The following is a 72,089-nucleotide window of genomic DNA, read 5'->3' on the forward strand; positions in this document are numbered from 1 at the left end:
TGTTTGTGGTTCATGACTCTGATCTAATACTGAAATCTAAGTAAGCATAGCTGGCATTCTGATATTGTGCCCTCCTTTTCCCTTTTCCTTTGCCGCCACCTCTTCCTCCCAAGATGGTTGATAAAATAGGCTTGTTCGTACATGCCATGAATGCCACATCCTGGGCTTATGGTACAGTGGCACAAAGCCTGTATTGTACAACCTCACAGCCTGGAGAAGCGATCTAATTGTCTTCTCCCTGAACAACAATTTGTTGGCAAGGAGGCTTGTATAATTATATAACTGTAGATAGCCTGACTCATAAACAGATTTCTGGAACATATCTGTCTCCCCTTATTTTGGGTAAACAGTAAGTTGGACCTAAATGACACCTTGATGACTGTTTATCAGAGAAAAAACACATTCGCTGGCACAAAAAATCAGTGATGATGCTACTTTTTTGTGCCCAGAAAGGCAGAAATCATGACTGAAGTTCCAGGGAAAAAAAATTCTGTAATTAATTTTAAGTATCTCATGCTGGATTCTCCCTTTAGTTACACCTCAGACTTAATCACTCTCTGTGAGGTGAAATGGATGGTAGTCAGAGGAAATTCATTGCCATAGACAGTGTTGTGGAAAGGGCTGGAATGTCTTTTAATTTAGCAAACAGTTTTCCCATATTTAAGGACTAGGATCTGTCTACATAGCAATAAGAAGGTATGGGTGTAATAAAAGTGGTCAGGCTTGTTCTAGTTTTAATCTAGCTATCATGGATAACCATAGGAATCAAGACTTGCCTCCCCTGGTTTTTGGCAAAAGAGAACAACTAGAGCACAAACGCAAGATCCCTAGTAGGCTTGTATTTCTCACCATGTTGCCACTGCTATATTACCCATGCTAGTTTAATTAAACCTAGTGGCTGGGTCCACATGAGCAGGGGTGTGCTCACAAATAGTAGCACCACAAATCTGTGCTGCTGCTTTGTGCCGCTGTGCACTCTCCTGCCCATGTGCTTTGCAGCAGGACACATTGTCCTGTTGCTCCATATGTTGCGGGGAGTGGAGGGAGATGGCTGGGGCACAGGGTACGCTGAGGCACCCTGTGCCTCAGCCAGCTGGGGTGCAGCACATCTCTGTGGGGGAGCAGCAGGCAACCCAGGGCTGCCTGCTCCCCCATCACCACGTGCTGCGGAGCCCTGAAGCTGAGGCAACCTTCACTCCAGCCAGCTGTTCCCTGCCTGGTTGGGGCACAGTGTGCCTCAAGATGGGGGAGCAGGCAGCTGAGGCTTTTTTCCAGGATTTTTTTTTTGTCACTGGGAAATCCCAATAGCAAATTTTGCCCCAGCACTGCAAATTAGCAGCGCTGTGCACTGCTTAATGTGCAACTTGTGTGGTTTATGGCCCTGCAACAAACCACACATGCCTGCATGTCTGGATCCAGCCAGTGAGTGCATACCTGCCCATGTTACAGTGACACCTTCCTTTTGACAAGTAGACATACCTTTAAAGGGCATCCAAATCCAGACAAGCCACGTTTTGATCAGGCAAAAGAGGAAATTAGCCTTTGTTTGGCTTTACTCTTGGAGATGTCATGCACTGTGACATGAGTGGCTTACATCTCTGGGCTGCAGGAATATCTCTATGGAGTAAAAGGATTAATTCAGTCTGCATTTAATTTACTTTTGGGCTTCCCATGCTGCTGCTGATATTGACTTGAGCCTTAATGAGCTGGAATATAGGGGCTAGTAGAAAATAAAATTACTATTGGAACCTGGATTTTGTATTACCCATGACTCTTCCGTGTTATGAGCGAATAGACTATGAGCAGAGCATGCTTAAATTCTGATCTAAATTCCACTGAAGTAAATGACCACTGACTTCATTGAGCTTCAGATCAGGCCTTCCAAAAGGCAGTTATGAATCTGCCAGCAACAGAGATTTATTACTTACCTGTTTAGGTCCTTAGCTACCAAGTAATAATACTGCATCTTTTTTCCCTCAGGTCCTTCTAATGATGCCTCCCAGTGGCAGATATCTCTTTTCTCTCTATGCCTCTTAAGACTTCAGAAACTCTGGGCACTACTTCCATCCCACAGAAAAACAACAGAAATATTGTAGCATATAATGTAGCATTGGCTATTTCCACGAGTCCATCTTCCTCTGCTCTAACCTCCCCCACTAGAGTTAATTTCATAAATAATTTCACTGTAAGTTGACGTCATTGCAGGCCTTGAGAAATAGCTTTCCTGCCACTTTCTTCACTGAGCTTGGAGAGGATAGGAAGGAGGGAGGAGGAGCAGAAGCAATATCATCTGAGAAGAACAAGTCTTAATAGGGTTGTTCTTTTAATCAACTCACTCCCTTAGCAACTATGCACCAGCTGCGAAGAAAACAAAGATTATCGCTATCAGAATGCACTTCTGGATTTTGATTGCCTAATCAAATATCTACAATTCCTGGGTTTTTTGTTATTTTGGGGGGGGGGGGGTCTCTTTTTTTGTTTTTGTTTTTTTTTTACTGAAGGGGAGGTAGGGAGGGACTCTCTCCTTGGAGCAGGAATGCACACACACATTCTCTCTCACAAACTCCATGCCAGTAATCTAAGTAGGGCAGGGCAATCTGGGCACCAGTCCTGGGCACCAACTTAGAGGGAATGCCAGAATGGTGGCCAAAGAAAAGTAGGAGGATTTCAGCACCACTCCATCTCTGTCCAGGACACCCAAATTGTTATTTATGATTCTGCTCCCCATCCCTTGCATGGACTTTTGGCAGAATCTTTGACACTGATCATCTGAAGAGCACCTTGGGTTCATATTCTAGTGCCCGTTTAAAAAGCCAGTGACATTTCCAAGAATCCTTCATAAGGAAGACTGCTCCATTAAGTCATTACCAGAGGCTGACCAGCTGAGTCATAGGCCACTATGCTCATACATTCTTTGCATTCCTGATCCTCCACATTTATTTTGCCACCTACCTCTTAAATACTCTGATTTTGGTGTGTGTTTAAAAATATTTTCATCCTAACAGAGTGGAGTTTTCAGCTACCAGAGCACTGACCATCAGTCTGCCCTTGTCTGATGCACATCTTTACCTCAACCAACTATAGTCCTCTTTCTAAAATAACCCCATTTCTGGTTTGAAAGGACCAATTTCTTGTCAGGTGAACAAGGGTGATTAATTTCATTTTGAGGTACTACCTATCCTTTTGAACCCTGTAAATTAAATTGGAATGACTTTGGACTAAATTCACAGAAGGACTTCAGTCCCTGCCACCAAAACAGATTCCACAACCATGACTTTTAGATACCAAAGACCCCAAGTTTTGTTGTACCACTGTTTTTTCAGGGTGGTGCATAAAAGGGAGTCAGAGAGGATGTTCTTGTGGATCCTTTTGGATTAAACATCTATTTCATGGTTGCCTAAAATTGTAGAGGACTGATGAGGAAAGAGATAGGTAGCTGATGAAGCAATCCTCAAAGGCAGGATGCTGAGTGGGGAGTCACTTAAGCTACCCAATAGGAAATGCCAGAGAAATGGGGTTGTCTTAAATCTCAGCCCACTCAGAGAGTTAGGTGTTGGGAGTGAAACATGGGTCTCCACTTTTGCAGGTGATTGCTCTAACCGCAAGTGTGCACCGTGTGCAATGTGTTTCATTGGGGGCATCTACATGTGTACTTTTCCTACAGAGTTGACTAATTAAACACACGTGGTGCTATTAGGCTGGAAAAAACAAACTAGCTCTGCCATAGGATAGTACTGCCTCACACAGGTGCTATCCAATGGTGGACTTATTTACTCCACCTCAATGCACGTGCAGACAGTGACCAGGGTTGGCTGCCAGCTAGCCTCACCCTTTAGCACCCTTGTGTCCCAAACAGCTCCTTCACAGCATATTGAGCCAAGGTGGAGAAGCTCTGGGCTAGCAGGCTGGCCACCTGGGCCCCCTGGCAGTCGGGCCTGTGCCTCCTCAGCTCAACATCCTGTGGTCCCGGGTACACATGTAACTGTTGCACCCAGGAGCAATAAACTTCAGCACAAACTACACCAGAGTTTATTTAGCTGTGGTAATTGCACAGCTGAAGCAAGGTGCTGACAGTTTTGTGTATAGCTCCTGGTATTTGCTATGCTGTGTGTATTTCTGATAGTCTTGCCATAGTGATATTTTAAACAGATAGACAAAGACAAGGAAGGTCGGGCATGCAGTGCCTTAAGCTATCTAAGTGCACCAATTAGTAAAGTCACAATTGGCTTAGGAAAGTGAGGCATATCCTGCAACTGCAGTCCTCTGTTCAGTGCTTCGTCTGAAGGACATCACCCATGAGTACAGCCATCCTTAGTATTGCAAAGCATTTTGAACTCAAGTCATGTTTAGGCATGGCGACCAGCTGGAGTTTTGATAGCAATGCTATACTGATAGGTACATCTGAAAATATTGCTGCTGACTGTTTTTTAGTGGGATGCAGGAACTTAATTTACTGAAGTGCTTTTGAAATTATTACTCAGTTGGTTTTCTTTAACCACTTCCACCAACCAGAAGCCATCTTCCCATTTGTGAAAAGACTATATTAGAATGGGATAATTCTAATGTAATAAAGGACTTCGTCTGTCTGTCTGTCTGTGTGTCTGTCTGTCCATAATGTTTTGGGGGCAATTGCACATGTGCAGCTGAGAGGGCCAGCGGCAATCGGTTGCAGTGGCTCCACCTCCTCAGGCAGGGAGGGAGCTGCTGCTGCCTCAGGCAGGGAGGTGGGAGCCCCACTGCTCTGCAAGAGGAGGTGGAGGTGGGTGGACAGAGGGGAGGGATGAGCCTCCGCTGCCACCTCCTCAGTCAGGGGGAAGCCCTGCTGCTTCACAGGAGATGGCGGAAGTGAGTGGTGGGGGGGGGAGAGAACCACTGCGCTGGAGGCAGAGGGACTGTTTACATGGCCAGCCCCGAAGGGTGAGTAGGGGGCGGGGGTGCTCATGTAAACACTCTCTTAAATACTTCGTCATTCATGATGGGCAATTGGCTAGTTAATTATAAGAAACTATTCTTCCTATAGAGATATCTTTATGAGGAGTGGGTGACCTTACAGGAGTTAAATCTAGGAGTTTTTCAAATGAATATAAGGAAGCCAAATATCTAGTTGGCCATGTTAAGCTGCTTTCAAAGCTACAGCCTTATGCCATCAGGGTTGAATAAATAATGTAACCAAAAGGATTATGCCTTTTGGGTAATGATAGATCAACTTTTCACATCATTACGATGTCCGTCACTCAGTAAAATGATCACTTCATATTTCTCACCTGAGCAGCCAAAGCTATCAGAAGTTACCAATGCCATGTCTGAACACCTAGCTACATGACTTCTTTTTTTCATCTACATATGAAAAAAATGACTTGCTGTGACCCCTGCTTGTGAAAGAGATTGGTTCATCCCGGTGGAAAAAACTCATCTTGATCTTGAAAGATCTACCATTTTAACATGACAGAATTCACCCATATTGAAGAAAGATTAATTCAAACCTGAAGATGTTAAGAAGGGCTATTAGAAGGATCAGGGAAATGGAAAGCCTATCTACTGGCAGAGTCTGCTTAACAAGAGTGTCACGGCGGAGTCCTCGCGGAGGGCCGTGATCTCCTTGAGGCCTTCTCACCGCGCTACTTCGGCCCGAGGGCACCCTCCATTCTCGCCCGCCACATCTTGATGGAATATGTAATAGGGAGGCTGCCTTGTGTTTCCTCGGGCACGTAAGCTCCTGGACCCCTCGTGGGTCTCCCCGTACAATGGGCGCTACCCAAGCACCCCAGCCTTATGGGCTATGCGTGGCTCCTACCTCCCCTGATACCACGCCCCAAGCCTCGCAGATGTAATAGACGTTGTCCGGTCTGTACGCCCGCTTCCCGGACCTCCTCTATAGTGTAGCCCACTCTGGGCTCTCTCTCTCGTACCCAGTCTCTCGCTGGGACTCTCCTGATGGTGCGGTCCCGCTCAGGGACTCCCTAGCGGGCCCTGGCCCTTCCGGCCAACTGCATGGGTACCCTCTCTGACCCTGGCTCACCGCGCTGCTACTCCCTGTCTTCTCAGGGGCAACCGCAGCGCCCTGCCTCGGTCTGAGGGGTGTTGCCGCACTAGCCTGAGGCCAGGCTCGCTATACCCGTCTCGGGCTCCTTGATATGGCCCCTCTAGGGCTCCTCAGTAATGGCGCTCCGCCCTCTTTGGGGTTCGCCGTGCCCACACTGGGCTACTCAATAACATACAATGGCGCTCCCACTCTTTGGGGTTCGCCGTGCCCACACTGGGCTACTCAATAATATTGCCCCTTTCCTGGGGCCGGGGTCTATGTTCCCCCCCACACGCAATCCGGGGTCTAGGTCCCCGTTCGCAACCTACGGGTTGCGCCCGCGACCCACTGGCCGCGCTCCTCGCCGCCAGCTGCTCACGCCCTGGTGTGCGAGCTGCGCCTTCCCTGGCGCTATGCAGATAATGCGCCCTCTTGGCGCTAGGGCACCCCACACTCTCTGGGGTCCCTATAGTTGAGGCCTCCTCCAACCCCTACAGCCTCACCCAAGCCTCAGGTTGTACTAACACAAACACAAAGCAAAACCACAAGCCCCTAGGCTGTAACATAACCACAAGCCGCATGGCTAAACTCTAGTGCCCATCCTCTCACAGCTATCATGAGCTGTACTTGCACATCCTGCTCCTTTCCACATCCTCACTCCCAGAGCTCCTGCCTCCCACGCTGCTGGCAGAGAACTGCCAGCCTGGCTTCGGCCCTGGGCTTTATAAGGGCCAGGCCCTGCCCCCTACAGGCAGCTGGCTCCCCTTAGTTGCTCCGGCAACCCGCAGCTGTGCTCACTTGGTTCTGCCAGGGCTCTCTCCCTGGCAGTTTCTCCTCTCTTAGGAGCAGGCACTAAGGTGCCCTGCGACACAGAGCTAAAAAGAGGCTGAGAGGGGATGTGATCCTGTATGTACTCGAATATAAGATGACCCTCCAATAATTAGATCCTATACCTGGAAAATTATAACAAATTTTTAGTTTGCCTTGAATTTTCTCCCCCTCCCACTCCTATAGCAGGGAAAATAAATTTGGGCTACCAGGTAGTTCCCTTGCCTTCTGCCTCCCCACAATTTCTTTCCCCTGCAGCCCCTTTCCCCTTCTTTACTGTTAGACCTTGCTCTCCCTGACCTTGTGGAAGTAAGGAACACATTTGCAAGAACTGACCTTGAAATTAAACATAGCTTTAGTAATTTGCATATAGTACCCATAGATTTAGTTCATCTGGAATTGATGTTACCTTTTTCAAACTGCTTCAAGTTTTAACACAAGTACTTCATAAACATACTTTTAAGCAGCACTTTAGCACCTGCTTCTGTATAGTTCAAACTATGCATGATATTAGTCCAAAGCCAAAAGACTCATGATTTACCATATGGTTCATTGGGCTGGGCCCCAGCAAAGTCAATAGGATTTCAAGCCATGGTAAGTGTACAGCTCAGCACTGTTCAGTATGTGTACATACTCCAAATACCCTCCACAAAGGATCTATGTGCTAATTAGCCCCTCACTTATGACTGGACCTGGGTGTTCTTGTCATAAATCCTGAGATCATCCAAAAATGTATATGCAAATAAGGCACAGGGCAATGTAGTTCATCTTCATCTCACAGAGGGTAAAGCCACACTAGTCATATGTGGCAGTCTGAGAGAGGGGGTGACAGAGAGCTTTGGGGGGAACTGTTTAGAGCCCCATAGGGTAATGCTTGCCAGACATGTAAGGCTGATCAAGAAACGGAATCATCTGAAATGTGGAGGAAAGACACAACTTAAATATGGGAATGAAGAGGAAGTCAAAATGTATGCAATATAGTGGCTCACCATGACTTGAAAAGAGTCAGTGCTGAGGGGGACTGTGCTTAATGGGCACTACCACATACCTTATTCAGGTGGGCTGTGCTGACTTGCCTTTTTGTAGTGGTTTTCATAGTTGGTAGGGTTGGAAGGGACCTGAGCAGATCATCAAGTCTGACCCCCTGCCATGGCAGGAAAAAGTACTGGGGTCAAACCACCCCAGCAAGGTGTTCATCTAAACTCCTCTTAAAGACCCCCCAGGGTAGGAACCAGCACCACATTGCTTGGAAGTTGGTTCCAGATCCTAGCCACCCTGACTGTGAAATAGCGTCTCCTGATGTCTAGTCTGAATCTACCTTCTGCCAGCTTGTGACAGTTATTTCTAGTCACTCCTGGGAATGCTTGGGGGAACAGGGACTCCCCCAATGCCTGCTGGTTCCCTCTGACTAGTTTGTAATAGGCCACTAGATCCCCCCTCAGTCTTCTCTTGTGGAGGCTGAACAGGTTCAGGTCCCTTAGCCTCTCTTCGTAGGGCCTGCCCTGCTGCCCCCTGATCATGCAGGTGGCTCTCCTCTGGACCCGCTCCAAGTTGTGTACATCCCTTCTGAAGTGTGGCACCCAGAACTGGATGCAGTACTCCAACTGCGGCCTGACCAGTGCCACATAGAGGGGGAGGATCACCTCCTTGGACCTGCTCGAGATGCATCTGTGGATGCATGACAAGGTGTGGTTGGCCTTCCTGATTGCCTCCCCCCACTGCCGGCCCATGTTTATTTTGGCATCAATAATGATTCCCAGATCCTTTTCTGCCTCTGCACTGACGAGAAGGGAGTTCCCCAGCCTGTCGGTATGCTACTGGTTCTTCTTCCCCAGGTGCAGCACCTTGCACTTGTCAGTGTTGAAACCCAACCTGTTCTCATTCACCCACCCCTGTAACCTGTCTAGGTCCGATTGCAGCCTATTCCTCTCTTCTAGCGTGCCCACTTCTCCCCCCACATCTTAGTGTCATCAGCAAATTTGAACAGGGTGCTTTTTACCCCTTCGTCCAAGTCACTGATTAAGATGTTGAACAGCGTGGGTCCAAAGACTGAGCCCTGGGGGACCCCACTGCCCACATCCCTCCAGGTGGACAATGACCCATCCACCACCACTCTCTGGGTGTGGCCTCCCAGCCAGTTAGCGACCCATTTGACTGTGTAGGTGTCGAATTAAAGAATGAGGGGCTTTTTTCCCCATGCTGATTGGAGGAAAGAAACCCTTGTTTTGTATTTGAGTAAATACAGTAGCTTCCTATAAATACACCAGGAGGGAGAAAAACTATTTAAACTAAAAGAACTATGTTGTCACAAGAACAAATAGGCATGAACTGGTTATGAATAAATGTAGGCTGATAATAAACTATTTTATAATTGGAATAGGGGAAACAAGAAATCTAACTGTTTCTGAATGGAGCTATATGAAGTAGTTGCCCACAATAGCAAGCATCTGGACTCTGCTCTAGAAGATGCCTCCAAGCCCTGTAGCCCCTATGGCAATAGCAGCACTGTGGAAGATGTAGAGTTAATAGCCAAACTGAAAGATGCCTTGCAAAAATGGAAAGAGTATGTTCTTTATCTAAACCTGATGTGCAAAATCATGATGTTAGGTGAGTGTTGTGTGGATTCACAAATACCGCCTTTGTTAATTTTATGAATAATTTTGTAATGCTGGAAGATATTTTATTATTGAGTCAAGGTGGTGAAAGTTTCCTTGGACTGGTTGCTGAAATTTTGTAAATTCAATAAATGTTGATATTACTAATTACAACTGAAACCCCTGGGAAGAGGCTTGTACTCTGTTGTTAGGAATGAACTTTAAAAATGACTGTTTGTCTCCTTCCTCTCAACCACGATGAACAATCCTGAAATGAAAGCTGATCAAAACTTCAAACATTTTCATGATTTTTTTTCCTGAGGGTTTTTGTCAAATTATTCCATTCTTCCCAACTAGCTCTGCTTATCATGCCACACTCTTCACAACACAAATATGACTCATACCGCTTTGTTACTGTATTCATCCCAATGCCAGGTGACTGGAGCATAAAATGTATGCTCTGGAAAGGAAGCAACAAAGAGCTGCAATTGGAGAAGTTTAAGGGCAAAAGAGTATACTGTGATAACTTAACCAGAATGCAAAACCTTCACTCATCAAATCCTGCATCAAGCCCATATCTTGTGGTTGAGCCTAGAGCCTCTCAAGTTGGAAATCTCCGCCAATATTGGCCAGAAAAAAAAGAAGCAGGGAAAAGGAGGCTCTCGTCGGCTCCCTGCAAAGGCTGACATGATTTTAATGAGCAAGTACATTCCTAAGTGCATGCATAGCTGGCAGGACAACAGAGGTGCAGGCCAAGATTCCTAAATGGGCCAATGAGTTTCCGGCAGGTTGAAGTCATGTCTGCTGCTGAGTACTCCCCACTGACAGCTAGAGCCAGAGAATCCTTGAGAGCCCAAAAAGAAGCAGCAGTAATTCTGAATCCCCAAGACAGCAATCCTCAAGACTTATCCTATGGTACAGGAACTGTTACAATCGGATATCATTGTTTCTGTCATGGAACTACCAGGAGCAACCAAATGGCATATAAAGCAAGAATGTTTGGAGTTCCCTTTTAGTTTTATACTCTGGAGGATTTGAAAATAGTGGCACATAGTGCATAACCAATATCACTTTACAAGTATTTTCAAGTTAAACCACTCTAAAGTAGAAATTATTCCAACAATCCCCTCTTCATGGCTGATAACTAAGAAACAGTGTTATAGAAACTAGGACAGATAAAGCACCATGCTGGTGCAGGAACAGAGAGGAAGTAGGTCATAACTTCCCTTCAACAACTAGGGCCACTGTGACTTGCACCCCTGCTTCATATTAGTCCTATAGATCATGACAGTGATGCAGAATTTCTAAGCCACAGGCCCACCTTAAACGTCACTCCCATCCTCTGTTGCTCCCTTTCTTCCCTCTATCAGGCCCCAACTCATGCTCCACTCCACACGTAACACAGTCCATTTCCAGAGACTCCAAAGTTGGTACTACTGGATGTGTATAAAATTCATTGCATACCAACTATCTTGGGCACACCTGTGCTGGTGATGCCTATACTTCCTCTCCTTACAGCTATGACCTGAGCAACCAGGAGGGTTGCCAGATTGGCTACCACACCTGGGCCAAACTGAAGACCTCCAGAATTTAAAAGCATGACTCTTTTTCTACCTGGACCTACAGATTCAAACGGTGTAACTCACTGCTTCTGCAGGTGGGTAGAGAGGGGACAGGGAATATATTTCACTGGAACAGCAGGAGAGATGGGCTCAGCAGAAATGTACAGTTGTAATCAGCAAAGTCTTCAAGGGATACTTATAACAAAGCAAAATATGTGAACAAGCACAAAAGGAAATGGTGGTAGGTGTTGAGGTTCAGCTCAAAACCTGTCACCTTTGGGGGACAGGTCTGTCTCCCAGAGTCATCACCTGCTTTTTGCTTCCACCAGAAGCCATTTCTGTCACCTTGTCCTTGCACATACTCTGTAAAGGCAGAAGGTGACTGTTTTTTACTTGCTTCACCTTGTGATGTGGATAAAATGAAGAACTCATTGGCTATAGCATTTGTACTAATTCGATATACTAACTTCTATAAGAACATAATTGACATTGGTTGGTTTGTAGCAGAAAGCCCCCTTTTCCTCTTGCCTGCATTTGCTCTCTCCTCTTTGGATATGTTTCTCTTTTTCTACCTTTTCTTCCTTCCTCTTTCTTTCACTTTAAGATAAGGAATTGTGTTTTAAAATTTGTATGTCTGCATTTTGTATCTCCCCTTGTAGTTTGGTATTTTTATCTATTTGTGTGCCATGGCATTTGTAGCTTATATTTTATACTCCTCACCTTTCAACTTTCAACTAAATGTGTTTAGTTTCATAAGTAAGTTATACATTGTAACAATGTTAACAAGGGCAGGAATCAAACTGTCTTTCTCTGTATCAGGCTGGCCCCTGAAAGAGCGAGTGAATCAGTGATTGAATGTGTAACAAGGTAGCACACAGCAATTAACACCTGGGAAGCTGCAGATCAACCAACGGAAGAACTCAATAGAAGACCAGGAAATCTCTAAACGTCACTGATCAAGGGCTAGAAGCCCTGGCCTGAGTTAAGCAATGCCAGGGACCAACTTTTGGTCTGAGTATCTCCAGATCAACTGCTCCCAGAGCCCTATTCAAAATTCATCAACGGACTCCCAAACCTGCACGTACATGCGGACGACCCCTGGGGCTGACAGATGCTGTCCAGTAACCACCGAGGGGGGAGAAGTCCCACGAGGGTCAACTACCCCTGGATTGGGCAAACCTGAAAACTGGGGAGTCACCAAAGGCTGCCAGGGACAGATAAAAGGCAGTGAAAAGTGACCCTCAGTGGCGCCTTCTTGATCTCCAACTCGACCAGACCTGTCCAGCCAGAAGGACCAGCCGGCGACCCCCTTCTGGAAGATAACACCATGCTGAAAGAAGCCTCAACGACAGACTCCAGCGCTTGTAGGAAAGGTATACCTGACTCTGTAGCCTGTTACTGTGTGTGTGTATGTGTGTGCATGTGTGCATGTGTGGGGACTAGCCCCAAGGTTTATGATTACAGTATTTCAATCCGCCTAATAAACTAGAATTTTAAGGATCCCGAGTTGGACATTTGTAGCCAACAGGTTGTGTCCTTGGATGTGGTGATAGAGTACTTAAGTCTTCTTGTTTTGGGTTCAGATATGTGAATTTGAGCCTTGGTTTGGACTTGTGCTGAAGACCACCTTCTGTTGACTCTGCTGTAAATGGTTACTTAGTTATTCGGGCCAAGTAGTCAAAGGCAGTCAGCTGGGATGCTAACCATATCACCCTGTATGTTGTTGGCTCGGAAGTTGGCATGCCTTAGCCAACGCTGCTTTGTTATGCCATCAGGACAGACATTTGACTATTGGGAATTTTGTACCAAGTGGCCGGAGATAGTACTACAGTGTGAATACTGAAATGTAACATGGGGGACCATAGTGTACCCCATGGCTGACCTTTGGTGAGAGACTCCTGCAGAAAACTGTCTTGGGGGCTCTGTCAGAGGTGTAGGAATCTCCCTGCATAAATGGCATTGCAGAACTGGGGCAAGACAGATCGTATAGCTGAGTAAAAAAGAAGCAGAGACACAGAGGCCAAGGGGACTTTATAACTGATTTGCTTTATTGATACTGCATTACAAATGGAAAATACAATAGGTGCAGAATCCGGGCAGTTTGAGTCTTGCATATTAGGCTGAGTGCACACAAGTGAAATAATTCAAGATATATCGATGCCTTTCCCGGTCTGCCCCTTCCCCTCCCCCCCACCCTTCCCCGCACCCCCCCCCAGTATAAAACATGAGCAGACAGTAATATAATGATAAAAACAGTTTCTTAAACAACAAATAGACATTCTTCCCTTCATTTAGTGCACTGGCAGCGAGGTCCATCACCAAAAGACTGAGCTTTTGAAATCAGAGGATGAAATGGTTGAAAATATTATGAGCTATTAAGACAGTGGAACCAATTTAGGGGCTGTTCCCAGTCCATAAAGTGCTATTATGATGCACCAAAAGTTGGAAGAACAGCTCTCAAGGGAAACTTACACAACACTTCCCAGAGACGAGCCTATGAGCTCCATTTCATCAACCTGCTGGATACTAGAGATCAGGGACTAAACATAAACATTGGATTTTTGATACATTATAATCAGCCTGGCAACTGACTCCCCAGCCCAGCCCAGCCTAGCCCCTGGCTTGTTTCCTTTTCATTCCATCCAGGAAGCGCACACACCAACTGCTGAAACTTCCTTAGCCTGACAAAGGGTTTTTGAACCCGAAAGCTTGCTTAATAACTTTTCTCCAACTATTTGGGTTGGTCTAATAAAAGATATCAAATTCACCCAAGGAACCTTGTCTGCCTATGTCCTTAGACCAACACGGCTACAACCTAAACCCCCAAAGAACAGTTCTGGCATTTCAAGCAAATGAGCCATAAAATTCTGTTTCTATAGAAAAAGTGTTTTCCCCCCTCCCCTTGACCCTGAAATACGGAGATACTAACTTATAGACCTCTTAAAAACCAGTCAAAGAACTAGTTGGATCACTTTGACAAATGAGTTGTATTCCCAAATGCCAGTGCATCATGTAGCATACTTTAGGTGAAGCTTGCAAGTCCCACCCCTTACAATCATACAATGTAACAATGCCTAGAATAAGATCCTCAGCCAGAACTAGCAGTAGTGGGGAAAAAATGGTTGACCTGAATGGCTGCTTCTGTGGCACTGGAGGAACTGTACAGTACTGAGCCCATGTTGTGCTTGCAGTTTCAGGGTCTCTATTGCAAGAAAAGGTTTGAAGCTGCCCTTACACTTTGCCATCCTGCCTGAAGAGCTCTATAGATTAGGAAAGGTGCATGTGGAAAGCATCTGTGTACCAACTGGACTAAACCTCCAGGCTGAGTTTGTAAAAAGATTAGTAAGAATCAGGTGTTCAAAGCTCTATAGAAGCTTTAAACATTTCAGTCATAAAGAATATTGTCCCCGTTATAGCTATGACCTTCCGCAGTACTATATGGGCTCCACCACATCTACCAGGGGTCTCTCAAGCTTTCTTAAACTGTGAAAACCCAAAAGTTATGTTTTGTTTCCACATGTGCAGAAGCTGCATCTTAGTCTATCGTCAACCCCAAGGTCTGGGATTTAAATGCAGAACCTGTGAAAAGCCTTCTGAGGAAGTGAGGCCCAATGGCAGGCTTCTCAGTCAATGTAACCAGAAGAAAACAACTGAAATGAAAGAGCCAACCTAGTCCAAAGTTACCAGTGGGTCTACCAGCTCAAGACCAGGTTCAGTCACTTAAAGATAAGTTGGGTCTTTCTCTGTCGGCAAAGACAGCTCCATACCAGATCAGTTGCTGGTTAACAGAAAGGCACAAGGCACAAATTATGATCTAGCCTAAAGGAATAAATCCACTGACTTCCCTGGCATTGCTCCAGACTTACCCTAGTATAACCTGAAGTTGAAATCAGTGATCTCTCTGTGATCTGGGGACATAGTAAATATAGAAAGAGGAATTGAAAAGCTTTACCTGCTGAGATGCTAAAATTGTGTTTACAATCCATTCTCTTTCCCTCTTGCAGGGTCTTTTCCCCAGCTCCAGTCAAACTACTGAGGGAAGATTTCCCTAGTTTAGTCCAACTGGATGAAGGCTCCAGGCAGACACCCATCAACAAGAGTGTTCAGAACGGGTAAGGCAAGCAATCCAAAGATACAGGGCATCGTTACTCAACTCTATGGAGCTTTATGGATGTAGTACTTCAAGACAAGGGAAGCCAACATACCAGCCACCATTTCGTTTGACTTGATTTTGCCTATGAAGGCTGCAGGATGACCTTGTAGTTCCCACACTCCAGCACAGTTTTGCCTGCCACTGTTAGCAATTGGCAATTAGCAATTGGCCAGCCTCCGAGAACTGAGATGCTTTACTGAAACCTTTAGCATCTTCAGCAGAGCTGGAAGCATCACAAGGTTTACCTAATGGCATTTCCCGCACTTTCTCCTTTGACTCCCAATGGGAAGCAGATAGGAAGAAGTTTGGCTGAAATTTTAGGTTCTTTATAATATCTCTACATGTCTTAACCCCTTTGAACGTCAAGAAAAGTTTTAGATTGAAGAAAAGCTTTTAGAGTTTGCATGGATTAAAACAAGCCAACAAAATGTAGGGGACGAGAACCCCGCACAGTGCTATTTCCATAAGGCTACTAAATGTTAGCAATCAAGACCAAAAAAAATGTTCTTCAGTTCCTCCTAACAAGGAGGATTGAGCCTGGGGCAATTCACACAAGAACAGTGAGTATGGCAAGAGTTGCTGCAGCCTCCAGGGTTATATTTTGGTGTAGTGGAAACCCCAGGCCTTTCCCTTCTACATATAGTAAACTAAATGTTTGAATGGAGGCAGCTCTTCAGATCACTCCTGCATTCAAGGACAACCGCCATCAATATGCATAAAGGACAAAAGGCAGAAACCTTACAGAAAAAATCCGCTCTTACAGCACAAATGAAAAAAGAAAATTGCAGATGCCTAAAGGTATTGGCTTCAGATTAGGAACTGATGACTTCTTCCACTCAGGCTGGTGCTCCATAGAGGCTGATAGTCAAATTCAGCAAGGTACTTCAACAGCTTGTGCCTATGGATCAGTAATATCAGTGGGACCATGCATCTGCTGAGGACCTTGCTGGATCAGCCTACAAGCCTAATTTAGTATTGTCCTGCATAGTAGACTATGCTGGTAGAACCTGACACTAGATCAGAGCAAGAGGAGTTAAAATGTTATTTCCAAAGAGGGCTATAGAAAAGGCAAGGTTACCATGATTTGGATCCAAAAATGCTAGAGGCAATGGGCAAACCCAAGGTCTAAGAACCACAGAATTACCGGGAATTTCAAAACAAGATCTGAACTTACATACCCACCTTTTACTTCCAACTAGATACACTTATGAGCCAAGGTTCCAGCTACTGGATTCTTGGAAAGGGCCAAAACCGGCAAATTGCTGAACCCAAACAAATCCCAAAGTCTAAAGGAAACAGGAACAGGATCCAACAAAACACTTAAGTATGTGTATAACTGCATTGGGGTTACTTATTCACTTAAAGGGCACAGTTACAGCATTTTGGGTATCTTACTGTGAGAGACATGAGTTTGAGTTTGTTCTAGACTCAAGCTGAAGACTGCCCCCAGATGACCCAGCTATAAATGGGTACCCAGTCACTGAAGCTGGGGATTCAATTGCACCCAGACATAATGCTGGTCATATCACTTCCATGAGTACCACTGGCTATGGTAACTGTTGTGCCTTAACCGTGCTTGCCCAATAGGTTTGGGCAAGCCTTTGACCACTTTTTATTAATTTGCTTAAAACTAAACACATGAAGAAGCTACGGTTTGAATGCACTATCTTGCCAGATTTAATTCAAAGAGATGATAATTAAAGAATTTTTCTCTTTTCTTCTATCAATATTGTCTCTTGGCACAACTTTTTTCCCCACCAGTCAGTCACCCCAAAAGTAAAAATAAAAGAAAAAGGCAGGCTTGGTATTCTGGATGGATATTTATTTGCTTAACAGGTTTTACTTTTTTTTTTTTTCATTTATTGTATTTTTGGTACAAAGCATCCAGGAAAGCTTTTATTTCTCTTTTTAAAAATAAAAACTAGGTTTTTAAAAAAGACACACAAAAGAAAAAAAAATCAATTCTTTGCAGTTGCTCTGTTTTTTGTGCCTCCCCTCCCCGCTCCCTCTGACTTCCCTCCCCGCCTTTTTGATTTGGACCAATTTTTGCTTTCTTTCATATATATATAATAAAATAAATTAACGCTTTACTTTGTTGTGTATTGCAGTGCCATTTTTTTTTAAACAAAGGCTTCATGGCTCAACATTGCAAGGTAATAATAAACAAAAGGATTATACATTAAAATCCTCCTCCATCTCCAACTCCCCAACCCCTCCCCTCAAAACCACGAAACAGAATACAATTCAAGTAGTCTTTTTGTATGCTTTAAATGTATGGATATATAAGGCAAAGCAAGTACAGAACTGGTTAACAGAGTGTCCCCATTTTATTAGCAAGTGAGAGTATATCATAGGGAGATGTAATTGATTTCCCCCTTTTATGGTTCCTAGAGAGATTATATATATTATTTTAACCAACCTATTTTACAGCCGTCTACCCACCTCTCTAACCTATTTGCTCATCTGTTCCTGAGCCTTTTACCTTCTTTCATGTACCACCTCTGATCCTGCACTAGGTACAGAAAGCAGGAGTCAATGTGACTTTGGCACACCTTTCACCTCTGGAATTTTGAGGAGCCTGCCCCACCGTCAGTGTAAATCAGAGTCGCCTTAAAGTGGCTCTAAATTAGTCAGCTTCTCAAAGGCCCCTCAATGCTATCCTCCATTCACCATAGGTGACGGGAAGGATGGCATGGGATCATTCTGCCAGCTCAACATCTGAGGCTGGGGATATTCCCTTTAGGGACCTTTCTGCTCACCCATTCTGGAACAGTGTAAAGGCACCACAGTGGAATGGAGACCCGGGTTTCAAAGCATACTCTATGAAAAGGGAGCAAAGGGGAAAGAGCAGGATAAGGAGACGGTCAGTCATGGAGCTGTTGCTTCCAAGGTAACTCACACAGGTCTTGATTCAGCAAGATACTATGCCTAACTTTAAACATGGGAATAGATTCATTGAAGTCAACCATACTATCGAGTGTGCCAATACTTTGCTGTATCAAAGCTGTAATGAGCCATTAGGTCAGAGAGAAGGTGGTTAGAGGGAGACCAAAAAGGACTCGGTGAATGACACACAGATCTTGGTGTGAACAGCAGGGCCCCAAGCTTGCAATGGCTTATGCTTAAGTTTACATACTTTGAGTAGTCCCACTGAAATAGACTGAACTACCTGTAGGTTAGGAAGATAAGCATGTGCCAAAGTCCTTGCAGAACCAGGGCCTAGAGTGGTAATTCACAAACCTTAACAACATCAGGATAGTGTGTCTTTTTTTTTGAAGTCCCCTTTTGATCTAAAAAAGATGCATATAGTTGTATGTCTGCGTGTGCGTGCGTCTGTGTATATGAGTGACAGCCAAGTAGCTCATATGGTCATGACCAAGCTATATGTCAGAAGAGAAAAGAAACACATTTATCACACTTTTCCTAAAACGAAAAGCTAAAATTTCAAGTTCAGTATTCGATATCTTGTCCTTCCCTCCCCACCCTCCCTTGCTATTTCTGGGTTTTTTTCCCTTCCAACTTACTTTAGCACCATAACACATTTTAAACATTACAATCCCTCTTCAGATACTACACAAAATGTCCCATAAAAATAGTGCTTTTTTGCCAAAAAAGTTATATAATATATTATATATATAATTCAACTAAATCTGTGGCAAATGTGCAATGAAGACGCCTCCTCCATTTAAAGTGAACATTGGTTCACTTCTTTTTTCCTTCCCCTTTCTCTTCTTCTTCTCCCTCACTTCATCGGTGATTTTCAAAAGGTGCAAGTCGATTTGGAATCTTGTAATTAAGCACACACACAAACAATTGCAGATGGGTTGCATTGGAATTTCTTCTCAGTTACTTTTTCATAACAAAAAAGGTGCAAAAGAAATTGCTGTTATAAAAATAAGCAAATTTTACCAAAGAAAAAAAAAGTGGTGTGGGAATGAGGCAAAATTAAAACCCTCAATATTTCTCTCCATTCTTTTTTTTTTTTCACTTTATTGTCAAGAAAGACATGGAATGGACTCTTCTTTTTTTTCTTTTTTTGTTTTGTTTTTGGTTTTTTTCTTTTTTTGTTTTGTTTTTGCTTTTCTGTTTTTTGTTCCGGGTCCTTTCTGTCTCTCTCTCTTTCTCTCTCTCTCTCTCTCTTGCTCTTTCTTTTGTCTTCTGTTGTTGGCACCTGTGATGTCATGTAGTGCCCAATAGGAAGAAGTTCAAGTGCCAAACTGTCCCTTTAAGTACAGGCTTGAAAAATACTGGGTACATATGGGAAAATAAAACCCCTTAATGTTTAAAGGACAATGCCACAGAAATTATGTTGCTGCTGACAGCGCTGTAATCCTGTTCTTACTGTGTCAGTTGTTTGGTTCTCTTTAGGTTAGCATTAAGGTGCCCCCTTTTTATTGCTCCTTGGTGAGAAGGACAATGCTTCCCTCCTTTGCTTTGTGGCCAAGGGGGTGGAGGGTTTGGGGGCCTAGGCCTTAAAAGTCCCTCCCAAGGAGAGCAAAAAAAAAAAAAACAGAATCCCATTTCACAGTTCATTTCTGGTTGCCTGTTGTTTCTGAGGAAGCTCGCACAATCGGAGGCTTCTGGCTGGGCAGAGAGATGAGAGGACGATGTACCTTGGTTTCATCAGATGCTTGGAGCCCTTCAGCTTGCCACCGGAACCTGCGAGCACGGAGGATGCTGGGGACCTCCTGTTGTAGGCGCTGTGTGCTCTTTTTCTGCCACACGTCGTATTTGGAGTACTTAGCATGTGGAGGCTTTTGAAAGCTATCCTGAAGGGGAAGAGCGTGAAAGGAAAAGCAAAGTGAGGATCACAGCAAGTAGGCCATTGACTATAAACACCATGACACTTGTTTCCACAGAGAAACCCAATTAGACAGACCTGCCCAACTTGACCCTCTAACAGCAAAAACACCGATTGAGGAATGTTTCAGCCCAGCACTGAGGCAATTAATAGCTCAGACCTTGAGCATGCAGTCACTGCGCTCCCCTGTTCCCTTTCTTAAAAAATGTATGACTGCTTTGGCAGAAAGGGGAATTCATTGGAAGAATCTTGAATCTCACGCTGTGCTAACAAATGTAGTTTTGAGACAGCTGAAGGGAGCCATTGCCAGCAATTCATCTTCAATTACTTGCTTGCACCAGAAGGCTCTACTCAGATGTAATAACCAATTTTTTGTTAGATATTTAGATCACTTTGACCCAATTTCCCCTAAAATTAAACCAAGACACATTCAGTTCCTTGACTGAGAGTGCAGCAGATACGCTCATCCACTACGAGATGTCAGCAGCTGTTTTCCTGCATTACAGATTTTAACTTATTTCACTAGGGTTTTCTTTACTGCAAGAAATGTGCAGTCAAAGTCAGAGGGAACAGGGCTGGGAAAAGTCATCTAGTCCAGGGGTGGCCAACCTGAGGGGCACCCCGGTGTGTGGCATGACCAGCCTCTGTGTGTGGCATGTAGATCAGAGAATGGGGCAGCAGGCAGCATGGGGCAGGGAGCAAAAAGCAGAGTAGCAGAGCAGGCAGGGGAAGGGGATCGGAGTGGCTCTTGTGGAGGTACGGGGATTAACTTGTGGCATGCCTGCCAGTATGGTTGGCCCCCACTGATCTAGTCTATTCCCCCTGCCTCAAGACATGATCAGTTCTACTTGACCAGTCTTTGGTGTCTTAGTAATTAATTTTAATTCCTCTAAACTGGAAGGTTTATTTCTGTCAGACACTGTCAGCTATTGCTGTTGCTGCAAGAAAACATAGCTCAGGGGATGGGACACTGATTCTGTTCTTGGTTCTGCCATGGATCTCGCATGACCAGAGTCAAGTCAGTTCACCTCCATGCATCAGTTTCCCCATGAAGATGACATTTAAAACTTTATTTAAATGCTTTGGGTCTATAATAGTATGGAACAGTCCTTTTATTACTAGCAAGGCTATTTTCTTTTTTTGATATAAGACATAAAATGACACAGGAGGAGGCAATCAGCAACCATTTTTGTTGTGTGAAGGTTTTAGGCGATAAGCAGAATTTAAAGTGAATAAACAATACATTTTAAATTCTGACTGGCAGTTTAAGTGAACATCCACAGTTCCATGAGGACAAGTCAGGTCTGTAGCACCTCCCATTAAGGAATCTACGCTTGGCAAACCAGTTCTCATAATGCTCTGATACACAACACAGATGGTTTAGATCCACAGGTAAACTGCAATGCAACAAGCTGAGCAAACAAACTGAAGTCACAGAGCACGTCACTCAGAATCTGGAAGTCCTTGCCTCTCTCCATTACATTATAATGCCTTTCCCATTGCTCTGGTAACCGCTCCTACTTTTCCTGACTGAGCCTACTTTTACTTGAACAGTGAGCACAGATGTCACCTTTCAGTGATTTCATTTGATTCCCCTCTCTTTCTTTATAGTACTTTTAAAAACAATATTACTTGTATTCACTTCATCTACTACATCTTTGATCTCCCACTTTATTGGCAGTTTGTTTTGGACAGGTCATTTTACAGTAGTTCCCATTGGCTTATGGCTCTGTCCCATGACAATCTCCCTGTACTGTTTTTAGTGCAGAAGCAGCAGATCTTAAAGATAAGAATTCTCTTTTCCCATGGGACTTTGTTTTAGTAGCAGCTGATGTCTAGATGCAATCTTTACTCACCTTGCTTAGCGTTGGTAAGCTTGTCAGAGATGTGGAAGACAGGTCTCGTTCAGACTTAACAGACTTAGCACAGTATGTTTCCAGAAGAGCGAGGTCACAACTCCGAAAACAGCACTCCTCCACAATGCCACGGTTGAACCTTCTGTTATTTCGTCCCACGGGCCTACCTGAAATGGCAGAGTTCTAGCAGTTAGATTTCAGTGGGTTTGATTTAGATCACACACTTTTCACACACTATCTGTACAGCACATAGACTAATATGGGCACTGCTGCCACATAAATGACTCAGACCTGGTCTGTACAGTGTTTCCATTCAATTAACAAGTTAATTTAAGCTATTCCAATCCATGTTCTAGTATGGATGCTGTTACTATTATATAAATCTGCCATAGTTTATTCTTGCAGGGGAGCAGCTAACTGGTACAAAGCATCCAGTATAGCTACAATATAGCCCCAATAGTATAGCATTAGTGTAGACAAGGCCAAAATAATATATAAAGCAGCAGTAGTGCCTCTGGTGCAGGTCACGGCATATGCATCGTATTAAAAAGAGCTGGTGGGATTCTTGAGGTGCCAGATAAATAGAATAGCTATTTAGCTTAGTCTTGAAATAAGGATCCCTGCTTCCACATTTTTCTGCAGAAGGATGTTGTAGCCAGCAATGAAGTGTCCAATGCTGAGAAAGTCATGTGTGTTTCACTTCACGGCTTAATTAAAAACTAAGTAGAGCAAAGAACAGGCACCGTTTTATCTTTTTTGAAACACATACACATGGGCAAATCAATTCAAATTTGCCCATATTTCACCGTAAAACAGATCAGGTTTGGAAACATCAAGCTTCCAAACCACAAAACAGCCTGGAACCAACCAGTCTCATTTTACCCATTTCAGTTTTTTTTTAAAAAAGAGAAAAAGTGAAATGTTTTGACTGCTGTTATGGAATTAACTGAGGGGTCTCTAAGCTCATTTTAGTAGGCATCTTCTACAAGTGTATGAACTGGTCCCAGTTCAGCAAAGCACCTAAGTGCATGCTTGACTTGAGTGGTCCTCCCTTCTACTGAAACTGAAGCATATTCTTAAGCATAAGCTCTACTAGATTGGTATATGACAGCCTTGCCAAATGCCGACTTTCTTCCCATCTGCTTTCCTGGGGTGCTCAATAACTCACAGGATAGGTACACTTTAATCACTTCTGTAGATGGCATTCTGCAGATCCATGAAGGAGCAGCCTGCAAAACTCTACAGACACACACCCCTTTATTTTGATGTAGTCAAGTGAATGGGTGGCATTTTGAAACCCCTGGAGACAGTGCCCTAGTTCAATGGCCTTTTGTAAAGATAAACCTTTGTTCTACTTTATCTGACCTCACTCTTTCCCAACTCCTCCACCCAGAACCATACACAGCCACATTTTAAGGTCACTAGAACAAGTAAGGCATCAGAGAGTGAATCTGAGCTGCTATAGGGGACGACTCTGACTCATAACATCCAGCCTGGCTTCTGGAATCATTTAAAGAGATCTATTTCCCCCCCTCTCTTTTCTGAAAACATTTCAGGCGCGACCTTTAACCAGTCAGCCGTGAAGGTTAGAAGGATGGTTCACTCCCTGGAAAAGTTCAGTGAAAGGAGAAAGACAGGCATTGTTGGGAGTTTATTTCTCTCATTAAAATGTTTGTGCCATGCAAGCTCCTGGTATTTAGGTTGTTGTATTTAAAGGGGCAGCTCCGCCCCGCCCCCTCCTCCCCCCCCCCCCCCAATCCCCACCCATGCGTCACCAAAAAAGGCACACTTAAGACTGGCTCCCTATTCAAGTTTAACTTCCACAGTCCGCTCTATGTTCATTTACCTGACTTCATTTTTTTAGATCAGACCCTGAGCAGTACAGATCAGTCTCCAGTGATAGGCTGCTGAATACACACTGCATTTTGATGCCTTGTTATCTCCCCAGCAAGCCCATGAGGGTGATGGGCAGGTCTTCATCAGTGACCTAATCCTATTTCTGAGTCTGTGCATATATTCCAAAGTGTAATACCTACTAATCAGTAAGTAATCATACAACCTTTTGGAGGCAGCTGCTGAATAAACCCAGTGGGTGTATTGTGTGGGTAGGTGGGTGTATGCATAACTCTCACCAATGTATGGCAAATGTAGGCCTGGGTAGAAAAGAAACACTAGCTCTCCTACCTGGATACACACTCACAAAAAATTTGCAGCTGACCAGGCAACTACCTGAATAACTGAACCTGCTCAGCTACAGAAATGTGAACATCCTAAGATTTTCCCTTTTCTGGTAGGCACAGATCAGTTTGTTTAAGCAAGTAATCCACAAGGCTATAAGTCAGGGGCGGGAAAAATACGACCTGCAGGCTGTATCCGGCCTGCCAGGCTGCTCTATACAACATGCGGGGCCCCTAAAAATTTTTGAAAATTAATATTTATCTGCTTCTGGCTGGCTGTCAAAGATAACAGGAGCCAGGGGCAGTAGGACGCAGAGGAAACCAGCAGCAGGACCGAGCAGCCCAGCCTAACCCCCCAGCCATTACCCTGCTTTCGTGCATGCTCACTGCTCTAGCACCGCGTGGTTCCTGGCTGTATTGCCAGACTGCAGGAGCATGGGGCTAATGCCAATACCCCAGGGCCAGGAGCCGGGGGGAGAGGAGGGAAGAGTGCAGGGGGGGAGGGACAGAGTGTGTGTGTGTGTGTGTGTGTGTGTGTTTGTGTGTGTGTGTGTGTGTGTGTGTATTTATAGAGGTGAATCCCACATGCACACCCACCATACACATGCACCAACACCCCATTTGCAGTGCCATACATGCAGACCCCCACACCCACACCCCCTCACACATCCCAGCCACCCTCCTCCCACACACATTTCCCCACAAACCCCATACCCACTCACACCCCACATATCCACATGCACCCACATGCTCCCTCACCCCACACACCTATCCCCCCAAACACACCCACACCCTCCCCCCACATACCCACACATCCACAGCCCCCCACAAACCTATACCTACCCTCTTCGCCCCACTACCCACTCACAAGAGTAAGACTTCATTTTAAGCTATTGTGCCATCACCTCTGTGTACACTACACAAACGCATGTAAATCAGGACAAAAATATTTTTTTAAATGAAATTCATGAATATTGTAGATGTTCAATTGTTAGAATATCATTTGGTATTTGTCTGGTTCCAAGATGGCAAAACCCCTTGCTGAAAGGAGTACTTCTGGGGACCAGGGGAGTGACTTCTGGTGGCAAAGGTCAGGGCTTAGGGTGTTGGACTTCCGGTCACAAGATGGTAACCAGGGGGCAGGGCACCTGTCAAGGGGCAGGGCTACCCATGCGGCCCCTCAATAGCTTGGCAAAACTCAGTAAGAGTCCCTCTGCCCAAAATAATTGTCCGCCCCTGCTATAAGTGTTATGCTGTCTCTCCTGTCAGAAAGGTTAGAAGCAGTCCAAATATTTAGCCCATTTACAATCCCAAGAAAGAGAGAGAAGCAGCAGTGTTAACGGCAATATAAAAACAAATTCCAGGTGACTCTTTGTGATGGTTCTGGGTCTGTCTTCAAAGACAACACTTCACATTACAGCTGGTGGCAGATTTCTAGTGTGCTGAAGTACATGGTTTCCAGAGAGCAGACAAGGTTCCTTGGGTGAATTTGATATCTTTTATTAGACCAACCCAAATGGTTGGAGAATAGTTATTAAGCAAGCTTTCTTTGAACCCGAAAGCTTGCTTAATAACTATTCTCCAACCATTTGGGTTGGTCTAATAAAAGATATCAAATTCACCCAAGGAACCTTGTCTGCCTATGTCCTTTGACCAACACGGCTACAACCCAAACCCCTGGTTTCCAGAGAGGCTTTTAGGCTCTAAAAGACTGTATTTTGCTTTCAATAAAAGGATTTGGCTGTTTTCATGTATGTGTTTGTGTAAGTAAGCAGGTAAACTATTCCAAAGCACGCGAGTGAATTAGCAATCTATTGGCTTTCAAGGAGACTTAGACATCTTAGCGCCCAAATCAACTTTTGAAAATGTTACTACATATTTTCCAATGCAGTGCTGCGTGGCCCTGAAAATCCTGTCTCAGGTGCTTACATTTGAGAGATGACTAGTCCAAAATGTTTTTGTCTTCTGTAAGTTCCGTTTTCCCTTTCCCACCTTCTCCCAAGTACCTCCAAAAACTTGAAATCACTGAGAAGCTGCAGTTATCTGCTGTATAAGTTTCTGCCTGCAGTTTTTCTGGCTCACTTTGGTGCCAACTATTTTCCTCTGATAAGATATATTTTCAATTACATAATAGTACACATGAATTCAAGCAAAAGGCAAAAAAGTTTTCCATGGAAGAGTTAGTCTTTTTATAAAAACAATAAGCACAGATATTCACCAGAAACTACTTCTAGATAATGACCCAAAGGCAACAGCTACCAGGAAATTTCCAGTTAAGGGTGATAACACTGCTGATCTGGATGGGTTGAAAGTTAATTCTATGGTGTGATTTACGCCTGGACTGAAGAGAGAATTTCCTGGCTTTTGCCTGTCTGCAGCCTCTTGCCTTAATGCTCTTGAAACACACAGCGAGCATGTTGCTTTTCTATTACTTGGCTAAAGTGGAATGCTGTATAGCAATGGTTCCTTGGCAGAAAGTGGAAGAGGGATCAGTAGACATCCACTCTCACAGTAGTGCAAGGATTAAGTATTTGCCTTTCCCCTTCTCTTCTCTACTTAAAAAAGGGATGTACTTCTTCTATTTCTGCTCCACAAGCCCTTCAGTTAAAGCCCTCTGCTCTGCCCTCAGCTCTATCCTCTCCTGATTTTTGGTCTTGAGCATACTCCATTGATATCTATCCAGTTCTGCTGAGTATTTTGGTTACCCAGAATCCTTTGTGTTTGTACCATCTTTTACCTTCTTGGATCAGATTACACCTGTGTGGGGGAAGACCTTACTAGCACAGATTTGAGCTATGTTATGAAATGAGCAGTGCTGGAAGTAAAGCTAACTCTCATGGATGTGGCTGAAGGGATGAATGCAAAGTACTTCAAGCAAATTATTTCATATCCTCTCTGGCTGTTTTGTTAAAGGTGAGGAGAGTATGCACCTCTTGCTGGCTTCAGTACTGAGTAACTGCAGACAATCAGGCCACTTGTACTTGGGCACCCAGCTCTATGTACCCAAATCTGCATATTTTGGTTCTCTATATGTAGAGCTAGAAAATGTATGTGTGCTGTCCCTTAGCTGCTAACAATGGTGAAGAACCAGCTTTACTAACACAGTGGGCATGTCTACACGTGCATGTATGCCGTCTTAAATTAACGCTGTGTGTGGACTGACTTAAGACTAAAATTAGTCCCAAGTCAGTACACACACAGTGTTGCTATGCAGTAAGGCAGTAAGGCGTCTACATGTGTGTTACTACACAGTAACTAATCAGGCGTAAATTGATGCAGGTATCAAATTTACACTCAAGTCGGCGTAAGTCACCATATTTATTGCACAGTATGGGCATGCACATGTAGACACGCTCCTGTACTGTGCAGTAATTTCAGTTACTGAACAGTAAATGCACACGTGTAGACACACCCAGTGTAGACAGATGTATGCAGCAAACTGCAGGCTTAACTTTTGGCATGCAGGAAAGTTGCAAGCAATGGTATAAATTTTGCAATCTTCCCTCACCCTTAGCAAGGTGTGAAAGAAATGCTGGTTCAGCAAACATAGCATAGAGTTGGGCTAAAAGCACCTGTATCAAGAGCTGAGAATGTGGCAACTTTATTGGGATGGTTATGACCTCTGTGGCTAGGTACAGACATTCAAAAAGGGAATGGAGGTGGAATTGATCTAAGTTATGTGCTTTTCTGTAACCAGCATAGTTTACATTGGTAGCAAACAGGACACGCATTTGCCCTTTGGTGCAGGGGGCAAATCTTAGACCGGGTTTTGCCATTTTTAAATCAGTATGTGTGTGCTGAACTTCTCTTTTGTTATGGGTATAGACTGGTTTCTGATCGCTAAGGGCACTTATACACATGCAGGGAGCCTGTTCCGACGTGCTTTTCCAGCGCATTGGAGCAGACTCGATTAATTGAGTTTGCTGTAGCACTTAAATTGGCAGCCTCATGCTTCACGTGCAAGGGCGGTGCAGTGCGCCTTTCTGCTGAGAAAATGGCAGCAGTGTGCTTTAAACTAAAACACATTTGATGTGCTTTAGTTCCAAGAACACCATCACCATTTTCTCAGGGTGGAGATGCGCCGTGCTGCTGATACACATGGCATGGCAGCTTTAATAAGTGCGGTTTGCTAATTAAAAGCACCTGGCCCCATGTCAGAAGCATGTGTAAAAATGCCCTTATACTGGTAAAAGTCTGTACCTGGCCTGTGAGAGTCAAAGCACTGGAACAGAAAGTGACAAGTGGTATCAAATCAGGCTGCCAGTCAGGGAGCCTGTATCTGAAGTGCAGGTGTCCAGAGAAAGCCTGTGTTCAGAGAAGAGGGAGGATACTGGTTGATCTGTTCCTCTAATTCAAAGAGGGCCAAGACCCTGGTCACATAGTAGTAGCCTGATTAGCCCCTGAACCAGTATTTCTCTGGAGGGTACCCCACCCTCATTATCTATTATTTATCTAGCAAAATTGCTTCCAGGATTGAAGTTGAACTGCACAACTAGTCCTGCGTATGCCTGCGTGAGCAAAGAATGGTATGCATAGGTGTATGCATGCACATGAGGGAACCTGCGCATTCATGCACATCTCCACGTGTACATGTTGGGGGGGGGGTGGAAAAACACATAGTTGGCTGTTTGGGGAGGATGCAGAGTGCACAAGGCCCACAAACCCCAACAGAGAAATTTTAGGTTTATCTGGAGCCCTCTCCCTGTCCTCCCTGACCCCCCCACTCCTATCAATCAAGCACCAAGCCAAGTGGAAGGAGACTTTGGATGTAAACAATCCCCTCTCCCCTGTCAAAGGAATGTAGAGACCAACAAGAGGGCCTTTGTCAAATGGCTGGGCAGCCACAGCCATTGTCCCAGTGCCCCCTGCCTGCCCCTCCTCCACCCCAGCAGCAACAGCTTCCCCCCCCCACCAAACCCCCCTTCTTTTTCCTAGTATTATTCTGAGGAACAGCAGAGGGAAAGAATGTGCCCTGTCAGCATAAGTGGCTGGAAAGAGCTAAATTCTTATCAGCTGTTGGAAAGGAGGAAACAGGAGCTGTTGTTTACAGAGAAGTCAGACGCCTCTTCCCGCCCCCTCCCCCTGTCTCCGATACCCCCTCTCCCGACTCCACAAATTCCGTATCCAGGTCTTCCTTTCTACACAGCTTACTCCAAGAGTCTGTTTTTACTGGTGGAGTCTGAATCTTGAGCTCAGAGGGGCACAGGTGCCTTGCGCCCCCTCTGTCCAATGCTTTTGAGGCCACATCACTCCGGGCCTGTACCTAGTGCAATCATTTACTTGCACTGGTACAAAGAATAGGGAGGAGCCCCCCCAATTCAGGACGGTGGCATTTAACGCTCTTTGTTCATCGCTGTATTCAACTGTGGAAGGTTCAGAATAGTAGTGGGTCGGAGGCTCCCTGTTTTACAAACTAGTTCAAAAATATTTATAGGCTTTGGAGTTTTAACATCCAAAGAACCTTGTCTTAAATACCTTGCTCAGACATAAGCAAGTGGTCCAAGAATCCTGCAGCAGCATTTAAGATCTAAGGCCAGATCCTCAGCTGGTATAAATTGGCATAAGTTCTTCTGACTTCAGTGGAGCTACACTAATTTACAGGAGCTGAGAACCTGGCCTAAACTGAACAGATTTATACTACATTGTTGAAGGGTCAGAGGCATTTTTCATGTGAAATATTTTCCCAGGGAGTATCTCCCTGGACTTCCTCCTGAAAAGGTTTGTGGAAGGAGAGTTTCAGTATTGGTACTATATAGGAGCTGCTGAACAAAACTAAAAGCTGCCGTTTCCTTATCCCTTTCTCCCATTTTCAAACACATATCCTTTCTCCCTGAATACAAAACTGGAGAAGGGCTGGATCCCAGAGTAAAATGCCCCTTCTGCCTTCCTGCACCTTGGAAGCCATAAGACCTATATGCTGCATACTGTGGTTTTAGTCCATTTCTATCAAGAGCAGAGAGACCCTGAATTCCCTTTGCCCATATTATCTTAAACAAAACCCCCCTTTACATATAGTGCCTGAAGATAGAAGTGCAGAAATTAATTGTTAGGGTCTAGTCCTGCAGCCTTTACTCAAGTGTGAATTCCATTTACCTTCCAATGGGATTTTGGAATTGGCTATAGAACTAGGGTCCTGAGGAACAGCCCATATTTTTTTGCTGTGTGTGTTTTTCATTATGGCAGAGCACCTAAAGTCCCTGGTCAGGGTAGCCCCATAGCACTAGGCACCATATATAATGTGACAATCCCTGCCCCAAAGACATTCCAAGTCTCAGTAGATAAACAGGACAACAAGAGCTGGACAAAGCAGAACAGAATCCAAAACTTATTTATGGCCTATAGAGAAATTTCTCCAGCCCACTCTATTCCTCAATCCTGGTATCTCCAAAATCTAGCCCCATTAGTGTCTCAACTTCTGTACAGATGGTCTGAGAGAAATGTTCCTGACTAATGAGCGCTGTTCAGATCAAATCATGGGTAACCTCTGTGCTGCTCACTGTAGTGATATTTTGTATTTTTTTTAAAGAGCTCCAGCTCTTGCAGTCATCAATGTTGTTTGTATTGTGGTAGCAACCAGCATCCCCCTTGAAGCCCAATATTAATCTACTGTGCTAGGCACTGTACAAAGGCTGAACAAGGACAAAGATTATCCTCAAGAAATCCCCATTTAAGTAAGAATTTACCATTTGCCCCTGCATCTACCTCACTTTGTCACAGGGGGTCAGGAGGATAAATAAATTGGCCTGGATCTGTTTTGCTTGGCACCTATAGCACAAGTGTAAAATATTAGACTTTCTGCCCCTGCAAGTGGTGCAGAGGCACCACCACCATGGAGGGGCATGGAAAAATCAGCCCTACTGGGTTGGACGGGGGCTCCAAAACAAGGGTTTCAGAAGCACCTAGATACATAAATACAACAGTATTGTTCTCCCAATTATGCCCTTCCAGTGGTTTAACTTAACTAACTTTTTTTAATCCTCTCCTTTCCAAGGATGCACAGCAGAGGTGGAAGGGTAGTGATGCATAAGAGTTTGCCAATCATTTCTGTATTTGGAAAAGCAGCAGAGATGCTAATTATCACTGTTTTAATTTTACCTGAAGGTGAGCAGAGCTCACCTGTGCTTGTGGTGTCAGGCTGCCAAAGGGCTCATCCTCCCATTTATACATGTGCTTCTGAGCCTGTATTCTCCAGAAATGCTGATGGTTGCTTATGAAAAATCTAGCCCTAGTTTTGAGAACTGAAGGTGAAATTTTCAGAAAACTCCATGTAGCGCAAGGGACCAGGGAAACACTACAGGCAGAGCTCCCTACCATGTCAAGAGCAGCCTAGCAGCTTCTAATGGAGATACCACCTAGGGCTTTTTCCAGAGCTAAATGTACATAGAGGAGCATAGTCTAGCAATATGCCTGTGTCTCAGTATGGTGACATGTCCCAGTGACTCGTCACATGTCATTCAACTGACACGGCAGGTTGTGAAAGTATACCCTTACCAGGTGGGAAAGGGTTAAGCTGGGGCTTAATATGATTTGGTTTAGCCTCCCAGGGTATACAAACCATCCAGAAAAACTGAGAGAAGAAAACAGATTTGCCACTTGGCGAGAAGCTACTTGTTTGCCTTCAAAATGTTTTTATTTTTGACTGGGAGGAAGGGTTATTCGAGGTGAACAGAGGTCGGTATGTCCACAAAACAAAAGCCCCATTCCCTTTCCTCCTCAGAGAGGGGGAGGGAGAAGAGACACAAAGCAAGAGAGAGACAGACACTTCTCTATATATAGACAGAAAGGAAGAGGTGTTAGACCAGACAGAGCTATCCTTTTTACTATTGGCTGGTAAAGCATGTCCACGTCCTATAGCCTCAGCAGAACTTTGGCATGTGGCTTGTTGACAGAAGGAAACGTGGAAGGCAGAAGATGAGACAAGGAAGAGCAGCAGTCTGCAAACTCTTGCAGCTAAGCTAAGTAACAGATGAGAAATACTCCAAATGAGCTTCCAGACTTTGTTCTATAAGCAGCAGGTGGGTCCTTGGTGCACTTGCAGGTAGCCAACAAAGAAGTCATCGATAAAGTGATCTCTTATGACCAGGCACCAAATCACACTAATACAGATAAATACCTTCCAAGTATTAAACTGATGTGAGCAAATGCTGTGACACCAACCAGAAGGTGAACATTATGAATTGTAAGGGAAGGGTCCTGAAGAAATTCAAATATGCTTCCCACCAGGAAGCCTGGGAGTCCCTCACATCTCCTGAGAGATGGAACAAAAAAAAAGGAAATTGGGTGGTTGCAACACTGGCTGAGATCAGGCAGCAAAATTTAGACTGAAGAAGAGACTGGGAGAGAGAGTTTTAACATTTGGATATTGGTTCTTTTCTAACCCTCCCCCTGAAAGAACAAAGATCCTAAAAATTAATATTACATATTGCCCCATTCCTCAGAATAGGTGTTATGCAGCTGGTTGCTACATTGGATAGACTATAGCTAGAAGCACTTCTTTTTCAGAGTCAGGTAGGTTTATGATTATCATGTTTATAAGGGGAAGCCCTCTTGCTATCTATATCAAATTATTGAGCTCATTGATGTATTGACATCTCCTTTTGACCATCTTCCTGTCAGTATTATCACCCTCACTGGTTCCAGATAAACTCCTGTAGTTAGATTTAAAACAGCTCACAAGTGAAAGGCAAAATATAAGTGCTCTCCTCATTTTTGGGCAGAAAGAAAAGTGTGTCCTTTGACTGAAAGTCTAAAGCAAGTCACCTGGGACAAATTGAGAGTGCACCTGTAGTGAAATCAACTGAGTTATGGCTTTATCACAGGAATGAATTTGACCTAATGTAAGCAGGAAGAGGCGAAGCATGTCTCTATACACACTCACAAAATGGCCTTTTGCTAGAATCAGAGGATCTATTTGCTTTTATTCCTTCCCCTCCTTACCTATGTTAGGTTGTTGCATGGAATGTGAAATCTAACCCCATCCCTCTAACGCTTCCAGTAACTGGGTGGAAAACAGTTTTGCCCTGCCTGAGCCAGAAGCTAAACAAGTGTTGATATCAGCTATGGCGCAACAAGGTAGGAAATCACTGTTAGCTATTGCCAGCAGTCAGTTGGTATCCATAGTTGTGTGTGGTCTCTAAATATGCACTGGGAGTAGCCCCAGACCAGCAGGTCTGAAAGCTGCCCAGAAAATGGAAAAATTTATATTTCCTCCTAAATCAATTTAGACTGTCATTGGCATGCTTTCACCAGTACCCAACAGTTAAAACTGCAAATTAATACCTAAGTGGATGTAAGTTTAGGGGCATTTATATTATGGGACACACAATAGGGTACAGACTAGACATACAGGAGTAAGAAAATGGCTTGATTGAAAATAGGTATGTCAATGCTGCCATCACACTGTCATCCACTGTGTCTCTGTTATAACTTATTACAAAGCAACGTTTTGATTTTTCTGGCACAGCCACATATATGAAAACCTAGGGTTTCTTCATCATATGAGTGTCTTCACCATGTGCAGGGTCTGATTTCCCTGCTCCTTTGATAGTCACTGGGCACGTCTACACATGCATTAATATGCTGTAATTACAGCACGTTAAATTTAGTACCTGTAAAAACAGGTACTAACTTAATGCACTGTAATCAGTACTACTGCACAGTAGTGCTGGCACACATCCTTTAGGTGATGCTAAAGTGCAGTAGACTAATTCTACTATGCATTAGCACGGCTTTTGCCGTGATGCGCTAATGTGCCACCACCCCACTCTTTTCCGGTCAGTCAGTTGAACGTAGAAAACATGCTGGAGGTACTTACTGAAGTAGAAGCCCCTGTCCCCACAGACAAACTGCAGTGTATCCACTAGTTCCCCACCACAGAGGGTTTCAGCGGTGCCATAGGCCGACACAGAGTCCAGAGTGTATGCCAGGAAGGTGAGTGCAAGCAGCAGTCTCCGCCTAAAGGCACACATCCTCTGCACCTGAGAGATACAAATTTAAATGGTTAAATATTGGGAGCACCTCCCACCCCTTTCAGTATTTCCAAAGCAGTGAAGGGAACAACCTCATCTGCAGGCACAAGCAGGTAGGACAGCATTCATATGGGAAGAGTAGGCTCCTTAATTTATTTGTGACCAGCTGCACAATGAAAACAGTGGTTCTTTCCAATCAATGCTCATTTTACCTCTTGCCAAAAGCTGGCTGCCTCAGAAGAGCACCTCCTATGGGTCACCCACTGAAAATGCCACCTCAAGTGAGACAATATTTTTATCAAAAACAAATTCCTGCCATTTCATCCAAACTGAACCTCTTCACTAGATTGTGCTGATTTCAGCAAAACTTTCCATGCACAAGAAGTTCATTTTGGGAATTACAGCTTTGTGGGAAATCCTGTCTTCTGATTCAGGATGGAAGCACATTTCAAAATTTCCTCCAAAACTGAAATTCTGAGTTTTTAGCCAACACCCAGTGCTGCCTTTGTTGAAAACTGCTGTTGTGGCAGGAACAGGGACAGATGGCTTTCGCTGCCACCACTGAATGTGTCTTTACATTTGATATTAGCTAATCACAAGGACTGATCCTTGAAAACAAGCCTAAAAGTTGGGTTACAAAGAAATGCCTAAGGATGAGAGTGACAATCCTAACTGAATCATGTATCTCGCATACCAAGTGTCAGAGTGAAATTCCCCTCCACAATAACCAACCTGCCTTTAAAGCAGACTAATAGCAATTTAATGCAGTTAATATTTGCTATCAAGTTTCCATTAAGGTTTCTCTCTACAATGACCTGTGACAATTCCCTCTCTTCCAGTCCTAGGCCTCTGAGCAGAGACTGCCAAGCTTGCATGTGTGTGTGTGCACACACATACGTGTGTGTGTGCATACGTGTGTGCACGACTCTATCTGTCACCATGCACGTGCAGGTGACAGATAGAGTTGTGGGGAGACTGGACAATTTTAGGGGTGAGAGGGTGGATTAGTACGGTCCTATACTAAAGACTGGAATTAAATTACCAACTCGCCTCTATTTGTTTGTAACCTAAAACAAAATTTCAAACCAAATCTCTCAGAGGTTAAAAGGACAGTGGGTATTAATCCCCATCTCACCAATTCTCTGCTTCAGATGGCCAGGCCTAGCAGGGTAGGGCTTGAATACAATCACATACAGGTGTACTGTACGAGTAACCCCACTGAGTAGTGACTCATACTTTCTGGGTGACTTTTGGCAAGTAACTTGACTTCTGTGTCTCAGTTTCAGGATCTGTAAAAGGCATAGTTTTTACCACCTCACAGGCAAAGCCTAAGCCCATGCATAACTTGAGCCACTCTAATACCTCAGAGATGAACACCAAAGGAAACCTAAAAATAGAATAGTGACAGCAGTTGCTAAAATCAGGTCAGAGTTGAAAGAAGGAAAAAATGTCAAGATGGCCACTGGAATGGAGCAATTTTGACATCTAAAATTTCAAACTGCCAGACTTAATGACAAAAAAGATGATATATTTATGTATTCATATGGTCTTCATAACCACAACATCCAAGCGACTTATAATCATCATTAATGGATATTCCTCCCTTCATCCCTGTGAGACAATGTGGTTTTATCTTTGTGTTACAGATGGCGAACTGAGGCACATGGTAGATTAAGTGACTTGCCCAAAGACATCTGTGAATGAGCCTGGGAATAAATTCAGGTCTCCTGAATCCTAGCGTGGTACTCTGTAGCCAGCCTTGCTCCCAACTTTCTAGCTCACCCGCCAGTGACAGAAGTATCTAGATCTTATAACCAGGGGTCTGCCCAACTCGAGGAGGTGGTCAGCCAATTTCGTGGGAAGATTGTGGGACTTGCTGCCATTTTCACGGGCTGATCCTTGTGGGACCCCTCTAGGTCTCTGATTGGCAGAGGGGCTCTGGTGGCCACACCCCTCGCTGCTGATTGATTTGAGGGCTGTCCATCATGTGCCCCCATGCCTCACCTCTGCAAGGGCTGTCCATCATGTGGCACTGCTCCTTGCCACTGAATGGTGGAGAGGGGCAGGGCTACATGACAGGCAGCCCTCTCTGCCAATCAGCCATCCTGAGCTCCCCTGTATACCAGCAGCCCCCTCCCCTCTTCCCCCCCAGCAAGCTGTGCAGCTGGGCTACAGCACCATGAGGACTGCTAGCTCCCTCTGGGGAACCACCATTTAATTTTCAGTAAGTTCCCCCCGCCCCCCGAAGGTTTTGCAGGTATTGCCCAATTTCACAGGCAATGCTGGATTTCACAATTTCTGTGAAATCCATGAAATCACGGTCTTGGTAGGTCCCTACTTATAACCCTCTTTGGTCCTTTTAGAGAAGACAAAGAAGTAAAAGGTAGTTTATCAAGTGGGGCAAGCATCCAGAAGGACTAAACATGAGAGGGGGTCTCAGGATGCTTGTCCCACTCAATAAACTGCCTTTTACTTCTTTCCCTGCTACCTTTCTCTGGCTATAATATTTGAGTTGTTATCAGATGGACCTGAACTAAAACCCTAGCTTAGAACGTCTCTGAACTAGATCCAGGATGCAGGGTTCGTCTTCACTCTGCTGGGATCTCTGTCTTGCATGAAGATATGTTCTGATGCTCCAGCAAAAGGAACAACCCTCACCATAGTCTCATGTATTGCCCCAAAAGGGAGCCACAGGTGGATAACATCTATTGATGCCTGCCATCATCCTGGCCTGTACTCACACAGTCCTACCCTGTTTGGTCTGGTAGCACTCCTAAAACGCTCCCATCAGAAGATGCAGTAGCTCAGCTGAGACACTTGAGCACCTTAACAAATGGAAATTCAAACATCAAAATATTTACAACCAATGCTTACAGCATTTGACCCTAATCCATTAATCAATGGGAGCCACCAACTGTGGGTGCAAAATTAAGGGTCACTTAGAGGTGTTTGGCTGGCATTACACTTCTATCAGGAAGCACCAGGGATATCATTCCATCATTTCATGCATCCTCCCAACCTGGTGCTTTTTATCACCAAGAGCCTTTAATCTACTTTTAAATGCCTAGGAGTGCAGGCCAGACCTTCCTGGCATTACCTCAGCACTATCTGTGCTGCTTCACTCCAATCCCTGGTGTAGTGATGGTAATCCCCCTGTGACACAGTGATAATTATCCCCCCCTCCTTTTTTTTTTTGAAACATGGATTCCGATTACTAACATCTCGAAGCTTAACTTGAATTTGCAGTTCATCATTAGGGCAGCAGATATACAGTGGCACTTGCCTATGTACAAGCTGTTGATACAGGACACTCAAAAAATCCCAATTCCCAATTAACACCACAAGCCTTCTCAGCCTCCTCCAGCGCCAGCCAATTCCCAGAAGGGGCCATCTCAGTCATATGTCTGGTAGACCCTGGCAAAACCTAAAGCTCATCAGATTGATTCAGGCCTGGGGCTTCGTTTGCGGCTGAAGCTCTCAAGATTTTGGAAGATCCCTAATAAAATCCTCTCCTGACCACAGAGGCTGTATGATTTAGTCTGCAATATTACATTGGGTTGCTCTTTAAGATAAAAACCGAGTCCAGCAATCACCAGCCAGACCCCTGGCTCTGCTCTGAAAGACACCATGCACAGAGAGCCGGACTGCCGTACCACTGGGAGAGAAGTCATCTCCAAAACACAAGAGCTGGCTAACCCAATGCAGAAGCCACTCTCCCTCTCTCCACCCCACTGCTCTCCCGTGAGACTTCTTCCTAGGCATCTACTTCCAGGACCATCCTGGGAAGAACAGAAAACCCTTATTCTGCAGCAAGTAGAGCCAGCTAGCTGTACCCATAGCTCCCTGGTATCCCCAATTTAACTTTTTACCAGTCCTCTGTCCTGTTAGGGGTATTAGCCACACCACATGGGAACTCCCTTTCTCACATGCATATGTGTGAGACCACTATCTTCCATAGAAAGATCATCATCACCCATGGAGTACACTACCTACATCACATGTATCCATGACTGCACTGGGTTCCAAGTGATTTATAACTCTGCTGATGTCTCTCTACTTTAATTAAAGAATAAGATGGGGCACTAGACCCTAGAAAACTACACCCATCCCAGACACATATGAGGAGAGAACAAACACATACCAGAAGAGCAAGATTTGTCAGCAGTGCGATATCTGATGCTGGAGGGACCCTGATGCACTCCAGTCCTGTGGAAAAAAACTTCAGCTCCTTGGAAAATACCTCCCTCTACAGACTTAAATAGCCCTGTTTCTAATGCAAAATCACCTCCCATCCCTTCACTGAGCCAAGGGAGGAGACAATCAGAGTAAACTCACACCATCAGTTAAAGTCTCTGTCCTAAAAATGACTCTGGTATAGAGCACCTTTTAAGTGGCCTGCATAAAAGCTGTGAGAACAGAGATGGTACTGATGCTGTAATCTAAACCAATACCGATATGGACATGTGCGATCCAATGAACTGCTTGGTCTCTTATTCCTCCTCCCACTTTAAATGCTGTCTCTTTCCAGACAGTGTTCGGGGTGATTTTCACCTTGACATATTTTTTTTCTCTCCAGAGAACAATGTAACAAGAAACCAGACAGGAAAGCAAAATGCATATTTATTTACTACCTGGTGCTGCATTTTCTCTCTAACGAAAGCAGCTGCAACCCAACACAGCCCCACAGATCTTTTACTTATCGGTTTTGCCATATTGATTCTGTGGACTACAAAGGAAAACCCAGCAAGCTTGAGAGCATGGCAAGTTCTATATGGGTCTTTTTGACCCCTGTGACATTGTCACCTGCAGAGCATGCCTTAGTGATCTTCCAATTTACTCTTTCCTACTCCCCTCCTATCTAGAAAAGGACAGGTTTCATAGGTCTTTTCCCCAAGTGCACAAATCCTATCTGCTTCTGGCCACTGCACCCTTTTGAAAAAGGAAGCTGTTGAGACACAGGCTGTAGCTGATGGAGTGGTTTATAGGGAAGCTCAAGGTTCATGCCCTGCCTCTGCTACTATTTTGCTGTGTGACCATGGGCAAGTTCCTTAATCTCTCTGTGCCTTAGTTTCCCCTCTGATTTATCTGAATTGGTCACAACAGGCAACAGTCCTTTTCTGCATGTGTATACAGGATCTAGCACAATGTTGTCTGTAAGTGATAACTTAATACAAATGAATAAGAACTGAAAATGACCTGTAATATTCAACCTCACTGAGATGTTTCTCTGCCCAAGCTATAGCGAAAAGAGTTCAGGAGCAAAGGGTCTTATGGGCTGTTAACAGAAGTCTCACCCCCAAACTCCAGGCCCCATATTCCCTAGAAAAAACAACCCGTTTCTTTCTTGTGAAGTAAGGTGGACTTGGCTGCATATAACACTTTCCTTTTTCCTAGACAGCAGGTCACTTGCTTTAACAAGCAGTCTGAAAAGGAATTAAAACATGATCCCAAAACAGTATCCTCTGGCAAAAGCCCACATTTAAAAAAAAAAAAAAAATCTCACGGGCCTGAACCATAACTGTAGTTATATTTCATAGCGTAGTGGCCCTGGCATGGCTGGGCAGTATAGCTGTAACATTCAGTGCTGATTCCTCTCCTTTTCTTCAGTTTGCTTTCGTGTCCCTGATCATTTAGCCTTGCCTTCTTCCACACAGTGTTTCAACACCATCAGCAAAGGAGCAGTTCCTCCAATGAGTAACTCCTGCCAACCAATACACAATGCCAATACAACACGTGCCAACCTCAGATGAAACAACCAGAGGGACTGAGTGGAGAACAGCGGTGCCACTAGCTCAGGACCTCTTGGAGAGACAGCTTGAGAAGAGGCCTGTTCATCACAAATGCAGGCCCACTGGACCACTAGATAGGAGGTGACAGGTTACAGTCACTTCACCCAGGCTGATTAATTCCTCACTGCTCAAGTGAATCAAGCCCAGGGCTGCCATGAATAAGAGAGTTCAACTATCTGCTTCCCTGACACTGTTAGTGAATAAGCAAGGAAAAAGCAGAGGCCAGCCAGGTCATGAATCCTGTTCAGTGGTAGCATGCCATTTACCTGTCTGTGTTTCAGCTGGATCTATTCATGTGGCTATGATCCCACAAAAGCCCCCAGTGCAGATGCCCTGCATGGGGCTAAAGCTGCTCTGAGGCTGAAACCAGAGCAAGTGATACTGCAGACTCTCAGGGTAGGTAACTATCTGCATAATATCTTGCACAGTGGGCTCCCAAGGCACTAATGCAATGTAATTAATAAGTTACCCTGGTGCAGCACATCCACAAGGGAGGGTTTGGACTGTTGCAGCAGCATTGGCAAGGTGACACCAGTGCAGCCTTCAACCTTTTTGTGAAAGGTTATTGGGATTTTGAAATTCTCTGAAAGAAAATTCCCCCTCTGTTCCTTTTGTGCACTCTGGATCCTGAGATGACAGAAGCACCTGACGTGGCTGACTGCAGGCTAAGCTGTGAGAAGGAGCAAGAGCTCAGTCACAGCCCTGGGTCTGGCCTTTTCTATTGGAACGGTAGCTGTTGGCACCTCCCTGCTCAGCACCTTAGCACTCTGGATTGCCCTTGGGAAACACCTAGAAATCCTATGCAATTGAATCAATCTAGGTTGCCTTCCTGTGCCAAGGTGCCTACATTGTGAGACCTATGTGGAAGTGCTTACAAGGCCAATTGGGATCTGACCCCCTGGGACCTATTCACAGGAGGCTACCATTCTGTTAGCCCCCTATATCCTGAATTAATGCCATAAGCACCAAGTCACTCTTCCTCTCTAACAACCCCATTTCACCCCACTCACAGTACAAATGAGACTCTTGACCCTAAGCCCCTGATCTTCAGAACTGCTAATTGAAGCCAGAGCGAGAATGCAAGAAATAAGCACCTCCCAAAGGCATCCTGAGACTCAGTAGGCCCCTTGGACAGAGATGAGGTCATGACTCCAGAGAACAGCGTGAGTATTTGGAAACTATTAGAAGATGGGGGAAGAAGTCTCAGCTAATCCTTGGGATCTCACCACTGTGGGTCTGAGTCCAATACCTGTAACCCAATATTGCTATTACTGTTCTGTCACACTGATGGCTCAGGAGAAAGAGGGCTTCCTTCTACACTGAAGAGGAAGACCTCAAAGACCTACATCAGATCATAAAGTGCTGTTACCATGGAGGCCTGGAAATGAAAAGCTGGAGAGAGTAGATTCATTGTGATATCATCTGTGCTTTTGAAGACTCCTCTATGCAGCTCTCATGCATATGTGTGGAGAGACCCAGAGCTGCCAATTCTTCATGCCTGTTGGTAGTTTCTTAAAGCCCCAGTTGCTGGAATCCTGTGATAGAGCTGTGATTCTCATAGAATCACTTTAAAAGCAAAATGAAGCTGCTAGCCCAAGTAGGAGGAAAGCTTGAAACCACAAAGCCCAATGGCTCCAAAGCCAAGAAGGCAGATATGACACCTAATTTACTTTTTAAAATACTATGATTTGAAGCAGCCTTGTGATTCTTGCCTCAAGGGCTTTATAAGCCTGAGGTTAGCAACTCTGCTCCTACGTTTAGCCCTGACTTTCTTGTCTCAAATGGGGAAATATGCTCCCTCAGTTCTCCCCTGTGTCCTACACTGGGGAGGTCCCCACCATATCTCCCACACTGGGAGTGAAGACCCCTTCTATGGCTCCTAGCCCTGGTGTTCCCCTCTGCTCCACTCTGGGTGGCAAGGAGGAAAGCACTGCATTCAACATATTTGATACTAGTTTTTCCCAGCAAGGCCCACTGTAGATGTGGAAAAATCAAGCTAGAAAAGGTGAATGGGGTATTCAGTACCACTTACTCACTTCACTGGGGAGTAAGAGTGTATTACATGAATTTTGGTATGCAGCCCAGAAACCTTTGATTTATTGCATGAAAAAAAGGAAACGCAATCTCGCTTAACTCTTCTAAAGACAGTTGGCAGGGCCCAAGGAAGGGATTTAAGTCAATTTTAGTAGCCTCACTTAACTCCTCTCTTTATTTTTCCTCTCCTCCTCTGCATTTGCTTTAAAAACCTGGAGTAAATCAGAAAAAGTTAACAGCAAGTTAAGCTGTTAAATCAGAAATTATGGTGATTGGAGTTTACTGGCATGTGATATTCCCACAACACACTAAACTTGCTCTATGTCTTGGCACAGCACAGTTAACCATTTCAGTCCCATTTCTGTGCACATTTCTTACCTCCTTTCCCTTCCCCCCAGCCCTGAAAGAGTCTGCTGAAGTTAACATCCCCCTTCCCCCTTTAGACGCAGAAGCCTTTAAAAGCAAAGATAAAGCAAAGTAGGATTTAAAAGGTCAGTCCCAAGATGCAAACAAGCAGAGGGCAGGAGGGGATGGGCGGCTTACAGTGCTGGCTTGTGATCCTGGAAGGCACGGGCTTCTTGGACCCTCTAAAAGTAAACGCTCACCTGTTGTGTTAATTTCTTTTTTCTTTTTTCAAGTAATTGCAGCAACCCCTCTCCTATGATGCTCTGTTATGCAGCTGGGGCCTGATCCAAAACCCACTGGAATTAATGGAAAGACTCCACTGACTTAGCTCTAAATGTGAACCCTAGTCAGTGATGAAGCAAGCCAGTGACCCTCCCACAGAGGTCACAATAAAGGCTCATCTGTAGAAAGCATCAGGACACACTTCTCAGTTTTAAATTTTTTGTGGGAAAAAACCCCCCTATGTTTTTGCCAGAAGAGAGGTGGGGGTTTTTTATCCCTTCACAGAAGTAAGGGTAGCCCCTTTGAAAGGTTGAAGTGAACTTGTATGTGTCAACAAAAATGTGATTTATAACTCTGACCCATTCCTGTATCCAAAATTGTCAGTTTTGGTCCAAAACAGTTCACTGAATCTCTAATGAGAAACGTCACCCTGCTTTACTACTGTGGATTATGAGGTTTAGGTTTTTTAAGATGGAATCACCCTCACAAAACCTGAGACCCAGACTCCTCAACTCTCCTCTAAATCAACCAATGAGAGAGAAAAAAAATCCAGTTCAGTCAAAAAACCCCAAACTTCCTTCTGTTAATCTTGGCGTCCCAAACCTGTGCTGGTGTTGGGAAGAAAACTACATATTTTGTATAGGAAGTTTCAATCTTAGGCTTTAAAGCAGTGGTTCTCCCAAAGTGTCTATTTAAAACCACCCACACAAGCCTTATTTTTACATTTGATTGCTCCATATTTTCCTGAGTGAGACGTAGTATATCAGAAACCCTTTCAATACACCACTGGCTGGAAGGAAGGCAGCCACATCTGCTGGTACAGTTATGTTAAATCTGAGTTTCCTCATGTGCCCCAAGTCCCTGCTGCTCAACAGAGTGCTAAACCTTTCCAAGTTGCTCTCTTAAAACAATTACTGTAGGGAAAAACAATTGGGAAGGAAGAAAGAAAGGGGGGAAAAAAATAACATCACACAAAGTCAAAGGCTCTATGCCAACCATTAACTCTCTCTCCATTTTGGCTTCATTCTCTTGTTTTTCCTCTCCAAATTGTTATTCCTCTGAGACCGAACATGCTGCAGTGTTTTTCAGCATTTAATAATCTCTCTCTAGTCTCTGAAGCTGAAGAACTGCATGTCCCTTCCACGCAAAGCACAATCTTGTCATTCCCTTACCCCCCAAGCGGCTGGAAAAAAGTCGCCAATACTTAGAACAGGGCTGTTTCAGGTTTTCTCTAGCAGCCCGTACGTGACCCTGCATGGCCCCAGACTAAAAACAAGATCCAGATTGCGACTTGAGCCCCTCTCCTCCTCCCACATGCATGCACAGAAGGGGACCTGAATCCTGAGCCGCCAAGTGTATGTTGTGGTGCAACCCCATTGATAATTCTCCATCCATCCATCCATCCATCCATCCCAGATGATGCGGCTTCTCCTACAGTTGGGGTTGGCGTTGGGGCTGGGCTCCCCATCCGCTTTGGAGCTGTCCCCGCGCCCACAGAGCAGTGAAGCATTGCAAACCTGCTTCCTTCCAGCCCCTGTCTAGGAATCCCGGCGTGGTGCCAGTGTCTCCATTCATACAAGGACTCAGGAATCCTGAGTTTAAGAGTATCGTCTTCCCGTCCCCCTCTGGTGACAGCTCCTCAGCTCAGGGGACAGCAGGACTATGCAACACCTTAGGGCTGCTGAGGGGGATCCAGGATCTTGGCAGAGCCCCTCGCCCAGCCCCTCTCAGCCCCCTCCAGGGGTACATGGGGTCCCCGACGAGCCCCCAGCTTGCGGGGCAAGCCACGCAGCGGCTCCCTCTCGCCCTGCTCAGCTCCCAGCCAGGGGCTGGGCAAGGCAGGCGGCGTCGCGCGGGGTCCCCCTAGCGACCGCCCGGGGGAGCTGCAGCCGGGAGGCACCCCTGGCTCCGCAAGCCTGGGCTCTTCCCCCCCCTGCCCAAGCTACTAGTCGATCCTGTAGCCCGGTGACTTTTTGCAAGCTTCCCCCCTGCCAGCAACTCCCTCTCTGGAGGAGGCAGCCCGGCAAAGCAGTGCAGCCCCCCCCACCCCAGCCTGGGTGCAGTCATGCCTGCACAAAGCAAAGACCCCCTCCCTTTTGATCTCTGCAGGAGAAGGGATCTTTGCAGGGCTGTTTGCAACCCGCGTCCTTCCGTGCCCTCGGCGCTCACATGCCCCCAGACATGCCGCCTGGATGGCAGCTTTGCAGGAGCTGCGCTCAGCTCGAGGGAGGGAGCCCTGCTGCCCCCTCCCTGCCCTGGCCCTGCAGGGGTGCTGGGGGCAGGCTGGCAGGGGAGCTGCTCCTTACCTTGGGACTGCCACTGCTCCTTTCAACTTCTTGCGTGCAGCCCTGCAGGAAGGCTGGGTGCCTGGGACACTCCTCCATGTGCCTGTCTGCTCTTGACATTGCTTCTTTTTTTTCTCTCTCTCTCTCTCTGTCTCTTGCTTTGCAGACTAATGGGTGTTGGGGTGTGTCAAGTCCCTGCTTCAAGAGGATGAGGGGGTTGGATGGTGATGCTGATGGTGCTGATGAGTCCCCTTTGCTTGGCTCTTTCTTGTCCAAGAGGCAGGGCTGGTGGGGCTTGGTTCTCCCAGCTGCAGCTCTACTCTCACTTAGCTGCTCCACAACTGAGGAGACAGGCTGAGAGCTCTCACTGCCCCTTCTTATATACATCCAATGGGCATGCTCTACTGTAAAAAACCATCAAGGCAACTCAACCAATAACCTTGCAGAACTTATCTAACCCCTCGTCCCCCCACCCCCCGTTTCCTTCCCTCCCTCCCTGCCTCCCTCTAGTGTAGCCCTTCCTAGCCTCACTTGAAGGGAGAAAAAAAAAGTTTTCAATAACATGGTTTCATAGCATGCTTCTCACAGAGAGTTTGTGGCTATTGCTCCATGCAGACAAATTCTCTCCTTGGGTGAAGGAAGAGCGGGGGGAGAAGGGAGAGGTTTGCTTTCATTTCATTTCATGCTGCTTTTTTTTTTTTAGAGCTAGGTAAAATGAGCAATAAACCTGTAAGCAGATTTTTTTAACATGGTTTTGATGGTTATTATTTTATAGGGAAACATTCTAGGGCTGTCAAATGCTCTAGTGGGGCTTCAGCACTTCATCCCAGATGTGGGAGGATGCTTGCCTTCGTGCTCCTCGGCAGCGATTGCATTGAATTTCATCAGTATTCCCTGTGGGAAATGAAATTCAAATATCAGCTCAATCATGACTCTCTTGCCAGCTGTTACCAGGTAGTGAGTCCAAGTCGTTCTTTCGGATGGGGAAGAAACACCAATTTTCCGCACTCTTCGTCCACACCGCAGCTTATGTCTCCTCACACGTGTCTGTTTCATCTTGAGTCTCACTCGCACAAAATCCTTGGGTCTTCTTAATTTGATCAAAATTCCTCTCTTGCCCCCAAATAAAACCTCTTTTTTATGTACTTTTATTTTGAACATCTGAGTTTTCACTGTTGCTCTCACAGGATTGCCTTCCAAATAATGTCTCATTTAAATACTAGTTTCAGTGATTAAGGGAGGTGATTTTCAGACAGGAAAGAAGCTGATTTATGAGGCAGGCCATTCATTTACAGTCACTTCCAGATCCAAGTGACTTAGCCCATGCTGGATTTCAGGAGAGAAAGGGTCAGTATGGGGTGGGGCTTATAGACTCTGGTTGGTGAACAGTTAATCATTCATAATTTCCTGAACATCCTAGGAATCCAAAGGCAAGTGTGGGAACATTAGGTATCCACAGCAGACAGATACAGTACAATCTTTGCCTGGTGCTTTATGCAGCCTCTCAGAAGCCATCTGACATAGCAATTCTTGCCTACTCAGTCTAACCAGCCTCTCCTAATTAAGGTCCCATTGATGCAAATACTAATGAACAATTCCCTTTAAGCCATTGTGACTTTTCTTCATGCTTCAAGTTAATCATAGGTAGTAGATTTAGGAAAGAATTGAATCTAGCTGTATGATGATGATCTCCCCAGGAGTCCCAGTGTGCTAGGTGCTGTATATACACATAAGCAGTGGGCTCTGCCTACCTGTGCTTTGGTGGAAGGTATGATTTCAGCGAGAGTTAGACATATTCTCAGACCAGACACAGCAGCACGATGAGCTGTACAAGACCCTTGGGAAACCTAGCCCTTGTAGAAGCCTGTGCTGCTATGATTTTTCTTGATAGTTACCCAATAGATGACAACTATCGTAGGCATGCATTCTTGGGTTGCAATCACACTTCTGATTCCAGCTTAGCCAGACCCTAATAGAGAAGATGAAGAGTGGAACCAGAAACACAAGGGAATTCACTTGACCAGGTTCTCTGTCAGTGCTCAAATACTGAATGAAATTAAGTAGATAGCAGAGAGCGGTCACATTTCCCTGTTACTCAGGTGTACTTAAAATAGAAAAAAAACAACTTTTTTGTGGGGGGGGGGGGGGAGTTCCTCTGAGGCTTAGAACTGACTAGGAGTGCACCCAAACCAAGTATATTTAAAATAATTGCCCCAAAGAATTCAACAACACTCTGAAGAGGGCAGAGGGGCTCGTATTTTTCTTTTAGGCTTTTCACCACCAAAAGGAACTCATTCCCACCTCTCAAGATCTGTTCATTCACTAAACTGTTCTTTTAATTACAACATACAGGCCTATTTTTCTTTCCATATCTAGGCTGTGTCATTATGTTTCAGCCCAACCAAACAATCCAATTCCAGTGCTGTGTCCTCAAACCAAAGATGTCAGAAGAGGGAAAGGGGCATGGTGCTGATAAGACATATGTGCAAACAAGGTTTATAAAATAAACCTGGCGCCTAAAGTTAGGATCATAAATCCAAATTGTGGCATTTAAATCACAGACTGATTTTTCAGAAGCTCTAAAGTTCCAACATGTTTCAAGGATAACTGAGCTCAGCACTTTTGAAAATCAGGCCTCTTTATTTAAGCACTGAAATATAGAGGGAAGAATCTCACTTGAGATTCCCAGGTTTGAAAATAAGCCATGTATCTTTGCACTATACCCAATGTAGGGAGAGAAAGTTGTTTTCTTCTTAACAAACTAACCTTCCCTGTTAAAAAAAAAAAATCACCAAGTGAGTCTTATGGGTCTGTAAGCTACTGAGAGTAGCACTGACTTCCCTTCCCCCAACTTGTCACAAGCACCTCTTCAGAGCAGACAAAAGAAACAGAAAGAGGGTGAGAGGGTTAATCTCCCTAAGAGAAAAAAAACCAAGTGATTTTCCAGTAAACAACTGAAATAGCAAACAATGAGAGTGAAAAATAATGATCAGAAAAAGGTACAGCCTAAGGAAGAGGCAATCCCAGAAACAGAGGTGTCTCTGGCTCAGTGAAAACAACCAGCATTGTGATGCAGCTTCATCATCAACAGAATAAACCCCACAAGTTGCCATTAGATCCACTTGTGTTTGTGCCTTTGATCTTTTAATTGCTTCTTAGTTATCCTTCAGTGCAAATAAATAGTGCATTGTGTCAAGAAAGAGGAGAGGGAATAGAAGAGAAAGAGACACAAAAGAAAGAGCTGTCATCCAGAAGAGAAAAGAAGCAGGTTATTTTCCTGCTTTTTAAAGGAGGGAGTATGTTGTGTATTTGTGGGGCAGGCTTGGAAACCAAAGCGAAATAAAGAGAAATACTTTAAGCCTCAGGCAAACAGCATCCTTCTAGTAGGACGAAATGGTGGAGTGGGGAAAACAGATTAGCCTGATTGAGTTTATTCCAAGAGAGGAGTGGAACCGAGCCCTGTGATAGTGTTACAGTTACAGCTACCCCTCATTTAAACTTGGAAGGTATAACCTCCACCCTTCATTTAAGATAGTGGTAAGAAATAATTAAACTCCTTTTATAGAAGCAGATAACTGGAACAATAGCAGCCTCCACCCCAAACAGGCTCTTGTCTCTGTGCAAAATAAAGTCACATGAAATGACAGGGAGGCAGGAGAAGCAGGGCAGAAAAGCCAAGGACACAGTCAGAACATGGCCCTGAGAGAGAGCGCTTTTGAGCTAAGTGCTGACTGGAACCTGGCTCCGAACTGTGAACAAAGACTCAAGTTGTCTGAAAAGGACTAAATGGGTATTTATGCATTCTTTGTAAATACATTGGGCTGCATCAAGGATACACCTGATTCCACCATCAATTTCTCCTCCTAATAAAAACAATGCACAAGACCCTGAATCTGGACAGCCTTGTGAGTCAAAAACAGTTAGCACTGGTGTGAAAAGTGGGAGTGAATTTCCAAGGAGTGAAATTGTGAGCAGGTATTTCACACAAAGGCAGATGGAACAAATTATAGCAATGCTTACAGAAACTTGACATCATCGGCTGGGATTAAAACAACACTTAAAAGCAAGAGTTGAAGATTTTTTTTTTCCAAAGGAATTAAAGCAAAGGTTTGAGAGCTAGTCAGAAAGGACTGTGAGATGGCCAGGAGTCACAGAAATCATCTATGCTGGTGTGGTAGCTATAAAGCATCCAAGCAGAATGGGAAACAGGATAGCAAAACAGGTTGACTTGGCAAGATGGATTGATGAGGGGTCCAGCAAGAAGGTTTTCCAGGAAATGTGAAAGGTCAGGAAGGTTTTGACCAACTTGCTAACTGAGAGGAGCTGTAGCAAGAGCTGAAGGAGGTAAAATCAGGTCCATTAGAAAACCACCTGGTCACAGACCACAGTGGAAGTCACTCCCTGTAAATGAAATTGCATCAGGTAGAGAACATCCATAAGAGTACCACTTGCAACAGTTGTCTACTCCATCTGCAGTGTACAGAGACCAGAGAGGGAGGGTCATGTTGTCCGAACTCAGGTGAGGTGAAGACACCCTGGGAAGTTTCTTTGCATTCTGAGAATCATCATGGGCCATATGAGCAGATAAGAATGTAGACAAAAAGGAGGTCCCTGCAAGACAGTTTGATTTGCCCAGGTCTGATAGTGCTGCAGGACTCACCCCTAGAAAAGGGTGAGGTATTTGGGCCTGGTACAAGCCCCTGCTATGTGGTGTAGAGTTGGCCATCAATATGAGCTGCTCAGGGCACAGCTCAGAATTAGGAGAGGGAAAGTGGTGGCTGATTTCTATGTGCCAGCCTGCCTCAGAACCCAGATAGGTCATTCTGGCCCACCACCAGAAAACACTGTTGACCCCAACCTAATGGATCTCCACTGGAGACAGTGACTGTGAAATCCATACACACCTTAACACTAGATTTGAAAATAGCATCTCTAGAACTCAAGGAAAAAAAACCCCTACGTAGGTCAGGTGATACATAAACTAATAATTGGATTTGATTTCATTATCAATAATAACTGTGTCATAAATCCTTGGAAAGGAGTCTTACATATTCAGTCCATAGAGATGCTTTTGAAGATGTGTCCCAGATGATGCAAATGATTTGTAGGCAATTGTTTTGCATAGTGAACAAGTTGTCCTGCCTCCAGGGGCAGAACCCATAATAACATGTTGTGGCAGCTTGGAAAGGTGTGCAATAGCTGAAACCTATTTTGAGATGCAGGGCCTTGGGGGAGTCACAGCTGCTAAAGCTCTAGTGGGTAGGAAGTAGGAATAGGTACCTGTTTGTGGCTCAGTTTTTCTGACAAGGAGCAAATGAGAGAGACAGAGAGATTGTTGCCTTTTTTAGACCTTTATGATTAAAAAAATAAATAAATAAATAAAAAGTATACTCAACCCCACAATAAAAGCATTCATCAGTCAAACATACATCATAACCAGATACTGAAATCCCCTACCACCTCCTTCAACACCCTTCACATGGTTAGTTAGTCATCTTCCACCATACAGAATGAGCCCTTTACTGGCCCAGGGTGCCACCAATTGGTCTTTGTTTTTTTGCAAGCCAAAATGCTCAGACTTCAAGGAGAGATGTGTTCAGATCAAGCACTGAAAGAGCTGGAAGGTGCTATCAGAGCTGGCCCCTGTGAACTGGTTTCTGTGGCTCCTTAGGGTCATCTTGGCCAGGGCCAGCAGGAAATTGTCCAGGCAGATTGATAGATTCATAGCTTGTTAGGGGCTAGAAGGGACCTCGCAAGATCATTCAGTCCAGCCCCCCTGCAGATCATACTGGCCTCCCAGCATAGGGCAGAGAAAAATGTGTACAGTGTTGGAGAAATCCAAGACAGGAAATAAGAAAAAAGAAAAAGGAACCATAGCTGCAAAATATCAACCAGCTGTTATATTAAAAAAATTAAAGAAGAAGATGTTGAAGATGAACTCTCAGAGGTTCTGTTGGGCTTGTTCTGGAGCAGCAGAGGAGCAGCAGAGACACCTAAAATACTTTTTTGTCTAGGAATCAGTTGTTATCCTGATCTAATGAAGATATCAGTTGCAGTTTTCTGTTGCAGCACAACATACCAGGGAAACAGATCCATTAAACATCAACTTTGCTATTTACCAGCAGCAAAAGGGGAACATAAATTATCTGTCATTAAGAAAAAGTATCAGGAAGGCATAACAGAGCTTCCAACCAGTCCTTGAGCCTCACTTATATCTCTGCTCATGAAAAATGATGGTGGTATCACATTCTGTGTAGATCATAGAAAACTAAATAAAGTCACTACAAAAATTTTTAACCATTACCAAGAATAGCTGATAACCTGAGTGCTGTAGCTCGTTTAGTTTAGCTTTTTCATGGTAGATATTGGCAAGGAGAAATAGTAGAGCAGGGGAAGGACAGTCTTCACACCAGAACAAGATTCTGATAACTTAAAATGTTGGCTTATGGATTATGTAGTACACTGGTCATCTATGAAATCTAATGGACAGCATACCTCTCTCAGTCTCGTTTGTCATATTGAAATGATATCCTAGTACATGCTAAAAGTTTTTAACAGAATGTGATTAATTTATAAATGGGCTATGGTAAGTTTAAGACAGCCATCTGAAATTGAGCCCAAAGAAATGTGAGTTGCTTCCAAAGAGAATTTTCTTCATCAAAATAAAATCAAGGTAGTGCAAGATTGATACTCACTAATACTTCATCTGATACTCACCCATTCCCAAAGTAGAGGCACGGTTGGGCAGTTCAGTGCCCTGGACAGCAGTATCTGCCTGGCTGCTGGCAGCAGTGGTGATGGCCAAGCAATCAGCACAGAGGTTGCTGTTTCTGTATTTCCCCCCACCCCCCAAAGGTGCACACCCCAGTTGCAGTTACTCTGGTCACCCCCAACCACCTTTAGTTACACTATTTGTGCAGAGTTTTTTAGGGTTCTATTACAGGTGATTAATTTTGGGGGCTTTTTAATATGAGGAAACCATTGGCTGGGTGAAAATGAGAAATCACTTCAGGCATCAGAGAGTATGATCCTTTTTAAAGTTGAAAAAAGGCTCTTTCGCTTGTTTCTGCCTTGGCCTATCAGCATTTTAAAACCACTCAGATTGGACAAAGATACTCATGCTTATGATTTTGGGAGTTGTACTGACACAAGAACACAAAGGACTTGAGAGGGTATTAGCCAAATCTAAGCTTTCGAGAGAGAATTTATTGTGTCATGCAAGACAATTCATAGCAGTGATTAAATGAAGAAAAGTCTTGAGTTTGAAAACTTGTTTAACTTTATCCCAACTACACAGTTGGTCCGAGAAAAAATATCAACCTAAGAAATACTTGTCTCTCATATCATTTCTGGACCATCACAGCTACAACATCACTTTTACACTACCATTCAATCTAGAGAACATTGTCTCTGCTTTTTATATGGGATGAAGGTTATGGTCAGGATGCCCCATATTTCCATGTAATGAATCTGTAGAGTCAGAACATTACCAGGTAGTTGGGAAAACTATGATTTCATAGCTTACCACTGCCTGAGCCTGGGCACGGTAATGCTGAGGAGCTGCTTAGATGACCTTGATGGGAGGCTAATTGCAAACACTGCCCTAAATAGAAGAGCAAGGAACTGACCACTCAGGGGAATGAGTGCAGCCAGGAAAAGAGAGCTGCCTTTCCTCTTTCCATAATTTGCAGAAGGGCTAATATTCCTGTTTCATTAACTGAGGCTGCTGGGGCAGTGTTGCAGGAATGGACCCCAGCACATCTAAAAGCATTCCAAAGGCACAGCAGTGAATAAAAAATTATTTGCCACCCTGGAAGGTAGCGTGCCCCAAGACTTTCATTTCATGCTGGCCACAGTGGGAAAGCTTGGAGTTCAAAGAAAAATACCTTATTCTATCATCAGTCCCTCTTCCTGCCAGAAACAACCTGCAACACCCAACGTTTGGCTAACTATGCAAGTCTAAAAAGCAGTAACAAGATTGTTGTACAGGGAGAGAAAATGGATTTGTTCCTATATTAATAGCTAATCATATCACAGTTTTCTGAGGGTTTTTTCCCCCTTTCTTTCTATAAAGGATTTTTATGGAAATACTCATTGGAATGTTATGGGGGCAGGGCGTGAGTTCCTAACTATTTAGAGCACCAATATAAAACACCAACAGCCATAATTAATCCTTCCAATCACTATGGAACAAAGTTGCCTTTTTCTTTTTTACCATTGTGCAAAATACATAGAATTACACCTTCCTTTCTGTGTTTTGTTGGTCAATAATGCCTGGGAAATAGGGTGCAGGAAGCAGCTAAGTGTTTCAGATTGGAAGGCTTTTGTGGCAGGCTCTGTGTTGTATTGTTTGTCTCTGCAATACCTTGCTTGATATAACTTTGATGGTGAATGGTGCACCTAGCTTCTATTGTTATATGCACAGTGAATAGTAGTGTTCTTCTGTCACCCACTGGGTGGCTTTGTGGGAAAAGAAGCAGTATGAAAGCAGTTTATCATATTCTGAAACTTGTTCAAAGTCATTAACAAGTCCCTACAAGGCCTGATCTAAACAACATTGTACAGATTTGACCAGCATTTTCATTTTAAATTAGTTGATTCAAACCAATACAATCCCAGTGTAGATATGCTTAAATTGGTTTTAACCAAATTTTTATTGGTTTCATTTACTTCAGTACATTTCTTGGCACAAGCTAGACAGGTACACTTTTAAAGTCATTTCGGTGCCTACACAGGGGGCTAAACAGTTTTGACAAAACTACTGGATCTTCTGTTTGTTGACACTGCCTAAGACAGGGGCAAGCAATTAGTTTGGGTGTAGGGCTGCCTACTGAGTTTTAACAAGCTATCGAGGGCTGCATGACAGGCAGCCAGGGGCAGATAAATATTAATTTTCTTAATTTTTAAGGGGCCCCGCAGGCTGGATAGAATGGCCTGGCAGGCCGCAACTGGCTTGCGGGTTGCATTTTGCCCACCCCTGGCTAAGATCTGCCTAGATCCTTGTATTCTTCCAGTATCTTCAAGTTGACTTACATTTTGTTAATGGGTTTCCTTCTGCGTTAAAATCCCATGTGTTCTTGTGGGGGGGAGGGTGTGTGTGTGTGTGTGTGTGTGTGTGTGTGTGTGTGTGTGTGTGTGTGTAATTAGCCTCTTAATGAGTCTGCACTCCCATTTTATATTATTTTACTCTACAGCTCTCTCTAAAGGGCCATGCACACTCATGGAACTTGTACCAGTTATCCAGTGCAACATAATGTCAGTAATGTATTTAACAGATGACACCGTTCAATCCAAAGGTGTACTTTTAGTATCTGTTTTACATAGTGCACAAATTTATCCACAAAGACAAGCAGGAAATATCACCACAAATAGTTTTTTTTTTAAATGTCTGCTACAACTTATTATATTTAACATACACACAATAGAATCTCTACGTCAAATAAAGAGCTTGTGTATATTCCACAGAATCTAAGCAGGGTGGGGTAGTAGAGATATGTCTCTGTTGTATAATTAATTGCTTTAAAAAGCAGCATATGTTGGCTAAGACAAAATACCTCTGAGGAGTTCTGGAATCCCAGCTATGTATCTTTCAGGCATTTCTTCCACTGTGTTTTGTATTGCTGCTGCACTTCAGTGGGTCCTTGTTTCTAGTTGTCATAGTCTTCAAAAAGATTGTTAGGTATGATTCTCAAGTGTCCCCCGGCAAACACTTTACACCTTATCAGAGACACTCATCTTTTGCTTCATTCATTACCCATGACTCCAGTCAATCTCATCCCTCCCTCATCTTCATAAACAGTTGAAGCAAGTGAGATGGACTCATAGATTCAACAGTCATGGAATGAAATTCTGACCTGAACTTTGCACCTCCTGCCCTAGCGAAAAGCTGAAAGAGGGAACAAAAGGGTACCACTTCATCTGCCTCTACTCTCCCAGCCACACCTTCCTTTGCCACTGTGATCAAGTCACTTAATTTTCCTGTGCCTCAATTCTCCACTCCTAAAATGGAGGAGGTGATGCTTCCTTTCTCTCATTCTTTGTCTTATCCATTTACGTAGTAAGCTATTCAGGCCATGGACTATCCCTTCTGGACTATTCCTCTGGTATGCAAATATTTATACCCTGCCACTGAAAAATGCATGGAGTTCAGTGATAGCATGACATGATGTTCATATTGTATAATTTGCAGTGCGGGGAGAGGTGGAGATGAGGTGAAGAACTTGTAGTGGGGCCCATGGGTATCTTCCTCCCTGACACTGCTCACTGACACTTGGTGTAAGTCAGTGATGTGTATGTACAGGTGGAGCTTTAGTGGCCCTGGGATATAAATGATATTGCTCTCGTAGTCAGTGACTTGCTGACGCTCAGCTTTCATTTTATTTTCGGGTGTATATTGGGATAGGTTATATTGGGAAGCCCAGCTATGAAAGCAGTGTTGCTGATACTTTAAACAAGGAGGCCCTTCCAAAAATGTTTCCCCTTCTGTCTGCAATGAAAGCCTAGTGCTAGGAGCATGCACTCTCTCAGAATGGAGGGGGAGTTGAATGATTTGTTTTCTCATTTAAACAAAACACTTTCTCCTGATTGTAACCTAGGCAGGGAGGAGACAGCACTTGGCAAACAAGTTTACACTAAGTGCACTTCACTGAAAATGTTTATACTCTGCTGCTGAAAAATACATGGAGCCGGGGGATAGTATGGCATGGTGTTTGGGTTGTTTAATTTGCAAAGGCAGGGAGGGGGTGTGGAGATGAGGTGAGGACCTTGCAGTGGGGTCTTAGGGGCATCCTCCTCCCCAGGCAAATGTTTTTAAATATACCTGACACTTCGTGCAACCCAGTGCATTCCAACCTTAATAAAATGTGCTCTCCTGCAGAATTTATGCGAGCTCTAGAGTCAGCCACATCCCTCAGGATGGAGAGAGTGGGGAACACCATCAGCAACAGGTGGGGAACACCTTCAGCAACCAGAAGCCTCCCTTCACTTGGGTGATAGAGCTCTAGCAAGGAGTCCCAGAGATTCCTATACAGTACAGGACCCCCATGGATTGGGCTACATGACTAATGGACTAGGCTGAGACTCCAAGTCATAGGCTCAGTTCTCAGCTCTGCATCTAGCTTACTCCTGTGTAGCAATGGCCAAGAGAGCTTAGCATCTAGCCGCTCATTGTTGGGAAGTGCTGGAGGCTTGTGCAACCCTGAAAGCCTGATCCACAATGTCTCTATGTCCCAGATTTCCCTCTGGACAATGAGGGGAATAACACTCTATTCAAGTCACAGGTCAGTTTAGACCTTGCAGTCTTGGTGCATATGTGCAGAACAGTTAGAGCAATGGGCAGACAGTCCTTAGTTGGGCCCTTCATGCACAATTGTATTGCAAATGCTTTTAATTGTGATACTTGGACGGATTTTTATTTTAAGGTATTTGTGTTTCTCATACACCGTGGAGTGGGATGAGGAAGATGAGGCAATGAATGGTTCTGCTTCATTCCCTGACATCTCTGTAAATGGAGATCTCACAGCAGAAATAGCAGAGGGTCCTGAGACTCCTTGAGAACTAGGGTGGTAGAATTTCTATCAACCAGACTAGAAAATGAACCACAATAGGAAATTGTGAATAGTCCTTTAGAACAGCAAGTATATGTTGTTTAGGAAGTTTGTACTGTGTGTACAGGGCTGATGTGTTCTCTTCTGCTCAGATGAATATGGTAGAACAAGGCAAAACGAGATCTGGATGCTACTTCAACTTCTGTCATTGATTACTATACAAGTCTGGTAATCTCTTTGACTCCTCATTCCCCCATCAGTTAAAACTGAAGCTGACACCTACTGCAATGCACTTGATGGTTTTACAGTGTTATGATATCTTTGCATCCTAAAATGAAAGGTGCCATAATGGTGGAAGGTATGTAGGAGTGTGCTTGTAACTTTGGGTGGGACAAGTCAGGAATACCCATGCTACAAGCCATACAAGACATTCATACATGAGGTAAAGGCCAAAAAGAAGCCTTTCCACTACCTGTAGAAACCCAGCCTGCTGTAGAAACTACAGCACAGACACTAAGATGTAATCCCTAAGGAACATGATGAAAAAAAATAACCCATAACCATGCAGTGGTTTGTCAGGTGTTCATGGAGCAGCTGAGCTTGGCTGAGAAGCTCACGAGAAAAGCGGTTATATATATTAGCTAAGAGCAGACATCTTCTGACAAACTTTGCAGAAGAGCCTGACCCCCCACAACCCGCCCTCCCTGCCTGCCTGCCAGAGGGAGGAACTGCTCTTTAAAATCCTTTTGAACATGTACAGTAATAACAGTAATGAGCCTATTAATGGACCAGTTCTTTCCCCCATTGTATCCAAAGAAGCACAGTATGGGGTAGGAAGGGGAGAGGAGGAGTGGGCAAGAGAGATGGGGCCTACCCTTTAAAAATATGTTAATGTGGTGATTAATCCCTCAACATCACTTAGCAGCTTCACATCCCATCTCTTCGCTGTTCCCCTCTCTACCAACATTTCCAACATTATCTGCCTGCCTTGACTTTATTTTCATTCTGCCCTATTCACCTAGCAAATTAGAGGCTAGTAGGGTATATATTATCACAGTTCCATTAAAGTAATTGTTGTAAGCCAGCTGAAGATATGACCCTTTGAATTTAGGAACTGCCATACTCTCTCAGTCCAGTTTCCCCCAGAGGGCTGGCTGGTCTAGAGCGTTCAGCTCAGTCTGTTCAGTGGTAGTGCTCTGGACAATTCTCCCAGAGCTCCCAGCACTGCTCTAGGAAGCTGTGCATTCTGGGAGATGCTGAAAAGTTTGGCTGAATATTTCAGGGGTTCGCAGAGGACTTTAGAGAGGACTTAGGAAGCTCCACAACCTGTTGGGAAGATTCCCATCATTCCCATGGACTCATAGTGCCATGAGTCTCCTGGAAAAGGCATTCCTCCAAGCAGGTCCCACAATTCATGCAGGGGGTGGGGGGTAGCAAGGAATAGGAGATGCTCTGTTTATCAGGGCACCCCTTGGAGTAACTAGGAACAACGGCCACAAACTGATGGAGAGCAGATTTAGGTTAGACATTAGGAAGAATTTCTTTACGGTAAAGGTTGCCAAAATCTGGAATGGGTTTCCAAGGGAGGTGGTGCTCTCCCCTACCTTGGGGGTCTTTAAGAGGAGGCTGGACATACACCTGGCTGGAGTCGCCTGACCCCAGCACTCTTTCCTGCACAGGGCAGGGGGTCGGACTCAATGATCTGCTAAGTTCCCTTCCAATCCAAACATCTATGAATCTATGAATGTGAGGCCTGAATCCCATCTTATACTTTTGTAATAGCAGCAAAGTTTTGTTATTGAATAATCTGCCCATGGAAGTTTCTTCCCAAACCATTAGTCACTATCTTATGCTCTGAAGTCTGAGCATTTATATTCCATGTATATCTTGTTTGCGTAGCTGTGCGTTGCTCCAAGATTACAAACAGATGGCCCATTTTCACAGACCTAGTTCCTACCCCTTGATTTATAAGCACGGACTCTAAACATTAGTGACAGAGAGATTTACGTGCCTCCTGGATGTAAAGTGCCGACTCCATCCTACATGCCGCAAGTGAGACATTTTTAACTGCTGTGGCAAACAGAGCACACGTGTGGCTGACATATTCCAGGCCACACCCACAGATAAGTTCATACAGCTCTCTGTGGTTGGTTGCATTGATGGTGAAAGGGTTAAATGGATTCCTAAAACAGGTGGGGGATAGGGTGGGACTGAGTGATATCATAGATAATGTTATTTGAAAAAGCTAAGAATTGTGGAATTCCTAACCTAATCCAACATCCTAACAGTTTCAAGAAATGCAGCAATATAATATAAAAGGTATTACCAAATCCAAGCACAAGGAAGAGTGGGTTAAGACCCCACACAGACATCTCTGTACCTAGTTTACTGTGTGATACATAGAGCTCAGTTTCTAATTTAAGGTGAATTTTCTGCTGATAAAATTAGCCGGGTTCAAAGCTGTGGAAAATGAATTCCTTACTCTCCATCATGCAAACAGCAAGAGTACAGCCTTACAATGCTACACCATTAAAGGCTCCAATTAACATATTTTAGTAAAAAAAAGATTGAAAATGTCTTTCTTGCATAAAATTTGTAAATATTTGTAAAAAATTGTGAAAGTTTTTTTAGATGTGTTTAATTTTTCTGATTTTTCTATCAACTTTAAGTAAAAAATCTTGGACAATTTTTGAAAGAGATGGCTGGAAACAACCACAAGAGGCCATCTAGTCCTACACATTTCTCAAAGCAGGATCATCTATATCTAGGCCATCCAATACAAAATGGTTAGATGAAGATTTTGTTTAGCAAAAACTCAAAGTCTTGTGAAACAGGAGATTTTGCTAAGGTTTTGATCAAAAGTTGGGGAAAATTGTTTTTAAAAAAATTGAAAAATGGATTGCCTGTGGAATCAAAATCACAGATGCTTCCTCAGCCTGACAAAGGGTATTTATACCTGAAAGCTTACTAAGAATTTTTCCAACTATCTGAGTTGGTCTAATAAAAGATATCAGATTTACTACCCAAAGAACCTTGTCTGATTTCAAAACATTGAAATTTTTCCCACCACTTCGTAGTAGTTTTCAATCAGTTCTACCTGCTGATCTGCTTCAACCATGACCTAGAGAGGTTGTCTTAAGTGAATTAGTGTCAGCTATTCTATTTGTAGTCCTGGCATTGAGGCAGCAAACATGGCTGCCAATTAGTCTTAAACATGGTCTTTCATCCAGACGGGAAATCATGACTGTCAGTGTAAATATCTGACCAGTGGCATTCTAATCCCAAACCTGTTGACTCCAGTGAGCTTTCATTCAATACATCATATTAATTCAATGTTCAATTTAGATGGGAACTGCTCAAAATCAGCATGCTTTGGCTGGAAGGAGGCATTCCTGAGTATGTTCACAAGATCATTCGGGTTGTGCCCTCCTCCTGAAAGATCCCCAAATACTTCATGGATTACCTACACCACCAAAATGCAGGCAGCTCTGAAGCAGAGAGAAGCAACCAGCAACCAGTTAACCCTGAGAATATGAGAGGAAGGTTTGGCCAAGGACGCTGGGTCAGTTCCCCCATTTTGTTATGAAATGTTCCATGGAATCCCAGATGTCTGTGCCAGTGAAAACAGCACCCAGGTTTTATTGTCTCATCAGAAAGATACACACCATAAAGCGCAAGAAACTGCTTTGATCTAATTCGGAAGGATGAAGGAATGAGTTGACTCTGGAACTGGCTCCAGGGTGTCTAGGTATTTCATACCTTAAGTTTAGGTCACCGAGGCACCTGCTTCTGTTCAATGTTAATATACCTGTAGCAGGCCATGTCAAGCTTGACCTCTCACTGCCATCTATTCTGCTTTTCTCAGGATGCCGCATCCCTTCTAACACGTTGCTGCTGGTGAAGGTGCAGTGCTTAGCCTGAGATTAATGCTCTGAGGTTCCCAGACTTGTTTGAATGATTTGGACTATTACTGATCGTACAGGGACTATTTCTGATGCAGGAAATCTAAATGAGTGTACAGAAAGAATAGTCCAACTCCTAGATTATGAAGAGCTGACAGTCATGTTACATCATTAGAAAGTAAATGTTCACCCTATCTGGACTCTATGGTACCTCCTCACTGTAGCATCTAAGACTCCCATATTCTTATCTTCCCGGCACACTGGGGGTTCTCTTATTTCCCAGGTAAATAATTGAAACATAGAGATGCTGAATTCCAGATTCTCAAGGGTACAAGGAACCCTTTTGTCTCTTTAGGAGGTTTTGATGCTTCTGGACCAGTAATTCAGTTGCTGCCTAATCACTTAGCCATTTAGATCTCAACCTTCCACCAGTTGGGATTTCAAAGCCACCCATGTTATCCCACAACTAATAAGATGGTTGGAACCCCACTTCTAGCAGAACCTGGAGGTCCCAAAGAGCGGTTCTCTACCTGGGAGAGGAAGGCCTATTTCCTCAGTGGAGCCTGGTCCTGTAGACATGCTCTGAGAATGCGTAAGGCTTGATAACTGTCACATCTTGCTGTAGGAGGCTGGCTGCAAGCAAATAGTTGGCCAACACAGCAACTGCACAAAAGCTGGTCATGGCAGGCATGCTTGCACTGCCTCCTGGATAGGGCATGTACCTAGGACATGGAATACCCAGGTTCAAGTTTCTGCTCTTGTCTGATTTTCATAGATTTCATAGACATTAGGGCTGGAAGGGACCTCGGAAGATCATCGAGTCCAGCCCCCCGCCCAAAGGGCAGGAAGTCAGCTGGGGTCATAGGATCCCAGCAAGACAAGCATCCAGTTTCATCTTGAAGGTGTTCAATGAAGGCGCTTGAACCACCTCCGGTGGCAGGCTGTTCCAGACCTTGGGGGCTCAGACAGTAAAGAAATTCTTCCTTATGTCCAGCCTGAAACGATCTTGTAGTAGTTTGTGACCATTCGACCTCGTCATCCCTTGGGGCGCTCTGGTGAACAAACGTTCCCCCAGATACTGGTGGTCACCCCTGATTAACTTGTAGGTGGCCATCAGATCACCCCTGAGCCTGCGCTTTTCCAGGCTAAAGAGCCCCAGGGCTCTCAGCCTGTTATCGTAGGGTCTGCTTCCCTGACCTCTGATCATGCGCGTGGCTCTTCTCTGGACTCTCTCAAGCTTCTCCACATCCTTTTTGAATTGTGGAGCCCAAAACTGGATGCAGTACTCCAGCTGTGGCCTCACTAAGGCCGAGTATGGGGGGAGAATGACGTCCTGGGATTTGCTTGAGAAGCATCTATGGATGCAAGCCAGCGTTTTGGTCGCTTTACTAGCCGCAGCATCGCATTGCAGGCTCATGTTCATCTTGTGGTCAATGATGACCCCCAAGTCTCTTTCTTCCATAGTGCTAGCCAACATAGCACTGCCGAGCCTATAAGGATGCTGCGGGGTTTTTTTCGCAAGGTGGAGAACCTTGCATTTATCGGCATTGAACACCATCAGATTCTCGTCTGCCCACTTGCTGAGCCTGTCCAGGTCAGCCTGGATCACCCGCCTGTCTTCTGGTGTGGATGCTTTGCCCCAAAGTTTGGTGTCATCTGCGAACTTGGCCAGTCTGCTTCTGACTCCAGTGTCCACATCATTAATGAAGATGTTGAACAGTATGGGTCCAAGGACAGAGCCCTGGGGGACCCCACTGGTCACAGGACATCACGATGAGTGACTTCCATCAATTACTACCCTCTGGGTCCGACCCCGGAGCCAATTTTCCAGCCAGTGGATCGTGGAGGACCCAAGGCGACAATTGGCCAGTTTCTCCAAGAGACGATCATGGGACACCAGATCGAAGGCTTTTTTGAAGTCAAGATATATGACATTTGGCGCAGGGGTTTGAATCCAAGCCTCCCATATCCCAGGTGAATGCTAAAACTGCATGCTATTATATATTCTAAAGCAAAATTCCATAGTCTGTCCTCTTTTAACAGTCCCATATTACTTAAAAGGTTAAATATGTATTGGGGGAGAGATTTAAACCTGGGCCTCCTACATGCCAGATGAGTGCCAGCTCCACCCTTTTCCCCTTTCTTACCCTCCTACCAAGGAAAGATGGCTCCATGTTCAGCTCACAGGCTTCTGAGGATTCCTTCCTAAGGTGACTTACTCTTCTCATGCCTTGTGCAGCGAAGCTGGCCACATAACAGGACTCAGAGTTCAAAATGCTAGCAGTCACAGAGCCATACAGGGGGTACACATTACAGGCTGAGTGGAACAATATCTAAGTACCTTAGAAGGTCTGGATCAAGCTGTTATGTCGCAAATAAAACAAATAAAACAAATAAAAAAGGGCAGCACAAAGCACACCAAAGTACTGTGTGCCAGGACAAATGCAGAGACAGGAGAGTGGGCAGCCCAGGCCTGCCTGCTCCCCCATCTCCATGCACTATGGACCCCCTGCCCTGCCCCAGCCAGCTGCTCCCTGGCTGGATGGGGCACATTGTGCCTGGAGATGGGGTAGCAGGCAGTTCCCTGGGATGGCTGCTCCCCCATCTCTGTGTGCCTTAGCATGGGGGCTCTGCTGTGGAGCCCCCAAGATGAGGCACATTGAGCTCCCATTTTGAGGCACATTGCACCCCAGCCAGCTGCAGAGCTGGCTGGGGCACAGTGTGCCTCAAGATGGGGAAGCAGGCAACTCCCTGGGCTGCCTGATCCCCCATCCCCACATGCCGCTCCCTGGCTGGCTGGGACACAGGGTGCCTCGCCATGGGGGCTGCCTGCTGGCTAGCCCCACATTGAGGCACCCTGTTCCCTAGCTAGCCCCCTCTGTAGAGTAGTGGAACAATGCATCCCACTGCAAAACACAAAAGCAGGGGTGTGCACTGCAGCACAAAGTAGCAGCACAAATTTGTGCCGCTAGTATTTGTGTTGCTGCAAACACATGCCCCTGCTCGTGTGGACATGGTCTTCAAGAGCAACCTAGCAATCTAAGCTTTGAACCATCGTTCTTTCACAGGGTCCAGCTTGACCTATGGCCTTGATATAACAATTCATCAATGTCCTTTTTTTGGTGGATGTGTTGATTCACCCTTGTAAACTAACAAAATGCCCTCTGTCATTTCTAAAATGTACAATTTCTACTTACTTCCTACAATTCCTACCAACTTCACTAGGAAGCACCATTCTCTTTGAAGAGACAAGATAATAAAGTATAGGGCCTCTCTCTCCTGCACCACAGATGCTTGGTGTGTATAATATTGTTTACAGAAACTAACCATTTTTCCTTTTAAGAGAGTTTCACTGATAAGTACAAAAGTCAAATCTTAGCAAAAGGTCATGACTTAGTCAGAAAGGACATGTACGTAGAAATGAAGACCTGGGCAATACAGTTTACATGCTGTGGGGATGAGGTGTTGCAAAATGCATCAAGGGAACTTAGGTTCCCTTGACACCCTAGCCAGAGCTGTGGCATTAGGCAATGTATTGAGGCAGACAAGAGTTTGACTATATATTTCATAACGTGGCTATGCTGCTTCTACTCCCATAAATTCTGGCAGCAAATTAGGAACCTGCCAGAGTATGTTTATACCAGTATGACTTCTGGCAGCTTGGACACAGGGAAGGGACAGGTGTTGAAGGGCCAACAGAATACATGAAGATGTATATATCTATATTCACCTTCTACTACGTCTGCTGCTCTAAGCTACACATGTCTACTAGCTGTTGAGCAGCAGCAAAAGCCTCTTGTTAGTCAGACAGCTGAAGCTGTTCTGTTGGCAGAACAAAGGAGGCGTGCCACGATAGTGGAGCTGCAAGTGTGGGCGCACTCTTAGCTTTGCCACCCAGCTGTGAAAGGTTAATGCTTGGAGCTTCTGTAGGTATTCACATACATGAAAGTGATTAATGTTTAACAGATATGTCATTATAGCAGTGGAAATTATAGCAGTGCTTCAAATATATCTGCCATCCCCTCCCCTTTATTTTTCCAAGTGGTTTATTACTCAGCCATAAACATTGACTGAATGGATCTTTAGTGCTCAAGATCTCAATCTGAGAGTACATTTTTAATTGATTTCATTCTTGTTTTAAAAAAATAGCAACAATTTAAAATGTATGCATATTGGTTTGGCTTGTTCCAAATTTCCCAATGATGATAAATAAAATATATACCAGAGGCTATCTATCAAGAGAGAGATGTGTTTTCTAAAATCAAAGTGACATGGGAAATTGTATTGTCTTCAATGACTTTATATGAAAAGGTGGGGGGGAATGGTGAAGAACATGGACATCACCCAGAAGGCATAGTTGGAGACTCTCAAAAAGGTTTTGCCATTCATTAGAGCTGGCTGAATATTGACATCCCTCAAGCAAGCAGGAGGAACAGGATTTTTGCAAATTTTCTCACTTTTTTCCTGGTTTTTTTGGGGATCAGTTCTCATCATATACAACTGGATTTTGCAAGGAACCTAATAATGATACCCAGCTCCTACAGTGCTTTTCTTCTGTAGAATCTGAGAAGGCGAGTGCCATTACCCCAGCTTCCCAGGTGGGAAAGCACAGGGGCAGGGCTAGGAAAAGACTTACCATGGTCACCCAGTAACTAGTGGCAGATCTGGGAATTAAACCAAGGTATCCCAGGTCTCAATCCTGTGCACCAATTATGAGATCTGTATTAAGTGATGTAGGAGCACAAATCTTGATCAATGTGCCCCAAACTCATGTGGGTGTTTTTTGTTTGATTGTTTAGAGTCTTACCCGAATTCCTTCATAGACCCTTCTCCTGCAAGTTGGTAGTAGACTCAAATGGATCCCTACTGACTTTGAAGCCATTGGAAGGATCAGAGTATTGTTTACTAGGGACTTGTCGATTCCCTTGTACACAGTAATGTAATCAGGAGGCTCAAAGCCTCCAGTGAATGATGCATGTTTTACAGCCTGCTTTCTCCCACCCACCTCCACCCTTCTTGTTCCAGGGGATTCACATGAAAGCTGTTGCAACATAGCTAGAAAATTTAGAGTGCAAGCTGACTCATCACAGCACCTTCAGGAGGCTTTCTTGCCATTGAGGGGACAGGGGGTGGAATTTATTTTAGTAAGCTTGTTCTTGAAAAGCTTTTCTATTGAGTGAAAACAAGTGGGTTGGGAAATCTGGAAACCAAGTTGTGTGGCAAATATAATGTATAGTACTAGGCCCAACTCTGTCAGCCTAACACCAAGGGAGTAAGGTCCCCTTTAGTGTAGGTGAAATGGCGGGATCTGGTACAAAGTCATCTGACTGAGAAAGGAGAGAATGATTCAGAATGCATGTAGCTCAAGGAAGGTGGGGAAGGTCCATTACCTCCATTTTAGAGATGGGAAGCTCAGACACAGAAAGACTAAGGGTATGTCTATAATGTGTCACCAACACAGGCTACTTTCAAGAATATCCTACCCATCTGCTCCTGTCAAACCTGGGAATGTGGCAGTGAAGTTGCACCAAGTCACTGCATGCGACTGTCCTCAAGCACACCATAAACAGAGGTTGTGTCACCTCAGCATACCTGGGTTTGGTGCATGCAAGTAAGAGCAGATGGAGGCCCATGAGCAGCCCTCTCCATGTTACAGATCTACCTTAAGTGACAGCCATGAGGTCACCCAGGAAACCCATGGTAGAGAACAGAATTAAACCTAGATATTCCAAAATCCAAACTATTGCCCTAACTATGGGATCATTCTTCTAGTTATTATCAGTTCTCCCCCTTTGACTATCAAGTTGTTACCACAACTCAGCTCACACAGTATCTGTCATGTACAGCTGCTGTCATCACTGATGCTGTGACATCAGAGCAGTCAATAGTGGTTTCAGAATGGTCAAATCAGTGGGAACAATAACATTTCTGGGTTTAATGTGCATAGGTAGCACTTAGATGTGCAGAAGAAATGCAGAGCCTAAGGTATTGCCTTCCTTATTCTTGCACCCTTTGGAGCCAGGAATTATACTGATTCTTTGTATCATGTCCCAGCCTATACCATAGTATTAGTCATGGTTCAAACACATAGGAGAGATCCCCTGCCTCAGTGAGTTTGCTTGACTTGTATTAGTATCTTGTAAAGGCTGGAGAAAGTGAGGGTGATTATTATTCCCATTTTACAGATGGATACTTTAGGCCAGGAGGAAGATCAAACAGTTTGCTCAAGCCTACCCTACTTGTCTGTCATTTCTACTGTAAGCACATAGTCAAATATCACAAAATGAGTAATGGAGACTAAACATTTCAATCTGTTTAACCTGGACTTGGGCCAACCAGCCCTTGTCTTAGTTTTCTAGTTGGGAATGCAAAATCCTTCTTTGAAATGCAAGAAACAGTCACACATTTACCCAGAGTGCCTGTGTTCAGCAGCAACTTCCCAACCTGCACATTCTGTGGGTTTATCAGGAGATGAAGCTCTAGGGAGTGAGATTTCTCCTGCACAGCCTTTTTGAGCATAGGTCATTCCTTGCCTCTCTGACAGATAGCCAATTCCCATAATGCCCAGTCTTGTTTCTGTTGGCCTTGCCATCATAGTTTGCCAAGCTTTGCTGAGTAGCAAAATCAAAGTATGACAGTTGTTATCGTGTATGAAGAGAAAGCCTGGTCTTGTAATTAAATAACAGGACTTAGAACCTGGATCTTATTGCTTCTGTGATGGATTTCCCATGTGACCTTGGTCAAGTCACTTACCTGCTCTGTGCCTTAGTTTCTCCTTAAGTAGTATAGAGGTTATAATATTCACAAGTGTGCCCTAAGGATGTTCTCATTAATCTCAGCACCTTGAGATATTTGGCTGGAAGGTGCTGTAAAGCAACAATAATTATTTATTACAGAGTTGTCAGGAAGCCATATGTGAAGATGAAGAAATTGCCCACTTTTGTGCTCTGGCTATCTTATGGTCAAGAAGTTTGAACCCTTCCTGCTAGTCCAACTCCTGATCCTCCAGAATAGGTCACAGTTTGAGTTTGGGGAAGTGAACTTTAAAAAGCTGTGCAGGACCCCTGCCATTCCTCCAGGCCCAGGATAGATACACTGACAGCTTTGTTATGTTTTCTCTAGTTGGTGCTATCTCTGTCAAACGTCAAGGCTAACTACAGACAGTCAAAAAGCCTGAGGCTGAATTGATTCAATCTTCTCGGGTTAGTCTAAGCTGTGTAGATCAGAGGTTCTCAAGCTGTGGACTGTGGACCACCAGTGGTCTGTGAGCTCCATTCAGGTGGTCTGCAGAAAGATTGTGGAACAATCGAGAGTAACTGTACATGTAAGGTAAGGCTACTGATATTAAAATATGAGTTGTGTGCTTTGATTTGTAGAACAAAAAAAAAGTTTATTAAGTGGTCCGCTGAGACCCTCAGCAATTTTCAAGTGGTCCATGGAAAAAAAAGTTTGAGAACCACTGGTGTAGACTGAACCAATAAGCAAGTGAACAGACATTCACTTTTGATTCAGGAAATGCAACCACTTACCAGAAGTAACCCAGGCCAGAAGCTGAGGGGGCACTAGAGCATGCCTCCATGCTTGGCTGGAGCAGACATCTTAGGCCAAGGCTAAACCATCCATCCAGTGAGGTGGGATTTGCGGGGAGGTAAAAGCATCCGGGGATGCTGGGGGAATGAGAGTTAACTTGAATCTGGAGGGGATCTGGGACAGAAGTTCAATAAACTGATTTAACCCAAATCAGTTAAGTCTGGTGCTACATCCACCCAGGTTTATCTTAAACCAGTTTTGGCTATTTTAAAAGTGGTTTATGCACACTGAACATCTGCTGTGTTGCAGATTTGAATGGGTTTCCGACCACTTATACCGGTTTATGGGTAACTTCTGTCCTTAGCCCAAAAGTACTAAAATTATCCCCTATGTTTTTTAACTATTACATTCCTCTTTTCTTTCTTTTTTTTCTTTTCTTTTTTGTTCCATTCATTTCTGTCCTTATCCTTCCCATAACAAGCACCCTTTTTCTAAAGGGCCAACATAATAGCTTTGGTGTGAAAACAGTCTCTGCAATGGAAATGATTGTCTATGTCACAATCATGTCCAAGTTTTCCTTTGCTATTTATGGTATTTTCAATACCAATAAACTTGAAATTCCAGGCTATTTGTGGCCAAATCAATTTACATTAGAAGCTGAAATCTGCTTATAACTTATTGGCATGGTCATGTGAAGCAGAAAGTGTGTTCAGCTAGATAATCAAACTAGTTTTTTCTAAACCGAGAACAAAGGCAGATCTAGGATTCTGAACAGGTGGGTCTGGATGGTGTGGTGCTTCATCTCATATAATCAGCACATATTTTTCTCTAGGTAAAAAGAAACTCGAAGCTTTACTAATACACTAGGGGCTTAGGGCTATATGATTCAGTTTAAGATAGAAGCAAGAACAAATAACTTTCCTGTAATTAATTAAAAACAATCTGCAAGGCTGTGAAATAGGAGTTTCATTTCCAGGAGCAGCTAACAGACAGCAGAACTGCAGAAGAAAGGTTAGCTGGATTAGTGGGATTTCAAGACCATTAAAAGAAGAGGGGGTTGTTAATACCTGTGGAATGAAGAATTTAGAAGGAATCTGGTAGACTTTAATGAGCCAGGAAGTCAATTGATGCTTTCATTGCTGCCTGACTAGAAATGCGGCTGCCACTGCCTGAAAGCTGGTTTTCAAGTTTGGGTGGACCAGGAATCAAAGTGGCATGCAACTGCACCATTTCGGCCCCCCAGATCCACCTGTGACTAAGAATATCCAGTATTGGCTGATAGGAGAATCCATGAGATTCAAATTAAAAACTCTTCTCACTCTCTTTTTCTACCTAGCTTTTTGTATTCTTCAGTTTCACCCCCAGCACAGAGGAAGTGATATTAAAATCTGTGGACATGGGTAGAAAGACAGTTTTCTTTGAAGTCATTATTGTGAGCGAGAGCTGTGAAGTGGCATAGAGCTCAACTGCTGCCTTTCTCCAGTGCTGCCAAACAAGCAAGTTTTTCAACATAGCAAGAATCAATGGCTAATGGCTATCACACTTCGTGTGAAAGGATCTGCACAAAAGAGATCAGAGAGCTTGATTTTTAAGGCTCTTTCTGACCCTGTGTATCTGCAGACTCAATTCTATAACAGAAGGAAAATCATATAGACAACTTATGCCAGGAGCCCAGCTGAATAATGGGATATAAGAATAATGGGATACAGCGGGCTTATTACGTTCAGTGCTCTGGGTCCCAACAGGGTCTAGAGATGCATCTGGAAGTTGAGTACTGGGTATCCATTGGAAGTTAGTTTGAGATGCTCTCCCAGGCAATGGTGATGTTGGAGGTCCAGCACTGCATCTTTTTTGGGCTTACCTGGACATCAGCTCCATTTAAACAATGAATCGTGGAAGATCATCTTATGTTCATCTCATCACAGTTGTAGGATGACATTCTAGAAACTGCTGGTAATTCATCACCTTTCGAAACACTCTCCTCACTTGTATACTGTGGATAGAGAAGACTGGTATACTCTCTTCCCATTTTCTAGAGGACCAATGGATTTGAGCAGGTTGTAGTAGGATGAGGAAAGATGAAGAAAACTAGGGAAGAGGTAGATAGAAAATAAAAATGCCTCAACAGAAAAGTGCAGAAAGGGAGAAAGAAATGGGAGAATGAAAGTACTGTAGAGCAAGTTGTTTTAATTTATCATATGCTTTCTTGAGACAACATGTGGAATCCCTGATTGAAGGGTAGCGTGGGGATTTTATAACAAAAATATTTATGACAATCTTCACTGGGTTGTGTGAGGATGGTAAAGCGCCCTCTGCACAGACCAGACCCCCTCATTGTCTATCAACGGGGTTTTGGAAGCTCTCTTCCAGTAACTGAGTATTAGGAACCTACTTGGAAAATAAGCATCAGTATCCATACAACAGGATATGCCTGACTATTGGGCTCTACCACAGAATTGACAGAGCAATTTTAATATGAATGTGCCAAAAAATAATTCAGTGGCTCTGGACTGACATGTCAGCCCTGATGGAGATAAAGTGTCTTTTTTATAGACTTAGAGTGATTGAAAAGCTTCCTGAAAGCTGAGTTTATCAAAGCCAATCATTTCGAGATGATAACAATTAAATGACCAGCATCACTACTGGACATTATATGGAGTTGTGTCAGGTCCTGGTTTTGGAAATTAAACATTTACTAATGGGCTAGAAAAAAAAATGTAGGACTATTTTTTTTCTGGTGCTCTGCCTCTACAGCTAAGATCAGGTATTAAACAATACTCAGCCCCACAACATGTAGAGTCCTTCTGAAAACAGCTGTTAAGATCAGAATGTACCTTTATGCATCTAAAGTCTGACCTCCTGCCTCATACATGGGCTGTAGGATTTCACCCACTTAGTTCTGTTTCAGGCTCATAATTTCTGGTGGAGGTGGGGCACATTGTTTAGAATGACGCACGCTTGATTCAAAGGTGATGGAGCATTTATCACGTCCCTAAGGAAATTGTTCCAGTGGGCAATTACTGTAACTTAAAAATTGCACTATATTTCCGGTCTCAATTTGTCTGGCTCCAGCTTGAATTTTGGTATACTCTTGTCAGCTATACTAAACAAGTACCCATTGGCAAAAATCTTCTCCCCATGAAAATGCTTACAGGCTACAATCAAGTTACCTCTCAAACTTCTGGATAAAAAAAGATTCAAGCTTCTATAGTCTGTCACAGTAAGGCAGGTCTCCCGTACCTTAGATCACTGAGCAGCTCCTTTTGGAACCCTTTCCAGCTGTCAATGTCCTTTCTGTAGGGTTGGTACAAGAAGCAGGCACTGTCCTACATTAATGGTCTCTCCTGCCATATGCAATGGTAATACTACCTCCCTATTCGAATCTACAACTGTTTTAGTTAGGATATTACAGTGGTTATCCACTCTAATGCTTAACTCCTTTTCTGTACCATTGCTATCCAAAACACCATCACAGATTCTGTGTGTGTAACTTTTATCATTATTTCCTGAGGACATGATCATGCGTTGGCATTTGAAAATCTGCCCTGCCATCTTTTATAGAGTTTAAAGTATGTATTTTTATAAGGGTTGAATTGGGCAGTCCTACAGGTGTTAAGGCAATGAAGGTGTATTCAAGTGACCTAAATGACTATTAGACAGGAAAAAAGCATTGCATTTAAGTGTACAGATGAGTCAGGGGAGACTGAAACTCAGTAGAACACCAGGAACAGTCAGTTTGTCCCATAAATATGCACTATAAAAAGAGGCTTGAGCCTCTTACAGTTTCTCTATGTAGCCATTCTTTTTGTAGATGATTTAATTATATGTTTATCTAATCCCCCTCAATATCTCCCACTGGTCTTGGCCTAATGCAACAGCATACAGACACTTGAGCAATCAAGAAGTTGGGCTTTAGTTGTATTACTGTCCTTCCAGTTATTGATCTGTGTGGAGACAAGTTTCACCTGTCCATGAAGGGAGTTAAAAGCTATTATATATATATATATATATATTAATATTATATAATAATAATATTATTAATATTATTATTAATATATATATATTATATATTTATATAATTTTGAGATAAAAATTGAGTAGCAGCATCAATACTGGGGCATAATATGGAGTTGTGTCAAGTATAAATATAAATCCAAAGCCAATGAAATTCCAAATGCAAAATATCTAGCTCAACATCCATTTCTATCGAAGTCCCTGTCCAATATTTTCTACTGGGACAGCACCCTATGTGCCAGTCCCAGGCAAATCAGCCTAGGAATTCAGGTGCCCTCCCTCCTTAATTTTTTTTACCAGATTTAAAACTATTGGTGAATGTTAAAAATTATCGATATTTACATGGCTTTGTGGATATTCAAGAGAATGTAGGACCCCAATCTTAGCCAAAAGGCCAAAAA

The 72,089-nt window shown here is 44.1% G+C and overlaps 1 protein-coding gene across 2 annotated transcripts; it reads right to left on the bottom strand.

The window, feature by feature from the left end:
• Positions 1-16,960: 16,960 nt before the first annotated feature.
• Positions 16,961-45,058, bottom strand: IGF2 (insulin like growth factor 2). 2 transcript variants are annotated; one of them, XM_006272426.4, is made up of 4 exons: positions 44,718-45,058; positions 33,808-33,970; positions 21,817-21,983; positions 16,961-19,928 (listed from the first exon to the last, which is right to left on the bottom strand). In XM_006272426.4, exons 1-4 carry the CDS (start codon positions 44,814-44,816, stop codon positions 19,689-19,691), a joined length of 669 nt encoding a protein of 222 aa, XP_006272488.2. In that variant the 5' UTR covers positions 44,817-45,058; the 3' UTR covers positions 16,961-19,688. The 2 variants fall into 2 exon arrangements, with proteins under 2 accessions (XP_006272488.2, XP_014457808.1); XM_014602322.3 differs by lacking the exon at positions 44,718-45,058 and adding an exon at positions 43,929-44,121.
• Positions 45,059-72,089: the final 27,031 nt, after the last annotated feature.

Source organism: Alligator mississippiensis, chromosome 2 (genome assembly GCF_030867095.1).
Source record: "Alligator mississippiensis isolate rAllMis1 chromosome 2, rAllMis1, whole genome shotgun sequence".
In the NCBI taxonomy this organism is placed as follows: domain Eukaryota; kingdom Metazoa; phylum Chordata; order Crocodylia; family Alligatoridae; genus Alligator; species Alligator mississippiensis.

Coding starts and splice junctions, on each gene's coding strand:
- IGF2 (XM_006272426.4), bottom strand. CDS start 44,816: ATGTCAAGAGCAGACAGGCACATGGAGGAGTGTCCCAGGCACCCAGCC. Junction 21,984..33,807: donor GGACAGGGGCTTCTACTTCA/GTAAGTACCTCC, acceptor CTGCCATTTCAG/GTAGGCCCGTGGGACGAAAT. Junction 19,929..21,816: donor GCTTACCAACGCTAAGCAAG/GTGAGTAAAGAT, acceptor CTTCCCCTTCAG/GATAGCTTTCAAAAGCCTCC.